Source organism: Poromitra crassiceps (genome assembly GCF_964638095.1).
Source record: "Poromitra crassiceps genome assembly, chromosome: 17".
Classification (NCBI taxonomy): Eukaryota; Metazoa; Chordata; class Actinopteri; order Beryciformes; family Melamphaidae; genus Poromitra; species Poromitra crassiceps.
Genome location: NC_139635.1, coordinates 16,248,402 through 16,320,490, shown reverse-complemented (window position 1 = coordinate 16,320,490; position 72,089 = coordinate 16,248,402). Strand labels below are relative to the sequence as shown.

At 43.6% G+C, this 72,089-nt stretch overlaps 2 protein-coding genes across 4 annotated transcripts in view; both read left to right on the top strand.

Annotated features, from left to right (window-relative positions):
* The window catches only part of LOC310792050 (cAMP-responsive element modulator-like), a 208,574-nt gene extending 205,555 nt beyond the window's left edge, over nucleotides 1-3,019 (top strand). For both annotated transcript variants that reach the window (XM_083653747.1, XM_083653746.1), the window contains 2 exons: nucleotides 1-91; nucleotides 2,756-3,019. The exon at nucleotides 1-91 is cut by the window's left edge and continues 66 nt beyond it. In XM_083653747.1, coding sequence (XP_083509873.1) covers nucleotides 1-91; nucleotides 2,756-2,897 — 233 coding nt within the window. In that variant the 3' untranslated portion in view covers nucleotides 2,898-3,019. The remainder of the gene's footprint in view (nucleotides 92-2,755) is intronic.
* Nucleotides 3,020-15,366: 12,347 nt separating this feature from the next.
* On the top strand, nucleotides 15,367-63,557 carry LOC310792047 (cyclin-Y-like). 2 transcript variants are annotated; one of them, XM_083653743.1, is made up of 10 exons: nucleotides 15,367-15,838; nucleotides 45,400-45,474; nucleotides 47,348-47,382; nucleotides 50,220-50,314; nucleotides 51,965-52,000; nucleotides 55,494-55,551; nucleotides 57,173-57,292; nucleotides 57,992-58,158; nucleotides 60,593-60,755; nucleotides 61,912-63,557. In XM_083653743.1, the coding sequence occupies exons 1-10, from the start codon at nucleotides 15,676-15,678 to the stop codon at nucleotides 62,026-62,028; spliced, it is 1,029 nt and encodes a 342-aa protein (XP_083509869.1). In that variant the 5' UTR covers nucleotides 15,367-15,675; the 3' UTR covers nucleotides 62,029-63,557. The 2 variants fall into 2 exon arrangements, with proteins under 2 accessions (XP_083509869.1, XP_083509868.1); XM_083653742.1 differs by having other exon boundaries at nucleotides 50,217-50,314.
* Nucleotides 63,558-72,089: the final 8,532 nt, after the last annotated feature.

Here is a 72,089-nt window from a genome sequence, read left to right as displayed (position 1 = left end):
TGGCGGCTTCGCCGGGCGCCATGCACAGCCCGCCGATGCACCGCCCCGAAGAGGTCACCCGCAAGAGGGAGGTCCGACTCATGAAGAACAGGTAAGACCCAGCAGGACCAGGTGGAGGGATTGTATTGTATTGGTGTTCCAGTTATTAGCACAAACGATTAAAAGCTCAAAGTCAAAACAGAGGAAGAGAGAAAGATAAATTGACCTTATGGGCGAGGCTAGCAAGGTTATGAAAATCATCTCGCCTCCAAAGATCAAGAGAGAGAAACCGATATCAAGACGACAAACATAGAAATAACATCAAGTCTCATCAAGGAGAAAAATGGAGCAAAACCCCAAAACAATAACATTCCTATAGCCTCTGATAGGGATCATAGGGACATTGAGAGAGAGAGAGAGAGAGAGAGAGAGAGAGAGAGAGAGAGAGAGAGAGAGAGAGAGAGAGAGAGAGAGAGAGAGAGAGAGAGAGAGAGAGTGTGTGTGTGTGTGTGTGTGTGTGTGTGTGTGTGTGTGTGTGTGCGCGCGCGTGCGTGCGTGCGTGCGTGCGTGCGTGTGTGTGTGCACGCACAGAGAAAGATGAGAAAATGTGATGAGTTTCATTCCAAAAACTATAATAGAGTATATAAAGTTATTTGAGAAAGAAATGCACTTGCACAGTATTTCATAAATGTAGATGTGATGACAAGAAAAGCATTTAGATATCATAGCTAATAACCCTAAATGCTATTCCAGTGTGAACAATGTTTTCCGTCATTATGTAAGACATCTTTCTATGGACTGATATGACTGGACGTGGTCCCCCAGAGTCTATCAGAACAGCATTCATACTAGCAGCGGTTTGCTATACAGAAATAACAGAGGTGGAATGCCGTGATTGACCAATCAGATGAGCATTAAACAAAGCCGTGTAATGGGAGGGGCTGTGATTGGCTCGGCAGTATCCACGCCGGGTAGAAATGTGTTGGAATGGAAGGGGGGCGGGGCCAGACGCCTCTGCCAGAATAAAAATGAGCTCACAGATTCGTCAGGTTTCCAGGCTGTGTGGAAGAGGATAAAATGTCTGCTAGCTCTCTGGGATTGTGCATTGCTTGTGTCTTGCGTGTAGCGTTAGCTATGTCTTCAATGGGATTGTGCATTGCTTGTGTCTTGCGTGTAGCGTTAGCTATGTCTTCAATGGGATTGTGCATTGCTTGTGTCTTGTGTGTAGCGTTAGCTATGTTAGCTATGTGTGTAGCATTACCTATGTGTGTAGCGTTAGCTATGTCTTCAATGGGATTGTGCATTGCTTGTGTCTTGTGTGTAGCGTTAGCTATGTTAGCTATGTGTGTAGCATTACCTATGTGTGTAGCGTTAGCTATGTGTGTAGCGTTAGCTATGTCTTCAATGGGATTGTGCATTGCTTGTGTCTTGTGTGTAGCGTTAGCTATGCTAGCTATGTGTGTAGCGTTAGCTATGTCTTCAACGGGATTGTACATTGCTTGTGTCTTGTGTGTAGCGTTAGCTATGTTAGCTATGTGTGTAGTGTTAGCTATGTCTTCAATGGGATTGTGCATTGCTTGTGTCTTGTGTGTAGTGTTAGCTATGCTAGCTATGTGTGTAGCGTTAGCTATGTCTTCAATGGGATTGTGCATTGCTTGTGTCTTGTGTGTAGCATTAGCTATGCTACACAGCTATGTGTGTAGCGTTAGCTATGTCTTAATGGGATTGCGCATTGCTTGCGTCTTGTGTGTAGCGTTAGCTATGCTAGCTATGTGTGTAGCGTTAGCTATGTCTTCAACGGGATTGTGCATTGCTTGTGTCTTGTGTGTAGCGTTAGCTATGTTAGCTATGTGTGTAGCGTTAGCTATGTCTTCAATGGGATTGTGCATTGCTTGTGTCTTGTGTGTAGTGTTAGCTATGCTAGCTATGTGTGTAGCGTTTGCTATGTCTTCAATGGGATTGTGCATTGCTTGTGTCTTGTGTGTAGCGTTAGCTATGCTAGCTATGTGTGTAGCGTTAGCTATGTCTTCAATGGGATTGTGCATTGCTTGTGTCTTGTGTGTAGCGTTAGCTATGCTAGCTATGTGTGTAGCGTTTGCTATGTCTTCAATGGGATTGTGCATTGCTTGTGTCTTGTGTGTAGCGTTAGCTATGCTAGCTATGTGTGTAGCGTTAGCTATGTTAGCTATGTGTGTAGCGTTAGCTATGTCTTCAATGGGATTGTGCATTGCTTGTGTCTTGTGTGTAGCGTTAGCTATGTTAGCTATGTGTGTAGCGTTAGCTATGTCTTCAATGGGATTGTGCATTGCTTGTGTCTTGTGTGTAGCGTTAGCTATGCTAGCTATGTGTGTAGCATTAGCTATGTCTTCAATGGGATTGTGCATTGCTTGTGTCTTGTGTATAGCATTAGCTATGTTAGCTATGTGTGTAGCATTAGCTATGTCTTCAATGGGATTGTGCATTGCTTGTGTCTTGTGTGTAGCATTAGCTATGCTAGCTATGTGTGTAGCGTTAGCTATGTCTTCAATGGGATTGTGCATTGCTTGTGTCTTGTGTGTAGCATTAGCTATGTTAGCTATGTGTGTAGCATTAGCTATGTCTTCAATGGGATTGTGCATTGCTTGTGTCTTGTGTGTAGCGTTAGCTATGTTAGCTATGTGTGTAGCGTTCACTATGTTAGCTACCGGTATGTGTGTAGCGTTAGCTATGTGTGTAGCGGTAGCTATGTCTTCATCCCAAGACTCAAACCGCATCTTTCCCCCCCTTTCCTCTGCAGGGAGGCAGCGCGCGAGTGCCGCAGGAAAAAGAAGGAGTACGTGAAGTGTCTGGAAAACCGCGTGGCCGTGCTGGAAAACCAAAACAAGACCCTGATTGAAGAGCTGAAAGCTCTCAAGGACATTTACTGCCACAAAGCCTAGTAGCAGCTGGGGGGTCACGGGAAATCCTACTGAAGACAAGCACACACACACGTTGCCGTTTACAGCCAAACAAAACGTACTCTGGAACAAACACTGCGTTCACCGTTTCTCTGTCCGCTCAGGCCTGCTTGGTTTACACCGGATTCAGAAGCATCCGGTGGGAGTGGGAGTGGGGGTGGGGGTGGGGGGTGGGGGCTTCAAAGAGCTTGAGCTCGGAAGTTTTCCAGGTGCCCCACAAGCTACGCAGGCCCACCACCACCAGCAGCTTCAACAAACCAAGCTACTTGTCCTACCTAGTTGTCATTTGTGTCATTTATGCTTCTGTTATGTGGGTTGTTTCATGCATTCCTTCGTGCAAAAAAAAAAAAAGAAATCACTAAAACCGTCTTTCTTTGAGAGTAACATTTTGTCAGCTCAATTCAATTCCTAGATTTCAACAGCCTTCTTTTCAATTTTAGAGTTACGAGGTCAATTACATTTTTGTAATTGAAGAAACTTGAGTGAGCGAGCACGGTCGTCAGGACGATCCTCCTGTTTGACTTTCCACAACAGCCTATGCATGTCTGTCAAAACAGTTCTGCTTGTTGTATTTGCAATAGTCAGGGCACAGGAAGTGTGTCAGTGGATACGATCAGCTTTCTCTACCTGTGTCTGTGATGTATCCAAATAGGGTTTCATTCTATGATGTTTTATATCTTACAGAAAGGGAAAACATTGCTACCTAATAATCAATCTGTCAATATACTGTATAAAAAAAAATCTTTCTCTTTTCTATCATCACAAATGTAATTATTTTGTAAGCAAACATGTGGAGCTGACTCGCCTTCATGCACCCTTTGTAGGAACAGCCATTAGATGTATTTATTTATTTCTCTGAATGTCTAAATGATATCTTATTACTGAATGAAATGCTTAATATGCTTACAGCTAGATACAAAAAAAAAACTCTGTTTAAAGGGTGATGCCAACGATATCTCTTCTTTATGTAAATACAAATGTTATTTTAATGTTAATATACAGCTTCACATGCGCTCATGTTTCTTTTTTTTTTTTTATACTTTTTATTTAATGCATTTCAGCCAGGCCTGAACTTTGGTCAGGTCGGCCCCACATCGGGCTACACACAACATACACCAGACTGTCAACCTTGACAACACCAACAACCACATTTTTGCGCTCATGTTTCTGGTGATTTTGCAACCGGCTTGCTTTCTCGTTCTGTTTACGTAACGTTAGTTGACGACTCTGTTCCACTGAATATATTTTATTGTTCGATATAGAAGGACACGTGACAGAATGACACGCGACAGAAGGGGCGCTCTCTGATTAAAGATGGCCGTCTGGTTTGGCTGCTGTGAAATGTTTGATATCATTGACGTGGATGTGAGCATCGTTTCAGTTATAGATGATGAAGCTCTGTGTTGTACCTGTCGTCCTCGAGATCTCATTGAGTTTTGACGCCATTTCTTTCTGTTCTGTTTTCTGTATTTCTTTACATATTTTTATTTTGTGCAAATCAACTACAGTTAAACCATGGCCAGTGTTGGAGACACCAGGACACCAGTCTGCTAAAAGTAATATATTACATGTAATATATTACTTTGGTAATGAGTTACCCCCAACACTGACCATGGCTGACCATGGTTTGTTTTGGCCCTCCATGGGTTTGGAAAAAACATATCACTGACAATAATACTGTCTTTCAGAGGCTGTGGCGGGCTCATTTTTAAAACTAGCTTGATGATACTTTCATCATAAAGAAACTAGAAGACCTATTTTAGTTTTAAAATGTACATTGTTTCTAAAATAATGTCATTTGATGTCATTTTACATGACATCAAGTCAACATTTATTTTTTTAGCCCACGGCCGTCCATCCAGAATCATTCTGGCCCTTCAGTGGGAAGAATTTGGGCACGTCTGTTGTGTTCAGCATTTGAACACAACTGCTCCTCAGCCTCAGAACACATCAACTGCTGTGTCTTCACCACCACTCACCTCCATAAGCCAAGATGTTTGACTTTAGCAGGAACGCCCCTTCTGTCAAATGCTCTATTCAGGCAAGTCATTCAGGTGAATGTCAACTGAGATGAATGTCCCTGTACATCGTTTTTTGCCCTTTCAAATGGCTCTAGCTTTTGATCTACTCAGTGTACTTCCTTGTTTGAATTGTAAAATCCAAAATATTTTTGTTTATCTAATAAAATATACAAATGTTTGACTGTGATACTGGACTGATTACTTTTTATTTTTTAGCAGCAGCAGAGTGGAAGCTGCATCGTGTTCTCATATCACATAGTAACTAGAGTGCAGCTTTAACTAGAAAAATGGCTAAAAATGGGCAGTTATGGCTAAGACCCTCATTCAAGGGATACAGTGGAAGTAAGCCATGTTGTATTATCTTATTTACTTTAAATTTCTAACCAACCAATCAATTAATTAATTAAACACTCATCAAGGACAAGGAGTTGCCCTAAATGCATTATAATGTATGAACATTCTTGCCAGGAAACATCAGAATAAGTATTTGACCCTTCACCTCACTCTTGCCTCTTGTGGGGAGAATTGCTCATCTGCATGTCCTGAAGAATTGCCTAGTATATCACAAACACTTAATTAGATTCATTCATTCAGATAATGTATTCATTCATTCAGATCATGTATTCATTCGTTCAGTAGCTCGTCCACTGGTGCTCACGTCAAGGCCTGTTGTGCAACAAACTGCTGAATAGCCTGTTGGAGCTAAGGTCATAACCACAGTATGCAGTGGACAGTCACCGCTGACGTCAAGCGCTGAGGAGAATAGCCACATTGTTGCTACATGCCTTCAGTTGCTCACCCTGTTGCACAACCGTGCGTTGCCTGGGGCGGATCACCTGAACCAGCCACTTCTTCTGTCTATAGGATGCCAGACATCAGTGTTGACTTGAGCCCTCTGGAGGTGCCCTGGGTCTAGTGCAGTGAAGTATATCGGCCATGGAAGCCATATATACCTGCTCTCAACTTTAAGCCAAGGGATTTCTACATGGTAAATGTAATTCATACTTTCATTAACATTCCCCTGCTGGACATTATGAATTATTAGTAGTAGTAGTAGTAGTAGTAGTAGTATTAGTATTAGTATGATTATTATTATGATTATGATTAGTAGTAGTAGTAGTAGTAGTATTAATAATAATAATATTAGTATTATTAGTATTAGTATTATTATTAAGAATAATAATAACATTATTATTGTTGTTCTTCTTTCGTGTAACGTCAGAGGTCCAACTCGGTGTCGTGTATTATTGTTATTGCTGTTATTGTTATTATTATTATTATTATTATTATGGATTTTATATAATGAATCAATAACATTAGAGAGGGAGGGCTATATCAAAGTTACTGGCAGGGAAGAGGGATATAAAACACTTTTTACAAGTACAAGTCAAAATGTTACTGTCCCACAGCACAAACAGATCATAATAAATGTATATCTGTAGACGGTTGATAGGGTTGCTGGATCAATGACTGCATGATTCCTTCACCAGGTGCTGAGATTTCTGGCCTTCAAAACTCATTTTCTGGCCCAGACATACAATTTGTGTTAGATAATAGCCTACATACTTGTATAATGTGGTGTTTAACAGTCTAGTCTAGCCTAGTCAGTCTGGTCGAGTTTATTCAGATAAACACTCGGAATCAAAATGCATGGTCTGTGTCGGCCGTATAATGTGCAGAGCATACTTAAAATAAGTCTCCATTTAAGTCTCATACTCACTCTTAAAATGGCCTTTTTCTGAAGGTATAAGGCACACAGATGTTTAGTATGACTGTATTGAAGCAAGTGAAACTGTCACGCCAGGCAGATTGGTGCGCTTATTTTGTCCAAACTAAGCAGGACTCAAGATGAAAATGTGTGAAATGTGAGAAGTAGAGTTTCCATAGTAACCCCAGGGAATAAATATCACATTAACTATGCAGTGGTTCTCAAACCGGGGGTCCTTGAGGGGCTTCCAGGGGGTCCCCAGCCAAAAGGGGGGTCATTTATTTTCACTATAATTCCATTCATAAGTAACACAATGACTATTTTGGTCATGGGTTTTATACACTTTCTGTAATAAAACATCTAAAAGCATCAATCTTATTATCATATGGGGGGCCGTGGGACAAAATCCTATCAAATGGGGTTCATATGGTCTAATCTTTGTGAGTTTAGGGGTCCTTCATGTGAAACAAATTGAGAACCACTGAACTATTGTTCATCAAGATAAGGGTGCACATAATTGTGTCAAGTTTTATTGAAGTGTGATTGGACTTTTTGCCTCATAATTAAAAGTGTCTCTCACATACACTCACTCACTCACTCACTCACTCACTCTCTCTCTCTCTCTCTCTCACACACACACACACACACACACACACACACACACACACACACACACGCACACACACATTCACACACACACACACACACACACACGCACGCGCCCGCGCACAGCTGTGAATGGGAAAACCTTGAAACTGCTGTTTATGAGGAGAGAACCTTGTCACTGCAGCATCACTCTTATCTTTTCAGAATGTTATATAAAGCTCAGTAATAATGGTTTGCTGATATGTTTCACCATCATGATGACATAACCATGTGAGCTTTCTAAACAGAGCTGTTCTGTTCCATCAGGGTTGAGCTCATTTCACTTCAGAGTCAAACCAATTTCACATATTGAAAATGGTCATGAGAATTGGTTTCTATCCACTCTGCACAGTTAGCCTACATTCATCATTAGCAGGTGAATTGCTGTTTAAAGTAGGTTGAACCCAACTGGAGCTGCACCGCTGGAACACTCTTCCCTCTGACAACAAGCCAAAATGGAGAAGTGTCAGCGTGGGATGAGTCTTTTGAATATTTCATGCTGTAGCCTTGAAACAGCTTCCTGGGCTGTGGCCCAGTGTGGCTGAGTGGAAATTTCCACCGCAAAACAAAACGCCCACAAGCAGGGAGTTACTAAACTGGAAGAGGCCTGCGGTAATAGGCCTACATGTACCTGACAGCACAGACAGGAGCTCGCCAAGGAGGACCTCTGCTGGTCAACACACACTACTGCAAGAGAAACAACACAAATGTCTCCTGGAGAAAAAGTGTAGACTGGAGGAGTAGTAGTAGTAGTAGTACTACTTGCGGTAGTAGTCTAAATACCTGTAGTGCTAGCAGGGGCGGACTGGGATCATAATTGAGGCCGGGCATTAGATACCAAGCAGGCCAGGCCGATACGGGCCGACACGCGTGCCGGCGTCTGAAAAATTTGGGCCGTTTAAAGCTCAATTTGGCCCGTTTGAAGCCCAATTTGGGCCGTTTGAAGCCAGATTTGGGTCGTTTAAAGCCAGATTTGGGCCGTTTGAAGCCCGATTTGGGCCAAGTCCAATTTTACAATGAGATGCACCCACTTTAACCCTGAATAAAGTAATAAAACCACTAGTAAACCAGTAGGCGGCGCCTGGCCTGCTGTTCAGTGAGTGGCCTGGCCTGGCCTGCTTTTTTTTTTTTTTTTTTTTTTTTGCAGGCCAGGCCAGGCCAGGCCACCGGGCATTTGCCCGACGTGCCCGATTATGCAGTCCGCCCCTGAGTGCTAGTGTAGCGTTCGAGCGGGTATTGATCCGGCGACCTCTCGCACTCCAGGCATTTGCCATATCCAGTTGTCCAATGTTTTTCAGCCAAGGACCCCTTACAAGGTAGAAAATATACCTGGGACTCCATCATTCTGATTTGTGATTTTGGGCTAAGCTTAACTGTTTCCAGGGTAACATGCTTGACTTTTAAATTGATAGGTTTGTTTGATTAGAATATAATCCATGAACCATTTTAGGTTTAAAGCATACAATATTTTCGTTGAACTATGACGCTTTTGCAACAAAAAAAAGGTTTTACTTTTATTTTCCTGAAAACTTTTCACGGACCCCCTTGCAAAGTGTGCCACGGACCCCCATTTGAGAACCAATGGTCTAAAGGGCCAGGCCCATTAACAAACACAGTACTAGTAGTAGTAGTAGTACTAGTAGTAGTAGTGGTGGTGGTAGCAGTAGTAAGTACCAATAGTAGGCTAGTTGCATTGATTTAAAAAGAAGAAGAAGAACTGGACAGACAACTGTCTTTATTTGTCACACAACCACACACACCCTGACAGTGGCTGGTGAAATTCACACTCCACATTTCTCTCATCCTGGCTCGTCCTTCCTCCTTGGAGCAGGCCAGGACAACACACCCTCCGTGCCCACAGCATCCCAGGCGGGAATCGAACCAAGGACCTTCTCGCTGTGAGGCGACAGCGCTACCACTGCACCACCATGCAATGCAGGAAGCACTTGCTATAGGTCATTTTGTATACGTTTTTGGGACACTATGTTATGAGCAAATCAACGCCCTCTAGTGTCCCCTTGGAGCTTCCACATGTCATACAAACCAGACCAGTGGATAAGAAAAGCTTGTTTCTTATCCGCAAGACTTCAAACTTTTAGCCCTTAGATTTTTTAAATCTCTCTAGGTTGCCACACAAAAAATACAACTAGGAGACTAGTGTTAGAGTACTCGAGACCAGTGGTCTTGGTCTGTCTCGGACTCGGCCTTGGTCTTGACTCGATCTCGCACAAGCCGGACTCGGGATTTTATTTCAAGACCAGCTAAGACCACAACTGCAGTGACATTATGCCTGTGTATTGTCTGATTAATTTATTTTTATCTTATTTTTTTTACTGTCTCACTGAGGAAAGCCACAGGCTGAAACACGTCTGTGCAGATTAAAGATTTCTGAAACTTTATCTGTGAGTGCTGGCAGTTTTACTGGACTTTTCACTATTGCACTATTGGGCCGTCACCAGATGTTTTTCTTCAGGCTGAGTTTCTTCCGACTTGAGTAACTCTTCTCTCGGCATGTGGCTGGAGACTAAAGGCTGAATTATACTCGACCAAGCTCGTTGGGGGTGGGGCCCCGCGAGTCTCCGTGCATACCCCGCGCTGGGGTTGATGCCATTATACTCAGAAAGTGATCAGCATGTATTGTACAATGGTAAATAGTGAGAACAGCCCGTGGAAAAGTCGCAATGAAACGCTATTATGTGCAGTACTGAGTGCGCTTTCACTCTCAAACGACCCCACATCAGCACATAAAGGAATCACCAAACTTGTTTTTACTGAATAGCCGTTTTACTTCTCAGCCCTGATAGCCTACTCTGTGATGCTTTTAATCTCTCTCAATAATGCTCTCAACACAACACATTTACTTGGTGAAATGACTAAAAATGAACAGTTGCAAATCAAAGTTTATAGCCTACCACATGGGTCAAGACAGACAAAACACAGCTCAGTGTTCAGGGCTCAGTGGCTTGAAAGCGGCCATGTTTGGAGAGAAGCTCGCGCTGTTAGAAAAAAAATCATGCACAAGGCGAGCGCCCGACGGAGCTAGCGAATAACCACGCCCAACAAATTTACATCATTTGACGCGCCCGGCCCGCGCTCCTACAAAATGTCAATGTGTTCCCCATCAGCATTGGCCTGGCCTTCCGAACCTACAGCGCCGGATGTTTTATGAATAGCCTCAGATCTCAAAAAGTATTTTCGGTGGAGTCCTAATTGCTTCTTCATTGTTCAAGATCTAGTGAAAGAGCTGCAGCAGAACATGTAAACACTTGTTGGATGCCTGGATCAAAACCTTGACTCATAGAATCCATTCTCATTCAGATATCTTGAGATGAGAACGGTCAAGGGTCCCCTTTGAAATTGACCATATATGCCGGTTTTTCAAAATTCATTATTTAGCCCCCTTCCCGACAAGGTAGCATGGCATTGTTGGTCCCAACGGATGCTGTAGGTCATTTAAGAATGAGCCTGCTAGAGCTAGAGTCATATCGGCCACAGACGCCAGTAGAAAATCGGGGACATTTTCAGGGACAGCTCCAGCCGGGGACAGGTCACCAAAAACGGGGACTGTCCCCGAAAATCGGGGACGTCTGGTCACCTTAGCTAAGAAGCTTCTTTGACCCTTCTTAAGGCTCCCGTAAGAACCCAACGAAGCCAATGCGTTTCCCGATTGCTTCTTAGCCTAAAATTATCTTCCGTTAAGAAGGCTGCGTTTCTCAAAAGCTTCTTAGCGATAAGATGATCTTTCATTAAGAAGGTTTTGTAAGAAGGGTCTGGGGCATTCTTAACACCTTCTTAACTCATTCTCTGCCAAAGACGTACCCGGACGTACTTTTAACAATGGCGTTCTGTGCCAAAGACGTACTCGGACGTACTTTCATGTTTTGGGTGTTTACATTACATCAGACACTTTCCCAGCCTGTGACATTGTTTCAAGTCAAACTGATAAAAGGAACCCGCTAGTTTAGTATTTATGGGTGGTGCCTGTGGGCGAAACAGAGTCCGACCCAGTCGTTCTCGGATGGCGACGATGGCGAGGAAGACGCCGGCGTTTTTGTTGTTGCGCCATGGTGACGAAGGCTCCCCTTCACAGCGTTCTGATCCGTCTAGATGAATCGGAGGAGGAGAAATGGGTGCCACTTGGAGAGAGCGATGACGATGGTAAAAAGTAGCCTATTTTTTGTATCGCGTTTGAGATGAAATGATCACACACACAACATTCGAGTATAATTGTCACGCATTGTTTATAACTTATGCCGCCGGCATGACTCGCTTCACGTTTCCTCTTGCCAGCTCTCCCTCTCAAGGGAGAGCTCTGTCACACTCAAGGGAGGGGGAATCACATGGATACGTCAAACGCGTCAAACCGCGTCACACACCCGTCCCCAGCAACCAAGGCGAAACATGTGTCACATAAACATTTCAAAGTTTACAGCACTAACGTAGCTATTGTGTGATCTTCTGTGCTAACGTTAGTTATGAGAGGTAACGTGACAGCAGGTAACGTTACAGCACTCGTTATTCCTGTGTGTGTGTGTGTGTGTGTGTGTGTGTGTGTGTGTGTGTGTGTGTGTGTGAGAGTGTGAGAGAGAGAGAGAGTGTGTGAGTGTGACCACATAAGGGTTCGTTCCATTTGTTTATGCTTTTATCAAGCTAAGACCGACACAGCTCCCTCAAATACATTCTCTTATTTTTTATTTTTTATTTATTTATTTGGGAAAACAAATACTGTATATGTCTGATGTGTCACTGAGGCAAAAAATAAAAGGCTCAAAAGAGAGTTCTGCTTGAAACGGTGTCCTTCACTAAAAACCTCTTTTTCTCATATTTATCTCCCAAGGAGGGCATTTTTAGTGAAAACAAGCTAACTTCCACTGCTTGTAACTAAACAAGGAAACATGGGAGAGTTTCAGTTTTTTACAAGGGGTAAGAAGAGAGTCTCTGCTTTATTGTGAGATATGTTGTGTAATTTTATTCCTAGCACAGAATATTCTGTGGGTCCTGGAAGATCAGGAAATATGCTCAAAATCCTGGCACTGGGAGCACACAGACCGAAATGACCCTGGCAGAGAATGAGTTAATGACAAAACACTGGCAGATCCAGCCGCATCAGGCAAAAGGAGATTTGATTGATTGATTGATTGATAACTTTATTGATACAATAATAGCAGAATTGTACAAGACAATACAACAAAAAAACTGTTCCTCTTGTGTTTTTCCCTTTTTCCTTTCTTTCATGCACCCTTTAGTGTTTAAAATTGGGGAACACTTGAAAATCTCCCCTGTATGTATGGTTACTTGTGTTTTAAATGTTTTACCGTAGGCTATATTCCTCTAATCAGAATGGATTCCTTTTATAATAAGAATGTTGTGGATTTATATAGCACCTTTCACAGAACCCAAGGTCGCTTAAATTCTGTAGTGTTTCTCGCAATTTTGTTGTATGCTGTGTATATAAAGCAATTTGAACTGCAGTCCATGTCAGAAATAAATAATGTTTAATAGAAGAAGTTCTTGTTTAACATGACCACGATTAGGTTATTCTACAACAGTGTTTCTCAACCACTGGGTCGTGGCCCACTGGTGGGCTCAGAGTGCCATCTAGTGGGCCGCAGAGGACCTCTCACATCGAGATGGTGGACAGCTCCAGTTAAGATGCTTCTTAAGAGCCTTTTTTTCCCTCTCTTTTCTGTTAAGAAGGCGTTTGGGAAACACTTCTTTGGAGCCTTCTTAAAGGCCGGCTTTACCGTGGGGAATATGAATATATATTAAATCTTAAAAAATCTTAAATTTCGAATCCGTTGAAATTTTTGAAATTGCTTGTTCACAGCCAGAGATAAAAAAAAAAAAAAAAAAAAAAAATTGCCTCCAAATTGCAAGGCGGACTTGGCCCAGATGACGCGAAACGCGTCAGCTGCATGGGCCAATTTTTTTTTTTTTCTTTTTTTTCTTTTTTTTTTTTTTTATCTCTGGCTGTGAATATGCAATTTCAAAAATTTCAACGGATTCTAAATTTAAGATTTTTTAAGATTTAATATATATTCATATTCCCCACGGTAAAGCCGGCCTTTAACTCCTTAAGAAGCTTCTTAACTCCTTAAGAAGCTTCTTAACTCTTAAGAAGCTTCTTTGTTGGGAAACTCAGCCAATGTCTGTTTTTGATTATGGCGATGTCGTGTACATGCATAACCCGACTCCGCCAGATGGGGGCAACATTGTTTTCACAACAAGACACACACCGCCCCCATCTGGCGGAGTCAGGTTAGTACATGCATGCCTCACCCACCATGTTGAAGCAGCTTGATGTGGTATATTATAGTGCTCTGCGTTTTGTAACGGGTGATGGGTTTCTTACACATCACTGTACTAAAAGGTGGGCTGGCCCTCCCTGGTGGTTCAAAGAGAGCAACACTGTCTTTATTTATAAAGCCCTATCTGGCAAACTATGTATCTGTCCTGCGTCCTCACTTCTAAGTTTTAATTGTACGAGTTATCAGACACGCTCGCACACATCAGACTGTTCACGCCGTGTGTGTGAATAGCGAATCAGGAAAGACCGCCTTTTCCTTTTACGCTCCTGATAAATGGAACAGGCTCCAGGACTCTCTGAACTGGAGCGACTGCTCTGTCAACCTTGATGTTTGTTGCATCTCTTCCCGTCATGAGACATTATATTAAATATATTCAAGTAAGCTGAACCTCAGAACATTTACCTTAAAGGGGAATTTCGGTTTTTTACACCACGGTCCTCATTTCCAGGTTAAAATATGATGTTTTACTCACCGAAATAGTTTGGCTGCATTCGGATGCCCACGGAAGATTTTGAGCTCCGAGTAGTCTCCTCAAACAGGCTATAACGAGAGCCTGCAGCCAGCGTGGGGCATGCTGGACGGGAGTGCACGCGCTCTCTAAATGACACTTTTTCTGTCAGATCACGGTTCATTATGGTTGTAAATATAATTATTTAGCTAATAGCTAGAAGCTAAGCTAACAACAACACCGCAGTCAGCGTTGATCTGCCCCGGATGGGGTTACAGTGCCCATCTTCCCCCTCTGTGAAACCTTCTTCAGAGAAACGACAGAAGGGGGAAGATACGCGCTGTAACCCCATCCGGGGCAGATCAACGCTGACTGCGGTGTTGTTGTTAGCTTAGCTTCTAGCTATTAGCTAAATAATTATATTTACAACCATAATGAACCGTGATCTGACAGAAAAAGTGTAATTTAGAGAGCGCGTGCACTCCCGTACAGCATGCCCCACGCTGGCCGCAGGCTCTCGTTATAGCCTGTTTGAGGAGACTACTCGGAGCTCAAAATCTTCCGTGGGCATCCGAATGCAGCCAAACTATTTCGGTGAGTAAAACATCATATTTTAACCTGGAAATGAGGACCGTGGTGTAAAAAACCGAAATTCTCCTTTAATTATTTTACATCAGTCCCTCCCACACACACACACGCACGCACGCACGCGCACGCACGCGCACGCACACACACACACACACACACACACACACACACACACACACACACACACACACACACTTTTTCTGTTTGCATGCCTGTATGTATGTATACTGTACGTATGTATGTACAGTATGTATGTATGTATGTATGCATGCATGTATGTATGTATGCATGTAGCCTATATGTATATGTAAGTATGCGGCCTGCTAAATGCTTGCATTTGTAGATGTGCATTTTATATGTGAAGCACTTTGTAAGTATGTGTTTTAAAAAGTGCTAGAAATAAAATAATAATAATAATATTTATTATTATTACTAATAATAATAATGATACAAATTATTATTATTATTATTATTATTATTATTATTATTATTATTATTATTATTATTATTATTATTATTATTATTATTACTTCAAACCTCTCTTCCTCTCCCTCCCTCAGTCGTTACCATGGGTCGTCCCCACGCACTTGAACCGGAACCTATTCAGCCGCTGCTGTGTCTCACATACGCAGTTACGCACACAAGCGCACGGCCCCCCCCCCCCCCCCCCCCCCCCCCCCCCTTTCCCCCCTCCCACACATACACACACACACACACTGGAGCATGAGTGCACCCCAGCAGTCTTGCGATGCCTCGGATAGGATGGTATCGCGCACAGCCATTACTACAGCACGCATCCCGGTGGAAATAGCACATTTCGCCTGTGTATGAGGATCGATCTAGACGCGTGACAGCACCCATGGGCGCTGCTGCTGGCACGGAGTGGGCGCACCCTACGCGCTCTGGTGATCTATGGTGACCGGCGGGCAGAGGGGTACGTGTGCGGGGGGCGGTGATCCATCGTTTTTCGGCTCTTATTTCAGCACAATACAAGGACTTATTTAGATCAGACTTTCCTGCCTGCCTGCCTTCGCAGGGCAGGATGGGGAGCACCACCTCTTGCTGCGTGTCGGCCAGCCCAAAGCTCCGGGCCCGGGGCAGGAACGCGCACTCCCGCCTGGAGTCCTACCAGCAGGAGCCCGAGCTGAGCCGGGAGGACACGGCGTGCAACCTGCAGCACATCAGCGACCGGGAGAACGTCGACGGTAAAACACCACACTCTCAGTCACACTGATACACACAGGGGATAGGCTACAACAAGCAAACCACAAAGATCTATATCCGATAATGAAGTTTAGAAGGGTCACGGGTGCTATGCAAATGTCACTGCCAAACCATACATTAGCTACATAGGGATTATTATCACTATATTATAGTGATACCATAAGAGTTAAGAACAATGCCACACATTGTTGAGTAGCCTACCTACATAGGCTATATTATAGGAATCATCATAGGCTAAGTCTATTTTATGGGAGTGCCATGCTGGGAGATACAAACAATTAAGATGTGATTATAAACTAGTAGCCTACTTGGTACCACAGCACAGACAGTGTGCATCTCTAGACTATAGGAATGCTATAGGAGATGTGGGAGATGATTATAAGCTAGACTACCAACTATGGGAATATTATTGTAGGAGCTACAGGAATACCAGAAGAGATTTAAAAAAAAAGTGTGGGGGGATATGAAATGCAATAAGGTCATTATTGGACAGCTACCACTGTAAGGAATATTATATTATAGGACTATCAAAAGGATTGTATAGCCAACATACAGGAGACATAAACAATTAGATGTCATTATAAATTCAGTCAGCACTTGGTGGGTAGGCTACCACAGACACACTATACATTTTTATAGGGATAGTATATGAAGATCATAAAGATAGTATAGGGACACCATAATAGGAGATCCTATGGGAGGATGATTATGAGACACACCAAAGGAATATGTGTTTCTGTCTGTCTGTCTGCGATGTTGGTCCCACATTGTGAGATTTCTGATTATTTCTGGTCAGTAATGATGTCACTGATGATGTCATTTGAGATCAAAACAAATGCCACAGGGGCACGTTGTAGTGATGGATGGGCCTATCTATCTATAGCTGTCACTGTCCACATAGGGATATTATGGTGATTATTGTCCATTTCTATCGACCTCTCCTCCTCTGTGTAAAACCTGCACCTTGGTGACATATTATTGTTGTTGTGTCAAACATCATGCTGATGGTGAAATGGCTGCTGCGTGTGTTCATGCATATTGAGTGACTGACAGACATCCCATGTCAGCCTGCCATCAGTGCAGCGTGGTATACATGGTGCGTTCAGCCCCGTGTGGCCTGCAGGGGGAGTGCAGCCTGGTGCTGTACATGGAGGAGGCATGTGTGCGTTCAGTGGCCTGCAGGGAGATATGGTGCAGCAGACAACATCATGTTCATGAGGGCAGACTCCTTTGTGCTGGTCTTTGTTTTCAGGCTGGTGCATGAAAGAAAGTGCAACTGTGGAACGCAGCCCCCTCCATTCACACATGCTAATAGGCATCACAATTGAGCCCATTCACACTGGAAAGTGTCTGTCTACTAAATGGATTGTCTATTTTCACCCAACAGCCAACCAGTACATATAAACTGATTTCCCCAGAAAGCCCATTTTTGAATTTCAGAAACTGCGCAGATCCTTTCACAGGCCTACGTGGTTTGACGTAGAACTGTGCTTGTATATACGTCAACAAGAAGCTATTTTATACTATTTACAATTGTATTGTAACAATTGTATGCCTTGTTGCCGTTGTCGTTGTTGTCTTAGAGACTGTAGTTGTGGTGGGTGTGTAGGCTACTACAACCACTAGACAACACATCTAGCCACTAATATAATGTCACCAGATTATCAAACCCTCAAACTCGGGACAAGCATCCTGAAGTCGGGAACGTCCCAGTCAAACCGGGACTTCTGCTCACCGGGAGGTTCAAGTCTTAAAGTTCACCACCCAGCATGTATAGAGTGGCGTATATTGAAACGTGTTTTCTCATTCAGTTCGCCATTCGAACTTGTGCAGCGTAAAATAGCCGCGCCGAAACGACTGGAAAAGTCTCAGTCCTCTAACAGCGGAAGTGTGGTGTGGCTCATTAGCACTGACGACGTAATCTGAACCAAGAAACAAGAAACAACGTCCCAAACACCAGGATTTATAGGCAGGAGGAGACGGACGCTGACATCTGATCGCCACTTGGAAATCCAGCTAGCATAAACCGAGGGCAAAGCGCGGTCTGATGTCTCTTCTTTTGGTATGAACATTAGACACGGTACAATTTGGTAAATGAGGTGTTAATGTGCTATTGAGTGTTCCAACATTGGAAAACCATTGTGCCAGCATTCCCTGGGTATTCAGCTGGGCTCAAACATCTCCAACATCTGTTCTGCCTCGACAGCAGACACTTGTGTCTGACTCGGTGTGGGCTATTATGTCACGTGGGAGGATTTTAGACTCTGAGTCCTGAAATAACTTCCCTGCACCGTGTGTTTTTAAGAACAGATCATTGTTGCACTATAACACCATCATATTAACCAGCTCAGTGGCCTTGTGGTTTGAGTGTCCGCCCTGAGACTTGGAGGTTGTGAGTTCGATCCCCGGCCGAGTCATACCAAAGACTATAAAAAAATGGGACCCATTGCCTCCCTGCTTGGCACTCAGCATCAAAGGGTTGGAATTGGGGGGTTAGATCACCATATGATTCCCGAGCGCGGCAATGCTGCTGCTGCTCACCGCTCCCCCAGGGGATGGGTCAAATGCGGAGAACAAACATTGCGTGACAATCAGTGGGACTTTACCTTTACTTTTATATCACTTTGTCATATTGGAGCGCTAAGCTAACCCGAGGCCTTACAGCCTGTCCAGAGCTGAATTAACTGCTATGTATCAGACAGCAGCTTACTTTAGGGGGTGGAGAGACTTGCTTTTTTGCACAGCTCTCATGCTATAGGGCTTTCACACCGGCAGGGCTCCGTGCCGGTTCCGGTTCCAGAACCCTAATCTGAACTGGCCGGCACGTTCAGACCGAAAAAATAATTGGTTCGGAACCTGAAAAGTTGGTTCTCAGCGGAACCAAAAAATAGTTGGTTTTCCTTGGGAACCGTGACATCATCAGTGGGCGTGTCTCATTCTAGGCTGTGAAAACGAGTAGGAAGGAGAAGAAGGCAGTGACAACACAGAGAAAAATTATTTGCAGTGGTCTCCTGAGGAAACCAAATGTTTAGTGGCGATTTGGGCATCTACCGAATCTCAAGAAAAGCTAGAAAGCAGTACAAGAAAGAGCAAGTCATATGCTGAACTTGCAGAAGAGAGGGCCAAGGCTGGGTTCACTCGAACGCCAGACCAAATAATTAATTAATGATTAATAATGTCCTCCCACTTTGGTTCCGCTTAAACTGGTGTGAACACGGGCTGGTTCGCCAGAAAGCACCAAGGTTCTGAGACTCCAGAACGGAGCCAGAGCCAGAACCAGAACCGTGTCTGTCTGAAAGCGGTGTGAGTGAACTATTTTTTTTCCTTCTGATTTCCCCCCCATTTTCTCCCCAATTGTACTTGGCTAATCCCCCCCCCTGCTGCCCCAGTCGCTGCTCCACCCTCTGCCGACCTGTGGAGAGCCGTAGACTAGCACCATGCACAGTTGCCAGCCGCTTCTTTTCACCTGACAGCGGGGAGCTTCACCGGCAGGACGTAGCACGTGGGAGGATCATGCTATTCCCACCAGTTCCCTTCCGCCCCGCACAGGGGCCCCGGCCGGCCAGAGGAGGCGCTAGTGCAGCGAGCGGGACACATGCACCCTTAATCCGGCTTCCCACCCGCAGACACAGCCAATCGTGCCTGTATGGACGCCGACCAAATCGGAGGTAACACGGGGGTGCGAACCTGCAACCCTCATGTTGGTATAGGCAGGGAATGTACCGTTACACTACCCGAACACCCTAGTTTTTCTCATTATTTTAATCTTTATTTACCAAGCGTTGCAACACCGTGCTTCATATACTTTGACACATTCCCACTTCCCAGTCCAACCACACGCTTCTGCTCTTGCTGGGTACCTCGATGATGAGCTGTTGAGGCAGGGGAAGACATGTGCTGGGTACCTCAATGATGAGCTGTTGAGGCAGGGGAAGACATGTGCTGGGTACCTCGATGATGAGCTGTTGAGGCAGGGGAAGACATGTGCTGGGTACCTCGAAGATAGCTGTTGAGGCAGGGGAAGACATGTGCTGGGTACCTCGAAGATAGCTGTTGAGGCAGGGGAAGAGATGTGCTGGGTACCTCGAAGATAGCTGTTGAGGCAGGGGAAGACATGTGCTGGGTACCTCGATGATAGCTGTTGAGGCAGGGGAAGACATGTGCTGGGTACCTCGAAGATAGCTGTTGAGGCAGGGGAAGAGATGTGCTGGGTACCTCGATGATGAGCTGTTGAGGCAGGGGAAGACATGTGCTGGGTACCTCGAAGATAGCTGTTGAGGCAGGGGAAGACATGTGCTGGGTACCTCGAAGATAGCTGTTGAGGCAGGGGAAGACATGTGCTGGGTACCTCGATGATAGCTGTTGAGGCAGGGGAAGACATGTGCTGGGTACCTCGAAGATAGCTGTTGAGGCAGGGGAAGAGATGTGCTGGGTACCTCGATGATGAGCTGTTGAGGCAGGGGAAGACATGTGCTGGGTACCTCGATGATAGCTGTTGAGGCAGGGGAAGACATGTGCTGGGTACCTCGATGATAGCTGTTGAGGCAGGGGAAGACATGTGCTGGGTACCTCGATGATAGCTGTTGAGGCAGGGGAAGACATGCACGTCTTCACTTTCCATGTCCTCCAGATCTTTGGTCACAAGCTAATAGGCTACTGCCATCGCAACAAGCATTGGGGCAGTGTGCAACTGGAAAAAGACAACATATAATCACATACGTTTCTCTCTGCCAGAAAATGTCTAGGCCTTCTTTTAGCAGTTTACTAAAACAATTGAATCAAAATTGCCACCAAATTCATCAAACTTGGGATAACAGGACACATTTTACACGTGAAGCATATACATGTGTTGTTTGTCCAAAAATTATGTTTTGATGTCCAAAGTAGTTTGTTGTATTATTTGAGATTTTCATCAAGAACTGACACAGTATTATTGTACACTTCCTACACAATTCCATTGGTTAACACAGAGGATAATACTCTGTGATAATAAACTATGGAATTGTAACAGAAATGTTCACATTTACATATACAACATTCTTGACATACATGTTGTAGCCCATAGAGAGTTAGATAGAGAGAGGTAGAGAGTGAGATGGATAGAGAGAGAGGGATAGAGAGAGAGGGAGAGAGAGAGAGAGAGAGACAAAGGCGTCTTATGATCTCTCCCTCTCTCACAAAGCCGTCTGTGTTTGTCTCTGAAGATGATGGCTGATTGCACCAGGCATCAGCTGGCTGCTGTGCTTATATTTAGGTGTGGTGTATATGTATATATATATGGAAAGGTTGGAAGGAGACTGTGTTCCTGAGGTTTTTAGAGCAACGTTTGGTTAGTTTGCTGAACTTTGAGGCGGGATCACGACTTGGTGCTTTGCACTGGATTGAGCGTAACCTCACATCTTGGAATGATACGATTCTATCATGGTTGGAGTTTCTGAGATATTGAGCATCAAAGATTTGACAAACCAGCTGGCAAAACTGCTATATATTTTCTTTAATGTTACATTTCAATTCCAGAAGGGTCTTTAATACACGTTAAAGTAGCATATGGCTGACTCGGTGTTGTTAAAAAGATCAGACAGAACCTTGTGAACTAGGGATGCACCGATCCACTTTTTCACTTCCGATCCGATTCCGATACCTGAATTTGGATATCTGCCGATACCGATATTATGCCGATACCAATATTTTTCTTGAATATACAGTATAGGCTGTATAAGTTTTTTTTTTAAATATACCTTGCAAAAAGCAGACAAAATTAAGAAAATATACAAGGCAAAGAAGGATACTATTATACATTATTACACAAATTACGGCCAGCTGTGTGCTGGAATTGCAATTCTTTTTTTTTTTTTTTCAATTCCGATCCGATCCGATCCGTGAATTAGTGCCATATCGGCACCCGATACCGATATTGGATCGGATCGGCCCCATCCCTATTGTGAACATAATGCGAAAACCAATAGGAAACCATTGCTAGGCTCATTTGAAACGATCTATCTTCAGAGGTTCCAGTCGGTCAGAGTGTGAACATTTTGTCAGCCACAAGCAAGCTAGTGTCCTTTGAAAAACATTGTCCTTTATTTAGAGTTTGATTGAGTGCAGGTGTCATCATGCTTTTCACATAGTGGATATCTCAGTTTTGGACGTTTGTTCATTGCACTCAGGATGGGTTGAGGCACTCGGAGAGGAGTTGTGTGATATCATCTCCAGAGCTTATCTAGGATCTCTGGCAGCATCTATTCACACAGGCAGCACTGCAGCTGAGTGTGCTGGAGATGCCAGGCAGATCATTCTCAGTTTCCCACCTCAATGTTCTGCCTTTCATGTGTTCTCTCACAACTGTCCTCCTCTCCTCTAATAATAATAATAATAATGATTGGATTTATATAGCGCCTTTCCAAGGCTCAAAGCGCTTACACAGAATCATTATTCGTTCACACTATTCGTACCGGTGGTTCAGAAGCGTGGCAGCCACACATTGGCGCTCAACGGCCCCTCCGAACCACCATCATTCATGTCTACATTCATACCATTCATGTCTACATTCATACCAATCATACGAGGCAAGGAGGGTTGAGTGTCTTGCCCAAGGACACAACGACAGCAGCTGGGAGGGAGCGGGGATCGAGCCGCCAACCCTTGGGTCACTGGCCGACCTGCTCTACCTCCTGAGCTAAAGCCGCCCCTCTCCTCTCCTCTCCTCTCCTCTCCTCTCCTCTCCTCTCCTCTGCTCCTCCTTTCCTCTCCTCCAGTGGTTCCTCTGCTGGTTCTAGCTCTTCCTCTCTGTTAAAATCCCATCATCCCCCTCTCTCTCTCTATCTTCTGCTTTGACTCACTCAGTGGAAAAAGGAAAAAGTACAAGAAAGTGTGTACATATTTTAAGAGTGAAGGAACTACTCATGTCATAATCCATTCCAGCCAAACAGATTAGCGGATGAATGAGCGACAGAGCGTTCCACCCAATGGGAGAGCACTCTGAGGGGCAGTGGGCAGGACCACCGGTCCTGACAGTCCGCCATTAGACTATTTGCTCAATGGCTAACGTTATAGTATATAGCCGCATGGTCTTGCTTTAATATCACCAAGCGGGCATTGGGCAAAGGATTTCAAAACGGGTCCCGGTGTTGAAGGCAGAGTGACTCATAATGGTTAACGTAACGTAACGTAATGGTAAACGTGACATCATAACATACTTTCAGTCACTCAGTGACGATTTGAGCCCTTTTCAGCAGCAAACTGGTAGCCTACGTTCGTAGTAGCCTAGCCAGAGATATTTCACTATAGTGCACTATAGCGCTCAGCGTGCTCCACCAATCAGAGACGATCATACAGCAAGCTCCATGGAGCTCGATATTACACTTAAGAATTGTGGGTAGTGTAGTACTTCTCCATGACATTGACACATTTAAATGTAAAATCTAAATGAGAGTATGATCAGATCCCACAACTTGGACCATCTGGTAGCTAGGAACCTTACTTCACACACTGAGTAAACATGGCACGATTGCAGTTGAGATGAGTCTGTAGTGGTAGGAGGACCTTGGAAAGAAATCATTGCCTTGACTCATTGAAAAAGAAAATTGGTGTGAAAAAAAAGACATCATGTGACACATTTGTTTAGCCTCTCCATAATGTGTGGCGCTCCCCCGCGGTGCTGCTTCTCTTCCCTCTGAGAATATCGTCACCCGCTCCCTCCGCACGCGCTCAGATGCACCTGCTCCCTCCGCACGCGCTCAGATGCACCTGCTCCCTCCGCACGCGCTCAGATGTAACCAAGCATACAAGAGGGCCCATATGAAATGCACACACACACACACACACACACACACATGCCCCCTCCCCCTTCATCAGCTGCTCCTCATCTGCTCAAAGCCGGCGTAACAAACAGCATGTTTTGGCCTGGTGAGGTCGTCCCTTTCATCAACATCACAGCAAGAATATTCACAACACTTAACACTTAGCAGCATGGACATGTAGACAGACTGAGGTGTACATGTAGACAGACTGAGGTGTACATGTAGACAGACTGAGGTGTACATGTAGACAGACTGAGGTGTACATGTAGACAGACTGAGGTGTACATGTAGACAGACTGAGGTGTACATGTAGACAGACTGAGGTGTACATGCAGACAGACTGAGGTGTACATGCAGACAGACTGAGGTGTACATGCAGACAGACTGAGGTGTACATGCAGACAGACTGAGGTGTACATGCAGACAGACTGAGGTGTACATGTAGACAGACTGAGGTGTACATGCAGACAGACTGAGGTGTACATGCAGACAGACTGAGGTGTACATGTAGACAGACTGAGGTGTACATGCAGACAGACTGAGGTGTACATGTAGACAGACTGAGGTGTACATGCAGACAGACTGAGGTGTACATGCAGACAGACTGAGGTGTACATGCAGACAGACTGAGGTGTACATGCAGACAGACTGAGGTGTACATGTAGACAGACTGAGGTGTACATGTAGACAGACTGAGGTGTACATGCAGACAGACTGAGGTGTACATGCAGACAGACTGAGGTGTACATGCAGACAGACTGAGGTGTACATGTAGACAGACTGAGGTGTACATGTAGACAGACTGAGGTGTACATGTAGACAGACTGAGGTGTACATGTAGACAGACTGAGGTGTACATGTAGACAGACTGAGGTGTACATGTAGACAGACTGAGGTGTACATGCAGACAGACTGAGGTGTACATGCAGACAGACTGAGGTGTACATGCAGACAGACTGAGGTGTACATGCAGACAGACTGAGGTGTACATGTAGACAGACTGAGGTGTACATGCAGACAGACTGAGGTGTACATACAGACAGACTGAGGTGTACATGTAGACAGACTGAGGTGTACATGCAGACAGACTGAGGTGTACATGTAGACAGACTGAGGTGTACATGTAGACAGACTGAGGTGTACATGTAGACAGACTGAGGTGTACATACAGACAGACTGAGGTGTACATGTAGACAGACTGAGGTGTACATGTAGACAGACTGAGGTGTACATGCAGACAGACTGAGGTGTACATGCAGACAGACTGAGGTGTACATGCAGACAGACTGAGGTTGTACATGCAGACAGACTGAGGTGTACATGCAGACAGACTGAAGTGTACATGTACACAGACTGAGGTGTACATGCAGACAGACTGAGGTGTACATGTAGACAGACTGAGGTGTACATGTAGACAGACTGAGGTGTACATGCAGACAGACTGAGGTGTACATGTAGACAGACTGAGGTTGTACATGCAGACAGACTGAGGTGTACATGCAGACAGACTGAAGTGTACATGTACACAGACTGAGGTGTACATGCAGACAGACTGAGGTGTACATGTAGACAGACTGAGGTGTACATGTAGACAGACTGAGGTGTACATGCAGACAGACTGAGGTGTACATGTAGACAGACTGAGGTGTACATGTAGACAGACTGAGGTGTACATGCAGACAGACTGAGGTGTACATGTAGACAGACTGAGGTGTACATGTAGACAGACTGAGGTGTACATGTAGACATACTGAGGTGTACATGCAGACAGACTGAGGTGTACATGCAGACAGACTGAGGTGTACATGTAGACAGACTGAGGTGTACATGTAGACAGACTGAGGTGTACATGCAGACAGACTGAGGTGTACATGCAGACAGACTGAGGTGTACATGCAGACAGACTGAGGTGTACATGTAGACAGACTGAGGTGTACATGAAGACAGACTGAGGTGTACATGCAGACAGACTGAGGTGTACATACAGACAGACTGAGGTGTACATGTAGACAGACTGAGGTGTACATGCAGACAGACTGAGGTGTACATACAGACAGACTGAGGTGTACATGTAGACAGACTGAGGTGTACATGCAGACAGACTGAGGTGTACATGCAGACAGACTGAGGTGTACATGTAGACAGACTGAGGTTGTACATGCAGACAGACTGAGGTGTACATGCAGACAGACTGAAGTGTACATGTACACAGACTGAGGTGTACATGCAGACAGACTGAGGTGTACATGTAGACAGACTGAGGTGTACATGTAGACAGACTGAGGTGTACATGCAGACAGACTGAGGTGTACATGTAGACAGACTGAGGTGTACATGTAGACAGACTGAGGTGTACATGTAGACAGACTGAGGTGTACATGCAGACAGACTGAGGTGTACATGTAGACAGACTGAGGTGTACATGTAGACAGACTGAGGTGTACATGTAGACAGACTGAGGTGTACATGCAGACAGACTGAGGTGTACATGCAGACAGACTGAGGTGTACATGCAGACAGACTGAGGTGTACATGTAGACAGACTGAGGTGTACATGTAGACAGACTGAGGTGTACATGTAGACAGACTGAGGTGTACATGTAGACAGACTGAGGTGTACATGCAGACAGACTGAGGTGTACATGCAGACAGACTGAGGTGTACATGCAGACAGACTGAGGTGTACATGCAGACAGACTGAGGTGTACATGCAGACAGACTGAGGTGTACATGCAGACAGACTGAGGTGTACATGTAGACAGACTGAGGTGTACATGCAGACAGACTGAGGTGTACATGCAGACAGACTGAGGTGTACATGCAGACAGACTGAGGTGTACATGTAGACATACTGAGGTGTACATACAGACAGACTGAGGTGTACATGCAGACAGACTGAGGTGTACATGCAGACAGACTGAGGTGTACATGTAGACAGACTGAGGTGTACATGTAGACAGACTGAGGTGTACATGCAGACAGACTGAGGTGTACATGCAGACAGACTGAGGTGTACATACAGACAGACTGAGGTGTACATGCAGACAGACTGAGGTGTACATACAGACAGACTGAGGTGTACATGCAGACAGACTGAGGTGTACATGTAGACAGACTGAGGTGTACATACAGACAGACTGAGGTGTACATACAGACAGACTGAGGTGTACATGCAGACAAACTGAGGTGTACATGCAGACAGACTGAGGTGTACATGTAGACAGACTGAGGTGTACATGTAGACAGACTGAGGTGTACATGCAGACAGACTGAGGTGTACATACAGACATACTGAGGTGTACATGTAGACAGACTGAGGTGTACATACAGACAGACTGAGGTGTACATGCAGACATACTGAGGTGTACATGCAGACAGACTGAGGTGTACATGCAGACAGACTGAGGTGTACATGTAGACAGACTGAGGTGTACATGTAGACAGACTGAGGTGTACATGTAGACAGACTGAGGTGTACATGCAGACAGACTGAGGTGTACATGCAGACAGACTGAGGTGTACATGCAGACAGACTGAGGTGTACATGCAGACAGACTGAGGTGTACATGCAGACAGACTGAGGTGTACATACAGACAGACTGAGGTGTACATGCAGACAGACTGAGGTGTACATGCAGACAGACTGAGGTGTACATGTAGACAGACTGAGGTGTACATACAGACAGACTGAGGTGTACATGCAGACAGACTGAGGTGTACATGCAGACAGACTGAGGTGTACATGCAGACAGACTGAGGTGTACATGCAGACAGACTGAGGTGTACATGCAGACAGACTGAGGTGTACATACAGACAGACTGAGGTGTACATGCAGACAGACTGAGGTGTACATGCAGACAGACTGAGGTGTACATGCAGACAGACTGAGGTGTACATACAGACAGACTGAGGTGTACATGCAGACAGACTGAGGTGTACATGCAGACAGACTGAGGTGTACATGTAGACAGACTGAGGTGTACATGCAGACAGACTGAGGTGTACATGTAGACAGACTGAGGTGTACATGCAGACAGACTGAGGTGTACATACAGACAGACTGAGGTGTACATACAGACAGACTGAGGTGTACATGCAGACAGACTGAGGTGTACATGTAGACAGACTGAGGTGTACATGCAGACAGACTGAGGTGTACATGTAGACAGACTGAGGTGTACATGTAGACAGACTGAGGTGTACATGCAGACAGACTGAGGTGTACATGCAGACAGACTGAGGTGTACATGCAGACAGACTGAGGTGTACATGTAGACAGACTGAGGTGTACATGCAGACAGACTGAGGTGTACATACAGACAGACTGAGGTGTACATACAGACAGACTGAGGTGTACATGTAGACAGACTGAGGTGTACATGCAGACATACTGAGGTGTACATGCAGACAGACTGAGGTGTACATGCAGACAGACTGAGGTGTACATGCAGACAGACTGAGGTGGGCTGAGGCTCTGGCCACCATGAGCAGATTGACTGTAATAAATAAGACATCAATGAGAGATATCAGTCATATATGGAGTGCTGCTATGACAACAAGCATGACACCTTTTCATATGTGAGCTTAGACCAGAACTCCTGTGATCAGGAGACAGACTAGCTCTCTCTCTCTCTGTCTTTCTCTTATTTATTACCTCCGTCAAGGCCAGGTCAGCAGGTTATTACACCTGTCTGTCTGCCTGTCTGTCTGTCTGGCTGTCTGTCTGTCTGTCTGTCTGTCTGTCTGTCTCTGTCTGTCTGCCTGTCTGTCTGTCTGTCTGTCTGTCTGTCTGTCTGTCTCTGTCTGTCTGCCTGTCTGTCTGTCTGTCTGTCTGTCTGTCTGTCTGTCTGTCTCTGTCTGTCTGTCTGTCTGTCTGTCTGTCTGTCTGTCTGTCTGCAGGATATCTCAAAAAGATATGAAGGGATTTACATGGAACTTGGCAGAAAAGCAGGTCATTGGCCAACATAGAACTGATTAACTAAGGAGGCATGCTAATGGCCGTGGCCAATCACAAAAAGGCGTCTAAGTTCCAAACGGATTCGCATGACACCACGAAACGAAACTTTGTCGAGACAAACTTTTATTTTACTAACACTCTTGTGTGTGTGTGTGTGTGTGTGTGTGTGTGTGTGTGTGTGTGTGTGTGTGTGTGTGTGTGTGTCTGTGTGTGTGTGTGTGTGTGTGTGTGTACACACTGTGTGTGTGCCAATGCTTTTACAGGGAACTCTCCCTTTTTTCCCAGGCATGTAGGGGGGCAACTCAGCTCTGTTTTGTTAAGTCCTATAGTCAGCTTTTACAAGCCAACAATGGTGTGTGAGTGTGTGTGTGTGTGTGTGTGCGTGTGTGTGTGTTTGTGTGTGTGCGCATGTGTGTGTGCGTGTGTGTGTGTGTGCGTGTGTGTGTGTGTGTCTGTCTGTTTGTGTGTCTGTGCGTGTGTGTGTGTGTGTCTGTCCGTGTGTGTGTGTGTGTGTGCATGTGTGTGCATGTGTGTGTATGTGTGTGTCTGTCTGTGTGTCTGTCCGTGTGTGTGTGTGTGTGTGTGTGTGTGTGTGTGTGAGTGTGTGTGTGTGTGTGTGTGTGTGTGTGTCTGTTGAAACAGTATAACGGGGGTAGAGTAACATCCTGTTGTTTTAAAGGTGACAGGATAATGAAGATGGAGGGAGTTTAGGGAAGGGCTTTCTTTCGCTAGTCTCCATGTTTCACACATTCACTTTTCTTACGTTAGACTGGATTAGAAGGTCAGCTAGGCTAACTATAGCTAACCTAGATAACGGCTAGCTTTCAGTTTTTCACTTAGCAGATCACTAGACTTCATGATATTAGCTTCATCCTCTCTTACCGCTTGTCTTTTTCACGGGGCTTGGATCTAAAGCTACTTAGCAACAAAGAAACAGAAAACAAGAAGTGAAATCTGTGCTTCTTTGGCTCATCAGCCAATGAGTTCTGACTCCATATCGTAATGTATTGTGACCCATGTATCGTGATGGTATCGTGAGGTCCTTGCTAATACCCAGCCCTAATACGTACCTTAAAGGGAGGCTTTGCTGATTTTCAACCCACTTTGTATCATTACAATGTCAGTAATGATGCGTTGTTATTAGGGATGCACGATATATCGGCAATCATATCGGTATCGGCCGATGTTAGTCATTTTTTAACATATCGGTATCGGCCCGATGTTGCAATGTTAATATCGGTTATCGGTATCAACCAAATTCTTCACATTAAGATGAAATAATGCAGTAAATCTATGATTTATGGGCTTTTACAAATGTTTTTGAAGTAAAGAAATGCATTACTTTTTCAAATTCAGTGTGTTCAATGTGTTTTTCAGTATGTACAAAATTTTATTATCATAGAAATGTGTTTTTATACAGATCATATCGACATCGGTAAATATCGGTTATCGGCCAAAACGGCAATGTTAATATCGGTTATCGGCATCGGCCAAAATTTTCATATCGGTGCATCCCTAGTTGTTATGCACGTTACGCATCATTCTGTCCAGGAAGTGAAAAGATGTTGCTCCAGGGCGGCTTCGAGGGCCCCTGTTATAGTTTATTTTTATTTTCTCTGTATGCGCACATCCACGGAGAATCACATGAGAGCCTTAACGAGCGTTAATGACCCGTACCAGCTGGTGGGGGCGGAGTTTCTGCAGCCAGTCAAATTGTGGATTACTCGATGCAGAAAACATAAACACAAGGTAAGCGTACGCCCTGTCCATCCGCTTTAAATTACAGAGATTATAATGATACAAAGGCTTTCTTTAAGCCCCAGACGCAGCAAGCCGATGGTCGGCCGTCAGTGAGCATCTGTGGGCCAACTGTAGTTTTTCTGTGGGCCAACTGTAGTTTTTCTGTGGGCCAACTGTAGTTTTTCTGTGGGCCAACTGTAGTTTTTCTTTGGACCAACTGTAGTTTTTATGTGGACCAACTGTAGTTTTTCTGTGGGCCAACTGTAGTTTTTCTGTGGACCAACTGTAGTTTTTCTGTGGACCAACTGTAGTTTTTCTGTGGGCCAACTGTAGTTTTTCTGTGGACCAACTGTAGTTTTTCTGTGGACCAACTGTAGTTTTTGCGGTGTGTCCCGTCGTGCCAATGATGTTCAACACATGAAGAAGCTGTTGCATAGGAAGCATTTTCTGATTGTATGGGGACCTTCTGACCCAAAGGGGAGAGTGAGGAAAACATTATACAGTTCGTCATCCTTCATCCTGATGATCTGAAGAACTGACAAAACCCTGAAGGACATTTGATCGAAGACTACCCGAAAGGAACTGCAGAAAGGAAACAGGATCAGTGTATCCTCAAAACAAACCGCAGCGGAGAGCCTGACACATTCAAACACAGGTCAAATGTAATGACATTTATTTGGCGGCAGCAAAATGCAGAGGCATAGAGACGTAAGGTAAAGTGTGGGTGAGAGGCCAAACCAGATTTCTTTAGTCACAGGCCCTCTTTACACCTGGCATTAACACATTGGGTGCCAGCCATGTTTTCATTCCTGTAGGTAAGTTGTGCCAGGGGTGTTTTTGACGATTCTGGCTCATTTTAGAACAGCCGAGGATTCTTTTCTGTTAAGAATTCATGAACAGCAATCATCTAAAAATAACTAATAGAATGTGTGCTTTCTCTGTCTAAAAGAGTTAGTTTGCAGAGTTAGTAGTTATGTAGATATTAGCCGTTGAGTACAGCATGGTTTCAGCGTCTGGAAATTTATTCAGAGATAAATGGCTTTTTGTGAAACAGTCACTTTAACCATTCATTTTTGGCATCAGTAAGACCGTCAGACATTCTAAACAATAGTTTTGAACAGTAATTTCCTCCATAACAACAGGAAACACCCCTCTCATTCAAACTCCTCCCTCCGTGTGTCTTCTCCTCCTTCCTCCTGGCTTCAGCGGGCGTGTCAGAAGCGTGTTGTGCTGCCTGCCTGTCTGTCTGCGTGCCTGCCTGCCTGCTTGCCTGCGTGCGGGGACGAGTCTGAAATGGATTACTGTAAAATCGCCAAGCCATTTCCTTGAATGGCTTGCTCCCGCGGTGTGTGTGTGTGTGTGTGTGTGTGTGTGTGTGTGTGTGTGTGTGTGTGTGTGTGTGTGTGTGTGTGTGTGTGTGTGTGTGTGTGTTCGCGCGTTGATCCGCGGCTCTGGGGGGAAGGGATCTCTGTCCGTTCTGTGTGTGTGTCTCGGGCTTCTGACTGTAAAATCGCCAAGCCATTTCCGCGGGAGGCGGCTGCTTTTGGGTCCCGTGGCTGTGACTTCTCTCGGTCTCTGTCGCCACTTAGTGGTCGGTAAAATAGATTACACACATGCTCTTGCTCCAAATAGTTATCTCGAAGATGTAAAAGGGGTTGATTGATGTCCCACCGTCAAAAAAAAAAAATGTTTATGTAAGACGAGTTAGCTCGTCCTTGGCACTTAAGCGCTGGATTATGTAAGACGAGTTAGGTCGTCTCTGGCACTTAATGTGTTAACATCTGACATCTGTATTGTGTCCAGATATCTGTCAGATGGATTAGACCTGCTGTTAAAATGCATCTTATGAATCCACAATGGGATTGAATTCTTTCCCTCACCAGATTGTCATCACGTCCTCTCGTAATATTTTTGCCCTTTATAATTGTCATGAAACACCTCGTCTTGTCTCGACAATCCACTTTTGGTAGGATGTTGCTGTCTGAGCTGCCTGCTGCCGCCACACTTGATGAAGGTCTGCCGAGCGAAACGTCTGTTCATTCAATAAAAAATAAAAAAATCTCCAGAGAACGCGAGACAGCGTGCGGGAGTTTCTGTTCTACTGGCTGTATCTTCCTCCGACACACCTGTCACACACTTGGGTGTGCAGAGACTTTATTCACTACTTTAAATCTATGTGCAAAATGGATTTGCGTCATTGTAGCTCCCCCATATTATACAGATTGAAGACGTATTGCATTTGAAATTATTGTTGTTACCGGCTCACTTCGCCCCAGCCTCAGACTCTTCACTTCCGTGGTGACAGACAGCTTAAAGTCCAGCTGAAACAGCATTGTGAGAGTATAACTTTCGTATCGTGACCGGGCCCGTTTCAATAGAAATCTCTTACAAACACAACATCATGTAAATCCAGGTTACTGCACCTGGCTGGCACGCTGCGCTTCACGCTTCACGGCTGGGGAGAGAGCGCCTTTGCAGATATCGATATATTTATGTACGCAGATATGAACATTTCTGGTGGGCGGAGCATCGCGTGTGCCTCCTTTGACTTCCGTGCTGTTTGATGCCTGGTGCATCGGGTATGTGATGTCGTACATAATAGCATGAGCTGTGATTGGTCTACTTTTGAGGGGACAGACAGACATACAGACAGACAGACCCTGCTCCAGACGGCTTGCCACAGTCTGTGGGCGTGGGCGTGAACGTTTAAAAAATAGAACATAGGGGGGTACTTTGGTGCAGTGGTAAGCGCTGTTGCCTCACAGCTCAAAGGTCCTGGGTTCGATTCCCACCTGGGACGCTGTGAACGCTGAAGGAATGCGTGCCCGTCCGCCCGGGTGGGGTCGTCAAAAGGGCCTTTCTGTGTGGAGTTTGCATGTTCTCCCCGTGCCTCCCGGGGGTTTCCTTCATATAGGAACCCCCTTAACCAAAACATGCAATATCCTGGTTGCTAATGTGGTTCCTCCTCTGGTCGTTAAGGGCGCCTGTTCAGAGGGAGGGGAACTGGTTGGAATAGCGTGAACCTCCCACGTGCTATGTCCTACCGGTGAAGCTTTCTCTGTCAGGTGAAAAGAAGCGGCTGGCTAACTGCCCATGTCTCGGAGGAAGCATGGAGCCAGTTTCGGCTCTCCCCAGATCGGCAGAGGGTGGAGTAGCAACCAGGATAAATAAATTAAATTAGCACTAATGGGGGATAAAAATGGGATAAAAAATCGGGGGGGGGGGGGATATAAAAAAATAAATTATTTATGATTATATTTGACCTGTATTAGATGGGACTGCTCAGTCAAAGATGGAGGGGGGAGCTGGTGGCTGTACCTTCTCAAATTATTTTGCTGGGGGAGCGTTCTCACTGCTGTTGACAGGAGTATTGTTAACTGGTTTATTCATGGCAACACGGAGACTCAGCCGCAGGCTGAATGTAAACAGTGTAACCCGAATAAACCCTTAACCGGAGTATGGCCAATATCCAGGTTACTCCAGGTTAGAGAAACGTCTCGCACCTGGAAGGAACAAAGACCGTTTTTCACTTGAGGCCATGGGAGATGTTGTAGACCAGCGGTTCCCGACCTTTTCCAACTCATGGCCCACTTGAAAATCTCAAAAATGCTGGAGGCCCACATCCGTAAACAGTACAGAGGCCAAAGAAAGCGTTTTGATTTGAATGATAAAAGGAGCTGTCCATCAGCACCACAAAGAAATCAGAAACTTAATGAATACGGTAATTGATTACAAATTAAATAACGGTTCCATTCAACAATGGAAAATGCATTTTCATACATAATAATATTAATAATCTAATAATCTAAATGTGTCCCTAGCTCACTTCCTGTTGCCGTGTCTGCTAATAAAGTAGCTGACAGGAAATAAGCTGGGTTCCAAACTGTTCCCTCAACACAATTCCGTGAAAACCGTCTATACCACTGGTCGGAAATGGCTGTTGTACAGTAGGTGCTTCGAATCCCCAGAATGGCTATGCAATGGCAATCTCCTCTTCCTCAAATTAGTGAAAAAAGAGTCCCGCACACTGTTAAGTTGCAATCAAATTTGTTTTAATGTGACGTTTCGGTCACCGACCTTTTTCAAACAAACATTTGGCAGAGGTGAGAAACCCAGCTTAAATAGGGGCTGGCTGTTTCGTTGCAGACTGCGGGGTCCCTGTTGCTCAGGACCTAATTGAAGACAGTCTGGCCTAAATTAACCACTGTATATATATATATATTTGTCTATTTATTATCGTTGTCTTTCTGTCTATTTCCCTGTGGAGCTTCACCTTATTTACTTATTCACCTATTGAAGTGTATTTGTAAAATGTTTATATTTGTACAGATCACTCAGTGTTGTACCTTTTAGGTAATTCAGTAGTTGCATATATGATAGAGTAAGACTGTGGTTATACTGAGCACTTTCCAAGTGTGAATGGGTGTAAGTGTGAGTGTGACGCAGGGCGATCCTGATAAAGAGCCGTGTGCTCAGTCAAGCTTCCCTCCCTAAATAAAAGATTAAACATGTCTCCGTAGATAAGAGCATCTGCTAAATACGTCAATGTAAATTTTGTGTGTGTGCGCCATCTGCACTGCTGTGTCCCCTCTCTCCCTGCACGACTACACTGCAGTCAGCCATGACAGTTTTAATGTTTTCAAACAGTAGCAGACATTTTTTCTCCGAAACTTTATTAACTTTTCTTTTCTTAACCCCTCAGGAGTACAGCTCTGTTTTCACACAGCATTTGCTAACATGAAACACAGACACAACAGATTATGCCCTCAAAATACATGTGAAGCTCATGTTCAGCCGTGTGGGAAAGGCTTCAGGAAAAGTGACTCCATCCCGTCAATCTTCTTCGCTGGCCTATGCATTTTGGTGCAATGCTGCAAGCCCCATTGTAATAAATAAATTAAATAAATATTGATTTTGGCTGTTTTGGGGGTTTCATCAGATTTGAGTCAAATAAAGCCTTGGCTTTCATTCTGTGTAAAGATTCTTGTGAAATGATCGTGCTAAATATAGTTTTGAAGCTCATCAATGTAAAGTGACCAACAGAACTAACTTACTTTGTCAAACTTTGAGGCAGTTTTTCTCAAAAACATAGTTTGGAAACAGTCAAGACATAAAGGGGTGTGTATCTCACTCAACCTTTGCAGTACAAAGATAATTTTGATATCAGCAGAAAGCTGACATTCTCCTCTTTCCAAAACAGTGTATACAACTCAAAATGTGTTTCTGGGTCAATGTGACTGATTTTGTCAGAACAGATCACATTATATTTTTGTACAAAAACTGGAGAATTCTTTTTTGATAAAATGAATAAATCAATGAATAAATAAATCAATCAATCAATAAATAAATAAATACATAAATACATAAATAAATAAATAAATAAATAAATAAATAAATAAATAAAATGTTTAACTGCATGGTTAAAATGCCAGCACCTCACTGCCAGTCACTATCACCAAATGCAGCGCTGATCCCCTAAATCACAATAGAAACAATGCCAGCCAGTGTTGTGGACACTACAGTGCCGTTGAATGGGGCCTTTAAGGGCCGGGTGCAGCCATTGTTAATTCATTGTGTGAGCGCATTAGTGCAGACAGCTGATAGGCTAGCTGGCCGTCTCCTGTTTCGCTGTGCAGATGCCGCCCGTGAGTCTTCGCTAACGTTTACCTGAGGTGGCGGCTATCACGTATCAGCACTCGACACCATGCAGCTCGCTAGGAACTCTGGGAATTCCAGTAGGCGTGCCTCGTAGTAGGTCAGGTCAAGTCACATTTGTTTACAAGGTGTTTTTAGCAAACAGGTTCGTCACAAAAATGTTTGATGGTGACGTTTCAAGTTGAAAGTTGAAGGTGACATTTTTTTGTGTGCACTTCAAGGATTTTAAATTGGTGTATACTGTAAGCAGTGTTGTATCTCTCTCTCTCTCTCTCTCTCTCTATGTAGGGAGGTCATATTATACCACAAGCCATGTTTTTCATATTTGATTTAATAAGATTTACATTTTATATCTCAACTAGCTGACTAACGCTCTGTCTGCCTCAGCTGCTTTCATTTTCCAGCAACATGACTGAAACAGCATGCTTCAAAATTATGGAGGATAGTCTCTTGTCGACAGACAGGGAAATTGAGTGTGTGTGTGTGTGTGTGTGTGTGTGTGTGTGTGTGTGTGTGGGTGTGTGTGTGTATGTGTGTGCGTGTGCGTGTGCGTGTGAGAGAGCTTGACTGGCAGATTGACACTCTAGTTTGACACATGCGTGACATATGACACACACCTGACAGGTGGTGTAGTCTACGTGATACACAGGTATATGCAGTATATACCCACTAGGAAAGCTCTAGGATTTGAGTATACCCACTTGAAAATGTGCAAGGATACATAACAATATAGTTTTGTGACAAGTCAAAAAACTGCAGGGGAAGATGATTTTGTCCAAAGTTTCATGACTATTTGTATTGTAGGTAGAGAGATAACAGTGAAACTATGATCAAGAAAGACAGTCTACATTATGTAATTGTGTTAACTTCTTGTAAATGAAATAATAATGAATAATAACAAAATAATACGAATGTATTTGATTGGGGATCCACTGGGAACCCCCTCATAGTCACTCCCACCCCCCAACCCACCCCCGTACCCCCCGCATGGAAACATATCTCACACTCCAAGCTGAAATTTACAGAACACCCAGTACCCACTGCTGGGTATACCCACAACTAGACTACACCACTGTCCCTGACACCCATCAGAGGAAGGACTCCACAATTGTGTGTGTGTGTGTGTGTGTGTGTGTGTGTGTGTGTGTGTGTGTGTGTGTGTGTGTGTGTGTGTGTGTGTGTGTGTGTGTGTGTGTGTGTGTGTGTTAGAGAGAAAACATCTGTCTTCATACAGTATGACACTGTCTATCTGTCTTTAATTACTTTTTGTTGCAGACTTTCATAGTCCGTCGTGCTTACAGAAAAAGGAAAAATACAATTGACAGCAAAGACATCCAATCGTGTCAAAGTCAGCATGGCTAACATAACAGCTGATACTTGATATTGGATTTCATACAGTAGCTATAGGTCCACTCTTACCCTGTCATGCATCTCCTGTCGTATTTAAATCTGCGTCTATAATTTGTTTTCGCAGTTGTTCCTCCAGCTCTACTGTACATTGAGTTAATGTACTAACTGAATATATGTTCTGTTTATGGTGTGAGTTTTGATGTTAAATGCAATGCTAAAAAGAGTGTTGTTGTGATTTGTAGATCTCACTTTCTCAGCTTTTTATTTGTCAGAGAATGTTCTATCTGTTTCGGAAATTGAAATTGGAATTGGAAATTGGCCAAGTACAATTGGGGAGAAAAATGGGGGGGAAATCTGGAAAAAGTAACACCGTAAAAATCTTAACTAACCAGTGAATCGGATTGAAAACAACCAAATCACTGCTGTGACTGCAGAGTAGGGATGTTCATCAATTATCGAAAATCGATAATCGATCGTTAAGGATTGGAATCGATCCTGTGGCATTTGGATCGATTTTTTAATTATAAAAAAAAAAAAAAAAAAAAAAAAAAATTGGGCTAGGTTTGGGTGGAATTCGTTCCTCCTCGCCCCACTCCATTGCACAGCCGACTAACGTGAGGTGGAGCTTCATATAGTCTCTAGTTTTCTGGCTGGGCACGGGCCTTTGTGCCAACAAAACTGTTTTAAACATGGGAAATTCACACCGGCATGCGCCGGGGACAGCAGTGTTGGAGAGGAGACACATTGAAATAAAGAGTTCATTGAGGAGAACACGTTGTCTTTCGTATTTTCTGCCATAGGCATTCATTTTGTAAAAAAAATAAAAAAAAAATGAAAAAATTGAAAAAATTGAAAATTTTCTAAGTATTAATAAAATCGATGATCGATAATTGATCGTTAATTTTCACCGATTATCGATTTTGGAAAATTTTCAAAATGAACATCCCTACTGCAGAGTAATCTGATTAGAGGTGAAACAGCAGGCAGACATAACAGACTGCAGAATGCCTTCATTGTCCAATCAGAAGTGAGTCTGCATCAAAGCATGAACATCACCTCATATCATCTCCACGCTCCTTTCCACACAGCAGGAATCCTTTTGGTTTCTAGTCAAGTCTAGAATACACACGTGGGCGGGGCCTACACACGTGGGCGGGGCCTGCCTGTGATCTCACTCAACTGGCGTTTAAGCTGTCATTTGTGAACGTGTTGAAGTCGTTCATTACTGTTGCATAAGTGTGCTGCTAAACCCACATGAGCCTAATCTCCCCTCAGCCTGGAGATGATGACGCCTCGGCCACAAGCAATCAACTGTGTTTCTGAAAATAGCTAGAAGGGGGGGGGATTCACACAAACACGTCCACAAAGCAAACCATTATATATATATATATATATACCATATATATATATATATATATATATATATATATATATATATATATATATATATATATATATAAAAATAAATAATATATATATATATATATATATATATATATATAGAACAAAGGAAGATTCTACATATATTCTCATCATATATATATATATATATATATATATATATAATTTATTTATTTATGTGTTTTTTTTGTTTTTTTTATATATTTATATATATATTTATATATATATATTTATATATTTATATATTTATATATTTATATATTTATACAGCCAACAGTTGAATATGTGTGTTATATGGCTGGAAAGCTTGTTGCTGGTGGTTTTGGGTAATGGCCAGAACATTAGGTCTACTCAAATTCTCTGTTATGTGAAAGGAGAGATAATGTATTGAGTTTCACTGGATGTTTTCATGATTTGCTCCAGTTTGAGCAGTGCTGAAGGTGTGATAGAAGTGTGAAATTGTCTCTATTTACGCTAAATACACAACCTCAGGTCAGTTTTCACACTTCAGTATATTGCTACTCGAGAAATGAAGAAAAACTGACCCCAACAACAGTGAAGTGCCCTATAGAAACAGTGAAGTGCCCTATAGAAACAGTGAAGTGCCCTATAGAAACAGTGAAGTGCCCTATAGAAACAGTGAAGTGCCCTATAGAAACAGTGAAGTGCCCTATAGAAACAGTATTGGCCCTATAGGATATAGAAACAGTATTGGCCCTATAGGATTTTGATCTGAAGTGATCAGCGGATGGAAAATGGTCGTCAAAATGGACTCGAGTTTCCTTCAAAGTCACATGATGTATTTTTTCTATTTAGAGAAACTGACCACACCACCCCAGTTACAGATGCTAACAGTAAATGCTACACTTTCCTGTTTGTACGTTTCTGCTTGTACTCTACTTTGCTAACCTTTCTGCAGTGTTTATAACTGATTCGCTGGGGGGGAGAGAGATCCAAATATCCCCAAATGTTGTGATTCGACTTGTTTTAGTGAAAGGAGTGGCTAATCGCGCCCCTAATCAAGCTAGCAATCGATAAACACGTTTCACTTCCTATACGTACTTCACAATAAAAGCTCCCGTTGGTTTGTCAGCGTAAATCTTTTAATCTGAAGGATATGCAGGACATTGAGTTCAAAGTTCCAGGCAACTTGACATGCTTGACAACAGGTGTTCAGGGCGCAGAGTGGGAATGATAGAGGTGCCATTCTCTTTTGGAAGTCAGTGTACCATCACACTGATTCAAAAGCTGTTTTAAGGGAAGAAAGTCACATATTGGGGTTATAATCCACGGCTACAGTTTGTATTTGAGGCATATAGAACAGAGGGACATACGATGAGTGCAGTAGCAGAATGAGCTCCAGTTCTTAGAAAGTAAGATTTGTAAGACATGATGTCATTGTATTGATGAGGATAGCATGGCCAACACCTCTAAGGCACTGTTTCAACTGAATTATGCACACACACACACACACACACACACACACACACACACACACACACACACACACACACACACACACACACACACGGTAAACAAACTTACATCCATCATTCCCACACTCACCTACACACATCCTGTATCCATTCATCACCCTCTCCACTGGGCCGCACCCCATCAGCAGCCTGGGTCCAGACCTCTGACTCCGCCCACTCCACTGAGGCTGGTTCTGCTCTGGCATCATGACATCACTCCACCGAGGCTGGTTCTGCTCTGGCATCATGACATCACTCCACCGAGGCTTGTTCTGCTCTGGCATCATGACATCACTCCACTGAGGCTGGTTCTGCTCTGGCATCGTGACATCACTCCACTGAGGCTGGTTCTGCTCTGGCATCATGACATCACTCCACTGAGGCTGGTTCTGCTCTGGCATCATGACATCACTCCACTGAGGCTGGTTCTGCTCTGGCATCGTGACATCACTCCACTGAGGCTGGTTCTGCTCTGGCATCATGACATCACTCCACTGAGGCTTGTTCTGCTCTGGCATCATGACATCACTCCACTGAGGCTGGTTCTGCTCTGGCATCATGACATCACTCCACTGAGGCTGGTTCTGCTCTGGCATCATGACATCACTCCACCGAGGCTTGTTCTGCTCTGGCATCATGACATCACTCCACTGAGGCTTGTTCTGCTCTGGCATCATGACATCACTCCACTGAGGCTGGTTCTGCTCTGGCATCGTGACATCAGAGGTTTCTCGGTTGAAGAAATCTTGGGTCCAGTGAGCGCCGAGGGGACTAACCATTAGCCAATCATGCCACATGGGGGGCTAATGCCGTAGTCAAGCTGTTGTCAAGTGTACCGGACCAAGGAGGAGAAATAACAACAATGGCGACCGCTATAGACGAGATAAAGGCTGTTCTAAATCAATTAAAAGTGCCAATTACTTTGAAATCCAAACAGCCCTCTGCTTGGAAGGCATTTATTCAAATGGGAGATCTTTTGTTCTGTTTGCGTTCTCCACACTGGATTGTATTGAGGCGAATACATTGGTCTCTAGGGATTAGTTAGGCAAAATCCTATGAGAATGGGTTAGAGTGGAGGCAATGAAACTTCCCAAACTATAGCATGTAACCCCAGTTATTTTTGTTTTGATTGACAGCAGATATTTGTCTCATTTGAACACCCCTCCCAGTCAGTCTCTCCATGCTAGCTGCCCCTCCCAGTCAGTCTCTCCATGCTAGCTGTCACTGAGACAGATGACTGGGCGTCCAGCAGTTGCATTGTAATCAAGCCTGGATCGGAATCTGGCCCGGGGGAAAGGAACATCGTAGGAGTTAGAAAGTCTGGCAGTGTGGACTCACTGCATAGCAGGCATTTTTCAATGCTGATGCCACCAAAAACAGGCACTTTTAAAGGCGCAAGTCCCACTTGAAGAGGAGCAGTAGACTAATCTACTACTCTACTACTCTACTACTCTACTACTCTCAGCTTTGAACAACAAATACATTTGTGCAAAATATGAAGGCCAGCAGCTTCATGTCACTTGTTGATGATGCCGAAGATCAATTAAGTATAAAGTTGAATTAAGTGGCAAACCAAGTACTTAGGTTTCCTATTATCTCTTATGGTGTACTATAGTTTCTTTTCATTTTGTGCAAGAAATAAGTTATATTTTTACCTCCTTCTTGAAGGTAATGACAGTCAGAGGTTAACCCTAACCTGGAACCACCTTAACCTGGTACCACCTTAACCTGGAACCACCATAACCTGGAACCACCCTAACCTGGAACCACCTTAACCTCCAACCACCCTAACCTGGAACCACGCTAACCAACAACCACCCTAACCTCCAACCACCCTAACCTGGAACCACGCTAACCAACAACCACCCTAACCTCCAACCACCCTAACCTGGAACCACGCTAACCAACAACCACCCTAACCTCCAACCACCCTAACCTGGAACCACGCTAACCAACAACCACCCTAACCTGGAACCACGCTAACCAACAACCACCCTAACCTCCAACCACCCTAACCTCCAACCACCCTAACCTCCAACCGGCAACCACCCTAACCTCCAACCACCCTAACATCCAACCACCCTAACCTGGAACCGTAGCGTTCCCGACTTGCAAGTTTTCTCATCACGAGAGAGCTGTTTCGAATGCCTATCCGAACCATGACCCTAAACCCAACCAAGTTGGCTTTGTTGCCTAAACCCAACCACATTGTTTTACTTGCCTAACCCCAACTAAAGTTGCCTTTTGTTGCCCAAACCTAACCGTTTTGCTTGCCTAAACCCAACCAAGTTGTTTTGCTTGCACACACTTAACCGGCGATTCAAACCGTGGTTCCTGCGTTATAGCCCAGGCTCCCACAACTTGCTCCCGGGCCGAGTTGGTGGTCACGCCAAGCAGGGGGTCACGCCAAGCAGGTTCTGTCTTGGGTGCCGTCTGTTTGTTTTCTTGTCTGTTTGCTAGCAGGATTACGGAAAAACTACCCAGTCGATTGTCATGAAACTTGCTGGAAGGGTGTAGCATGAGCCAAGGAAGAACCATTACATTTTGTAGTGGATCCGACCCAACTCACGAAATGTGGATATCGGAGTGCCCTAGTCCATTGGTTCTCAAGCCTGGTGGTCCGCCAGAGAATTGCATATAAATATGTATGTATGTATGTATGTATGTATGTGTATATATATATATATATATATATATATATATATATATATATATATATGTATATTTATTTTTTTACAGACACGTTTTTACATATACAGATTAACCGTGAGGAGTAGCCGGATTGGGCCAATTTTCAGAAATATCGCGATCACAATTTTGAACATTTACTTTCAGAGGCTGCAGCAGGCTCAGTTTTAAAGTCAGAGTGAAGTTTCTGGTATCATATGAAACTAGAAGACCTACGGAATCGATTTGTAAAATGATGGATCTTGCATTTTGGAACAACACTCCAGTTTGTGGCAGCATTACACCAACATGTAGCCACCAAAACAAGGAGATGAAAAGACATTAAATATAAAGACTGTACATCTGTTTCTGCTGTGATGGGTGCTGCTTGTGTAAAAGGCTGTTTGACAAAGAGGGAAAATAGGCTATGTGAGGTGTTGTCTCACTTATCAAGGTACTGCTCTACTGGACAAGTAAACAAGGCAACAATGCTTATTTGTCATGTATGATGAAGGCAGATCTTTTTGAGAGTGCAGCTTCCCCTCTCCTTTAATATCACGCACGCGCACGTACACACACACACAAACGCACACACGCACACGCACGCATGCACGTACACACACACACACACACACACACACACACACACACACACACACACACACACACACAAACGGCTCTGTGGCTCATGCCTCCAGGTCTTGGTGCAGTCCAGATTAGCTCTGGATGTGATGTGTTTGTGAACAAGGCCAGGTCGAAACCTGGCATACGGCCGGTGCATGGGAGATGGGATCACCCATGTATACCCATACACATTTTAACAATCAACAGAACACATATAAGCCGTCATCTGATTTTCCACCTTTTTTCCCTGTTTGTGTTTAGGGATGCAGGATAAAGATTTTTTTTTTTTTAATAAATGCTGCAGCTGCACACTTACTGTTTAAACTTGAATTATAATTGTTGTTTTTCTTTGTTGTTTGATGTGAATTTATGGCTTTTTGGCACCTATATGTAACCTTTTAAGGTTGAGATAATTGTATTATCATTATATGGTCCAAATATTTCAGTAAAGCACTTGAAACACTTGAAATATTCTTACTTGGGTGGTATCATTCTACTTGAAATTATGGTAAAATGTATTATTTTTAGTAAAATAACATGTCACGTGTGCAATGCAATATTTGTAATGGAATCATTATGGGACACGGCTAAGAGCCAAACTTAGCCATAGTTCCATAATGATTCCATTTGCATTGCACACGTGCTACACTATGCTAGCTAACGCTGTGCCAGGTATTAGCCGTGTCCCATAAAGATTCCATTACAAAACATGTTAACGTTAACGTTAGCCAAACGTTTTTTTGGTTACACAATGCATTGCCAGCTATCTCAAAAACTAATGTGACAGGATAAGGTCCGTTTGATATGTTGTTAAACGTGTTATTTTACACCGTTTGAAAGAATGAACCCACCTTGACTTCTTTGAACAGGTCTGCCATAAAAAGTTTAATGTAGGCTAAGTAAGCAGCAGAAGCACTATTGTTTTTGTTTTAAATACTTGAGGGCTACATGCCACTGGTGTTGCACTGTCTGCACTCACTGCCATAGGCTACAGAGTTGAATGTAAGAAGTAAGCAGAAGCACATTGTTTTGTTTTAAAGTTGAAGGCTACATGCCATTTGTTCATTGGAAATGGTTGCACACTTTAATAAAGGAGATCTCACCGCTGTTTACATGCTTTTCCGATCGGCTAACATGCTAGTTATAGCCTACTTAGCTCAGCTGTTAGCTACTTATCTTAGCTCTCTGCCTCGCGGTAAGATGTTCATGTTCCTTACGCATAACATTCATGTATATTTGCTGGAAGGGGAGACGTCTCCCGCTACTGTTGATGTCCAGAGACACTGGGAAATGTGTGTTTGTTTATTTGTTGCATCGCGTGTAACGTTAACATGGGCGCGGACCCTCTGCGGCCGTGAGCGACTCTGTCAAGCTAAACAAGATCAGATCAGGGCAGAATAAAACAAATTTCAAAGTAAAAGCCCATCTTGATGAAAGGGTGCCAGGAAGGGTGCCAGGAGTCGTGTATGCAGCGATTGGGACACACATGCTCCTATAGGCCAGTGCAAGCATCGGCCTAAAAATGAAGAAAGGAACAGACGAGGAAGCTCATGGAACAATGTGCTGTAGCGCCCCCATCTGGCAGAGTCATGTTAGGAGGCTTGTGGCTGCAGAATACATTTGAGTTGTCTTTGGAAATAAAATCACAGTTTAAAAAAGTGAAAGAACGGCTATTGAGGTTATGAAGTAGTAAGACTCACTATTGAATATATTGATGAGGTTATTGGCTCTCTCTATCTATCTCTTTAATTATAACCTAGCATCATTTTAGAGGATGTAATTGAGAGGATGCATTCTATTTTTGAATGAAACAACATTTACATTAGAGTGACTTTTTCCCCCAAAGTGAGGTAAATGCTTTGTGTTTTGACAGAGTTGAACATGGAGTACAATCCATCAGACCATCCGCGGGCCAGCACCATATTCCTCAGCAAATCTCAGAACGATGGTGAGTACCTCACATTTATCGGGATGGACTGATTTTATTGGTTTTATTTCAACATATTGGAAAACTATCAAAAATCCTTATTGGTCAAACTCTACATTTGTATGCTCTTTACCTGTCATTAATGTAATTAGACGTATAGGTTTCTGTTATCTCTTTCGGTTTGTTGCTTGATTTTTGATAAATTCATATTTGAGTCCAGAGGACGGTACAAGAAAGTGTTACTTTAAGGATTTATTACTGCTCCTTGATAGAAGACAAAATAACAATAACTACAACACAAAGCGCAAATAAAAATGCAATGAAAAGATCATAGGATAAGGCACTGTACGATATGGAGCTTTTCCAGATGCTGAATTTGACAAAAATGTGCAATATAAATAATGTTTCTCAGTCCTGATACACATGACCACAGTTTGTATGTCGCGGTAAGCCGCACTTTCATGTTGGGTTCATTGTGATATTTATTATTACACGGAATAATCTTCACCTGGCCTAGTTTGACGTACTGCATCACCATGGTCAGCATACAGTACACCACACTGAACACTCACAACATCTACAAAGGCGGTCAAGGAAATTCAGTTAAAATAAAATAAAAGTCTGTAAAAAGTCTTGGATTTATTTTATTGCGTAAAGTGTTGGAGCCGTGTTCTTGGACCAGCTTCCTTTGTCTCTGGCTGATGTCTGGTAATTTATGCGTTTGCCCCGAGGCTGTGGGGGTTCAGTCTGTGTTGATCCAGAGGAAATATTAGCATCTTTTTAAGAATGCTAAATGTCATAGCATGCTTACAGTATAGACGGTTTTGTTAAGAAGCCTGGGGAACAAACAAAAGGACAAAATGGGATAGAAACCATATAAGACATATATTGAAATTCAAAACCTTTTATTTAATCATTAGCATCATACTCATTCATGCTTCAGATGTTATGGTATTTCATCATCATACAGTCAGAGATGCCTTTTGTACATAAGCTCATGTGCTCCTCCATGCATCTGTATGTAGTGTGTGTCAGAGCACGTGATGTGCTGATTGTATTCCTATCATCATCCCACTGCTCCACCTTTTATTTCATTTGATCATAATCCGTTTCTTCCTTTCCCTTCAGTCAACGTAAGATGTTTTGTCCTGTTTCTCCTATTTCAGAAATACTTAGCAAGAAAGAAAAAAAATCTGATATGTTTCTGACATCTGAATGATGAATGAATGAGCATTACTTGTGTAATAGTCTGATGGTAATCCTCATGGGTTTTATTTCCTTCCACAAACAAGCTGGCATCAGTAGAGAAAGCTGTTTACTGTTTGTTCTGATCATTAGAGACAGGTGTATTTGTGACCTTCAAATAAGGGGGAAAAAGGCTGCATACAATTAAATGGTTTGTTTATACTGAGCAACTGTTGATACCCGCTTCTGGAGTGTAATATGATTTCACAAGTAAACTGCTGTTATGACTTGATGGGAATTAGTGGCTGTGAGTACTGTCAACTCAATAAGCAGATGGCTTTTCGGTTCCTCTTTTTCCAGAGGTGCCTAACAGGAGCGGTGAGTAGTCATGAGTGTGTTTTGTCTCCTCCTAGTGGCTTAACTGCGCCTTTCCCCCCCCCCTGTCTGCTCTCTGGGTGTTTGTGCCTTATAACCTGCTCTAATACTGTGTGGTTTCTCAACATCTAAACACTTTCTGTTGCAAATAGCTGCTTTTGTTGTAAATAGCCTACCTGATAAAGAGAAGTGTGTTAACCCTACAGTGTGCTGTTTTTAAGTGTGGTCCTGTTTGATAACTGACTGGTCATGTAATTTTCTGTCTCTTTCCTCCTGCTGTCAATGCAGTTGAAACTACATTGATGTGTTGTAATACCTCTCTCTCTTTCTCTAGTGTCAGAAAAAAGAAAGACCGTCTTCGTCAATAATGTGAGTGTTTGATTGTTTTATTCTGTCTCCAAATCAAAATCCTTAAGAGCAGTTTAGAGTCCAGCGATTTATGGTCGTTGCGACCGAACATGATCACATTCCATCGTCGGTGATAACGACAAGTGTTTATACTTCCAGCGACGGGCGATATGCCATCGTTGCGATGAACGTTGCGACCATCGTCAAGACTTCATCTGGATTCAACTTTGACCCCATCGTTAGCTTCGTTGTCGTGACAACCACCATTCTTTTCTCTTCTCGCCGTTTCTGAAGCCACTAGTTAGCTAGCTAGTTGAATTAACAATGGAAGAAGATCACATATTTGTTGAAACCTTAAAGGACGGCTTTTCCGTGGGGAATATGAATATATATTAAATCTCACGCCCCTAAGGTTTTCGAATCCGTTGAAATTTTTGAAATTGGTTGTTTACAGCCAGAGATATCAAGCATCTCTCACATTATTTCCATGTCGCTCTGACGCAAAACGCGTCAGAGCGACAGGGCCAGCCTTGCGGAAGTCGAGGACCTATGAACTACAATTGTTGTGAGCCATGGTCCCGCCTCTAGAGGTCCCCCACGCCCCTTCAGATGTCTTGAACAAAAGCAAAAGGCAGCCATCTTTTTCCACCACCTAGCCTGCTGTAGCTAGGTTAGCTTTCCATAGCTCCTTGCAAAGAGACCATATCTCGGGAACGGAAGCACTAACAGACACGGGACTGGCGGCATTGGAAAGCTCGTCAAATTTTACATCTAGTAGTAGGTGCGTTGAAGTAACGAAATCAACGCTGAGCAATGTACCCGTTTTTACACATTATTACAGAAAATAGTTACAACATCAGATGCGCGTAACTCCTACAAAAATGCCTTAAAATGCATGAATTTTTTTTTATGAAGACATCTCCCGACATATATACTTCGATTTAAATTTGGTGCAATTTGGAGGCAATTTTATTTTCGATTTTTTCTTCTTCTCATAGTGTATTATTGTTGAAGCCTTCTTCTTCTTCTTCTTTGAGTTTTATGGCGGTTGGCAAACATATATGTGCATTACCGCCACCTACTGGAGTTTGATATCAGCCAAATGCCTGAGGGGTGGTGGGCATGGAAACGAAGGCCACGCAAGCCCAGTGCATTGTGGGAAATGTAGGATTTCGAGTCCCCGCACCCGCACCTCCCCCCCACCAGCCCCCCCCCCCCACACAGAGTGGATATCTGTTGATATCTTTGGCTGTGAAGAAGCAATTTCAAAAATTTCAACGGATTCGAAAAGCTTAGGGGCGTGAGATTTAATATATATTCATATCCCCCACGGAAAAGCCGGCCTTTAATAAAGACAAGGACACGGTTCCCGTGCCTTTGGGCTAACGAGCGGGCAGATGATAAAATTGCTGTTAAAAAGGCAAATGCCTGGAAAGCGGACATTCTCAACACAGACAGTAAGTAACAGCTAACACATCGTTAGCATGGATAATCACACAGCATGTTAGCAAGCAGATAGACAGTTTTGTAATGTTGCAATCAAAACGGCAACGTTATACCTTGACTGGCAGCTTCTCTGTCTGTCCGTCCGGCATTAATCCATGTGAAAATATCACAACACATCCTGCTCTGCCCTCTGCGATGCGTTCTCCTATCGCCTGGGTGTTTATACATTTTACGAGCGACAGCGTCCAAAATCGTCGAGCGGTACTGGAACGGACGTCACGTTCAGCGATGCCCATCGGGCTATGATAAATCGCTGGACTCTAAACTGCCCTTTAACACTGATGCAGTCTCATTTTTGCTTACTGCTTGATCAAATGATATCTGACTTCGACACATTGTTACTTTGTATAATTCATTTGAAATGTCCGCCACAAATCATGTTACACGTTTTTTTTTAAATGGTCGATAACTAATGTTGGTACAAAACTCTTCTTGTCCTCCCAATGACAATGCATCATTGTATCATTTTACAAGTTAACACATATTGGGGAATCAAAGGTAACATCTTACGTCTTTGTGTATGACATGAACAATTATTATCCCATCTCATGCCATACAACACGTATATATATAATGTACGTAATATATAATGTATAATATAATAAATACATTGTATAAGAATGAATGCAGCATTTCTCATTTGCCCAGCATATTCAAGGTGCAGTGTGTAGTTTTTGGCGGCAACTAGTGGTGGGGAAAAAATATGGATTTTGCAGAAATTGAATATGATATAAACAATATTCAAATGTTTTAATTAGTCTGTAGTCCCATGAAAATAAGAATTGTTGGGTTTTCCTTACCTTAGAATGAGCCCTTTATATCTACATCGGAGCGGGTTCATACATGGAGGCTGCCATGTTGGATTCAATGTAATTGTATTCAGTTGGTTGCAATCTGCAAGCTCACTGCTAGATGCCGCCAAACACTACACACTGCACCTTTAAAATGGAAATAATTCCCATGATTTGATTGCTCTCAGTCATAATCCATAAACTTGTTGTCAAATGGGTGATGATATTAATATGAATTAGACGTTAGCATGCTTAGCTGAAAATATAATCCACCACGTGATTGGGTTGCATGTCGCAGATTCTGGCTCCCCTGTGCATGCATGACACCTTTGCATGGTTCATTTGTGTCAGACAAAAACATGTACACTCTTAATAACTCACTCACTCTCTGTGTGTGTGTGTGTGTGTGTGTGTGTGTGTGTGTGTGTGTGTGTCTGTATGCGTGCGTGCGTCCATGAGCGTGTGTGTGTGCATGCGTGTGTGTGTGTGTGTGTGTGTGTGTGTGTGTGTGTGTGTGTGTGTGTGTGTGTGTGTGTTTGTGTGTGCGTGCACGCGCAGCAGCATGCAACGGTGAAGCGGAACTACAGCTCGTGCTCCACCATCTTCCTAGACGACAACACAGTCAGCCAGCCCAACCTCAAATACACCATCAAATGGTGAGTGAGCACGAACACACACACACACACACACACACACACACACACACACACACACACACACACACACAGGCGTGGACTGCATAATCGGGCACGTCAGGCAAATGCCCGGTGGCCTGGCCTGGCCTGGCCTGCAAAAAATAAATAAAAATAAAAATAAAATTGGTGCCCGCAGTCAGGCCACTCACTGAACAGCAGGCCAGGCGCCGCCTACTGGTTTAGTAGTGGTTGTATTACTTTATTCAGGGTTAAAATTTAAAAGTTGAAAAATTGGACTCGGCCCAAATTGGGCTTCAAACGGCGCAAATTGGGCTTCAAACGGCCCAAATCGGGCTTCAAACGGCCCAAATTGGGCTTCAAACGGCCCAAATCTGGCTTAAAACGACCCAAATTGGGCTTCAAACGGCCCAAATCTGTCTTCAAACGACCCAAATTGGGCTTCAAACGGCCCAAATTGGGCTTCGGACGCCGTCACGCGGGTCGGCCTGTATCGGCCTGGCCTGCTTGGTATCTAATGCCCGGCCTGAATTATGATCCCAGTCCGCCCCTACACACACACACACACACACACACACACACACACACACACACACACACACACACACACACACACACACACACACACACACACACACACAGAGTGAGTGATATATCTTTATTTACAGAATTCACTGTCTGTTATTCAGCTGCTCCACACATATAATAAGATCTGACAACTCATTGTGTTACTTAAAAGCCCATAGTGATGTTGTTCTTATAATAACACTTTACTTGGATCGTCCCTACAGTCTACAGCAGGGATACTCAACTTGCTTTGCCACTTTCGTGAAATGATAGAAGGCCAGGGGCCAGTTAATAAACAAACAATGTACATTTTTCTGTAGCGGATTGTAGGTTTTTGGGGTGTCAGCCGGAGTTTAGTCTGACAATGTTGTGCACACCGGATAGTTAGTTAGGTTAAGTTAGTTTGGTTAAGTACATACATAAGTGCCTGGGTAGCGAGCAGATGGCGGTATTTGATAATTTAGCTGGAGCTTAGTCAAACTTTATTTCACGTTAGTTTTCATTGTGACTTAGATTCTAATTCACAATGAAAACTAATATGAAATGATTAGAAAATGGTCGGGGGGCCACTCTGCAAGTTGAGTATCACTGCTCTACAGTGTAACATTTCAACAGCTCGTTAGCCAACAATTCAACTATTTAACATGTTCAACAGATTATCTATAGAGACATATGGTGTGTGGAGCAGGAGGTAAACACAATATGTTTGTTAAATCTCAACTAATAAACTGTTCAAAGTTCAACAACATCCACAGACAAAACCAAACAGTTGAATTGATGAATGCCAACGAATAAGCTGTTGAAATCTAAAAAAATAGACTCTCTGTAGGCGGACGATGCAAATAACGTGCTGCCGTTATTATTACTGTTGCTAGTAGCAGTAGCAGCGTTAGTATTACTAATAGTAGTAGTGGTCATATATGTAGTCCTAAGTTATTTGTTATAATGCTGTTAGTGGAGTCAGCCTTCCTTTTATCAAAGCTGAATTAATATATTGTGTTCATTTTAGTCAACAATATTTATTTGTAAAGAAAAGTAATATATAATAAAAGTTAATTATGTTTTTCCTCTCCATTCTCTTTACAGTGTAGCAGTGGCGATTTACTACCATATAAAAAACAGGTGAGGATCCTCAGTCATTTTCAAGAGCTTCTTAAACTACAGGTAGTTACACTAGACATCTATGTAAGTCTGATCATGTGAATAGTCGATGATGCACCATGCGCTCTGTAATAAACACTGTATCATCATGTGAATGTAGACAGTGATGCACATTGGCATATTCCGCATACTCTGCTAGACTGTGACTTTGTAAATCTTTAAAGTGCAAATATCTGCAGCCATCATTGTGAGAATCCTTTCCAGCAATGATGTCCTTTCCACACGCAAAAATCTTTCCAGAATTTCTTGTTCTGCATAATATCACTATATCCTTTATTAACTTGTTTTTAAATACCTTTTACTCTTTATCCACCAACATACACCTGTCCTCTTTGCTGCCACATGTCACCCAGTTTCCCCTGGGGGAGCAATAGAGTTCATCTCATTAGGCTATACTGTACAGAGTTTGATACTGCTGGAGTGAAGTTGACTGTTTGTTACTGTACAGAGTTTGATGCTGGAGTGAAGTCGACTGTTTGTTACTGTACAGAGTTTGATGCTGCTGGAGTGAAGTCGACTGTTTGTTACTGTACAGAGTTTGATACTGCTGGAGTGAAGTCGACTGTTTGTTACTGTGCAGAGTTTGATACTGCTGGAGTGAAGTCGACAGTTTGTTACTGTACAGAGTTTGATACTGCTGGATAGGGCTGTGGCGATTCACTTATCTCCCGATTCGATACTATCACGATTCTTGGGTGCCGATTCGATTTATATTGCGATTCTTAAGTATTGCGATTCTACGATTATTGCGATTCGATATTACGATTTATTGCGATTTTTGTTTATTTTTTTCTTTTATTTTTTCAGTTTGTTTGCTTTTTTACACTAGATTAGAACATGGGAAAAGTTGAATCATACACTAGAGACTGTATATTATATATCATGAGTAGGGCTGGGCGATATAGTTAAAAACAGGGGCGGACTGGGATCATAATTCAGGCCGGGCATTAGATACCAAGCAGGCCAGGCCGATATGGGCCAACGCGCGTGAAATTTGGGCCGTTTGAAGCCAGATTTGGGCCGTTTGAAGTCCAATTTTACAATGAGATGCACCCACTTTAACCCTGAAGTGTAATTATTACTTCAGACTAACTAATAAAGTAATAAAACCACTAGTAAACCAGTAGGCGGCGCCTGGCCTGCTGTTCAGTGAGTGGCCTGACTGCAAGCACCCAATTTTTTTTTTTTTTTTTTTTTTTTTTTTTAATTTGCGATTATCGATTCTGGAATAAAAGATCGATCCAAAAAATCGTGACATTAAAAATCGCGATACTTAGGTGAATCGATTTTTTCCCCCACCCCTACTGCTGGAGTGAAGTCGACTGTTTGTTACTGTACAGAGTTTGATGCTGGAGTCAAGTTGACTGTTACTGTACAGAGTTTGATGCTGGAGTCAAGTTGACTGTTTGTTACTGTACAGAGTTTGATACTGCTGAAGTGAAGTCGACTGTTTGTTACTGTACAGAGTTTGATGCTGCTGGAGTGAAGTCGACTGTTTGTTACTGTACAGAGTTTGATACTGCTGGAGTGAAGTTGACTGTTTGTTACTGTGCAGAGTTTGATACTGCTGGAGTGAAGTTGACTGTTTGTTACTGTACAGAGTTTGATACTGCTGGAGTGAAGTTGACTGTTTGTTACTGTACAGAGTTTGATGCTGCTGGAGTCAAGTTGACTGTTTGTTACTGTACAGAGTTTGATACTGCTGGAGTGAAGTCGACTGTTTGTTACTGTACAGAGTTTGATGCTGCTGGAGTGAAGTCGACTGTTTGTTACTGTACAGAGTTTGATGCTGGAGTGAAGTCGACTGTTTGTTACTGTGCAGAGTTTGATACTGCTGGAGTGAAGTTGACTGTTTGTTACTGTGCAGAGTTTGATGCTGCTGGAGTGAAGTCGACTGTTTGTTACTGTACAGAGTTTGATGCTGCTGGAGTGAAGTCGACTGTTTGTTACTGTACAGAGTTTGATGCTGGAGTGAAGTCGACTGTTTGTTACTGTGCAGAGTTTGATACTGCTGGAGTGAAGTCGACTGTTTGTTACTGTACAGAGTTTGATGCTGCTGGAGTGAAGTCGACTGTTTGTTACTGTACAGAGTTTGATGCTGGAGTGAAGTCGACTGTTTGTTACTGTACAGAGTTTGATGCTGGAGTGAAGTCGACTGTTTGTTACTGTGCAGAGTTTGATGCTGCTGGAGTGAAGTCGACTGTTTGTTACTGTACAGAGTTTGATGCTGCTGGAGTGAAGTCGACTGTTTGTTACTGTGCAGAGTTTGATGCTGCTGGAGTGAAGTCGACTGTTTGTTATTGTACAGAGTTTGATACTGCTGGAGTGAAGTCGACTGTTTGTTACTGTACAGAGTTTGATACTGCTGGAGTGAAGTTGACTGTTTGTTACTGTACAGAGTTTGATGCTGGAGTGAAGTCGACTGTTTGTTACTGTACAGAGTTTGATGCTGGAGTGAAGTTGACTGTTTGTTACTGTACAGAGTTTGATGCTGGAGTGAAGGTGACTGTTACTGTGCAGAGTTTGATGCTGCTGGAGTGAAGTTGACTGTTTGTTACTGTACAGAGTTTGATACTGCTGGAGTGAAGTTGACTGTTTGTTACTGTACAGAGTTTGATACTGCTGGAGTGAAGTTGACTGTTACTGTACAGAGTTTGATACTGCTGGAGTGAAGTTGACTGTTTGTTACTGTGCAGAGTTTGATACTGCTGGAGTGAAGTTGACTGTTTGTTACTGTACAGAGTTTGATACTGCTGGAGTGAAGTTGACTGTTTGTTACTGTACAGAGTTTGATGCTGCTGGAGTGAAGTCGACTGTTTGTTACTGTACAGAGTTTGATGCTGCTGGAGTGAAGTCGATTGTTTGTTACTGTGCAGAGTTTGATGCTGGAGTGAAGTCGACTGTTTGTTACTGTACAGAGTTTGATGCTGGAGTGAAGTCGACTGTTTGTTACTGTACAGAGTTTGATGCTGGAGTGAAGTTGACTGTTACTGTGCAGAGTTTGATGCTGCTGGAGTGAAGTTGACTGTTTGTTACTGTACAGAGTTTGATGCTGCTGGAGTGAAGTTGACTGTTTGTTACTGTACAGAGTTTGATACTGCTGGAGTGAAGTTGACTGTTTGTTACTGTACAGAGTTTGATACTGCTGGAGTGAAGTTGACTGTTACTGTACAGAGTTTGATACTGCTGGAGTGAAGTTGACTGTTTGTTACTGTGCAGAGTTTGATACTGCTGGAGTGAAGTTGACTGTTTGTTACTGTACAGAGTTTGATACTGCTGGAGTGAAGTTGACTGTTTGTTACTGTACAGAGTTTGATGCTGCTGGAGTGAAGTCGACTGTTTGTTACTGTACAGAGTTTGATGCTGCTGGAGTGAAGTCGACTGTTTGTTACTGTGCAGAGTTTGATGCTGCTGGAGTGAAGTTGACTGTTTGAGCGTTCTTGTCTCGTTTCAGGGACATGGATGGAGGAATGGTGGTAGATATCTTTGACGAGAAGCTTCACCCTCTCTCAGTAAGACTTCCAATCTCATCTGTTACCTCTTTTCTCTCTTTTTGCACATCCATTATATCTGCCACTATTTTCATGTTTACCGGTAATTGTTTGTGGGGTCATAGACTGCATACATGCATAATACCACAGATCCACATCCAGATGGTGAGCAGAGCTGTACAAGCAAACCTATATACGTTCAGAATGTTTAGGAACTGTTTGCTGCAAACATCTATATGCACTCTATGATTTTATCATACTTGAGTTATTGTGCAGCTGTTTGGTTTCAGGCTGGCCTGACTGTAATCACACCTCTTGGGATCTTATACAGTCGCACAATAAAAACCCTGGACAGGAAGCCAATTAGATTCCATCACTGTCGAATCATCGAAAAACTAAATATTCCAAGTTTTGATGAGTTCATTGGTTTTGCTAAGTTGAAACTCATCTATAAATGTATACATGATCAGGCACCACGTGTTCTCTGCGATATGATAGAGCCTCTGGGGACTTCGGGCACAGCCACCAGAGGTGCTGTTGCAGGGAAACTGCAAAGTGTCGCTCCGAAGAACCTCCCTATAGGACAAACAGCCCTCACTGTTCAGGGGGTTCAAATGTGGACCTCACTGCCCACAATATAAAGGAGCTGCTGAAGAGTAACTACCAATGTTCCCATAATTGACTGTGTTCGTGGATTTCTATATAATGTTTATATCCTTTGTGTATGATTGTTTGTGTTGCTCCATGATTGAATGACCGACTGATTGACTGACTGATATGTATGATTTTATGATATCCTTGTCTTTGTTTACTGTATATTTTACTGTCTTTTACTGTACTTTGCTTTTAACAGGTGCGTTTAATAACATCTAGGGATGACGGGCATTTGTAGCCGAGGCTACAAATGCTGGGATACATGTCATCAGATGTTTATGTTGTGTATCCTTCCGTAAATAAATTAAATAAATACAAATAAATCAAAGGAAAATGAAAATAAATGGACGTAGCCACCGTGACGTGACCATTGGTTTGTGGACTCCTGTTTTGAAGCCTCCAGTTTGACATGTTGGTCATGATGGACTCCCTTTCCTCCATCATCCCTCCATCCCCTCCTCCCTCCTCCCCTCCCTCATCTCCTCCCCTCCCTCCCTCCTCTCCTCCATCCCTCCTTCCTCTCCCCTGTCCCTCCCTCCTCTCCTCCCTCCGCTCACCTCCCTCCTCTCCCCTGTCCCTCCTCCCCTCCCTCATCTCCTCCCCTCCCTCCCTCCTCTCCTCCATCCCTCCTCCCTCCCTCCTCTCCCCTGTCCCTCCCTCCTCTCCTCCCTCCCCTCACCTCCCTCCTCTCCCCTGTCCCTCCCTCCTCTCCCTCCTCTCCTCCCTCCTCTCACCTCCCTCCTCTCCCCTGTCCCTCCCTCCTCTCCCTCCTCTCCTCCCTCCTCTCACCTCCCTCCTCTCCCCTGTCCCTCCCTCCTCTCCCTCCTCTCCTCCCTCCTCTCCCCTGTCCCTCCTCCCCTCCCTCCTCTCCTCCCTCCCTCCTCTCCTCCCTCCTCTCCCCTCCTTCCTCTCCCCTCCCTCCTCTCCTCCCTCCATCCCTCCCTCCTTTCCTCCCTCCTTCCTTCCTTTCCTCCATCCATCCTTGCAGAAGTCTCAGGTGCCGCTGGACTACGACCGAAACGACCCGGAGCAGAAGCAGATCTACAAGTTTGTCAGGACGCTGTTCAGCGCTGCCCAGCTCACTGCTGAGTGTGCTATCGTCACACTGGTACTGTATTTACCCCCCGTCCCCTTCCCCGCACACACACATGCTCACGCACGCCCCTCTCTCTCACACACACACACACACACACACACACACACACACAGCTCCCCTGCAGCACAGGGCACGTCATAGCCTGGGTTGTGTGTAAATTGGCGATGATGCATCCAAAACATAGTGCAGCCTGTCTGTGTGTCATGGAGGTTTCTCTAGATCTGTGTGTGATTTGGGGTTGAGGTGTCTGTGCAGATTTGTGTTTGGTCTTTTTTGTTTATTTCCTACTTATATATTCTTTTCATTTATGTTCCTCATTAAATTAACTCTCATTATAACGTAATGACTTTTACTTCCTGAAGAACAAATGCATCGTTCATGGTGACCTCGTGCTGCAGTAGTAGGCGTAAATATACATCTCTAACCAATAAAACCATCCGATTTTTGAGCAGTTCCGGCGCCCGCCCTTCCGCATCCCTCCCATCAAAAGGGAATTTCCTTCCCCCGATTCATATTCCACTGGTTTAGAGATTCACAAAGTTCAACTTGCCTTGACTTCAAAGGTTTACTGTAGTTCTTCTGCCCCCTAGTGCCCATTGCTACGTAGCTCAGTCAGGATTTCCCTCCAGTTGTGAGGTCTGCCTCTCTTGTGGTGGTGCAGGTGTACCTGGAGTCACTTGAGATGTGTGCCTCTCTTGTGTGGTGGTGCAGGTGTACCTGGAGAGGCTGATGACCTATGCGGAGATGGACATCTCTCCTGGGAACTGGAAGAGGATTGTCCTGGGAGCTGTCCTGCTGGCCTCCAAAGTCTGGGACGACCAGGCCGTGTGGAATGTCGACTACTGCCAGATCCTCAAGGAGATGACTGTGGAGGACATGTGAGTGACAGCGGTCAGAGAAGGGTGTGTGCGTGCATGCGTGTGTGTGTGTGTGTGTGTGTGTGTGTGTGTGTGTGTGTGTGAGAGAGAGAGAGAGAGAGAGCTGTCTGCTATAAATAAAAACTACCATACCTGACATTTACAATTATGACCTTGCATTCATATGAAAGGGGGGAAAAAAAGAAGTAAACATGTGGCCCGGGGGCCAGATGCGGCCCGCGATAGGGTGCAGAGTGGCCCCCCAAGCATTTTCTAATTCACAATGAAAACTAACATCAAATGAAGTTTGACTGAGCTCCAGAGAAATTGTCAAATATTGCCGCCTCCTCGTCTCCCAGGCACTTCTAACTAACTTAATGTTCTTTTCAACATCCTTTATTGATTTGTTTGGGAAGAGGGTTTACTGAATTGAAGTGAACAAACTGAATTTCTAACTTTTGTTTTGTTTTAACTCTCTCATCTATAGTTTGGTTGATTATTTGCACTTGCCTGTGACGGACATCATTTCCTGAGTGGTTTTCATTATACTGTATTATACAGTATTATACTGTACCGACAATACACCACATTTATATGGAACTTCCCTGTTTGCATTGTCGCTCTGATTATTGCTTTGATGATGTGTTTGCATTCTGCTTGCTGGTTCAGATTGAGGCTATGCGGCTTCATGTCAGAGTGCAACAATCTTGAAAAAACATTAAAACTGTCAGACTAAACTCCGGCTTGCACCCAAAAACCTACAATCCATTACAAAAAATATGTTTTCAAGATTCAACATTTTTATTGTCACTCCGTAGTACAAGTATCACGGGTGAAATTATTGTGCTGTGGACTCCAACACAACAAGCAATAAGGCAGTAGAGTGATAAGACAAGTCAGAGACAGTGGCATATTCACTGCACATAGGTGCATATGGCATGTGCATACTTTAGACATACTTAAACATAGTTGCGTTCTGTTTGCACAGGTGCAAATAGCATATACCTAATTAAACATACAATTAAACATTATACATACGTAATGGTAGCAGCTACAGTACTGCCAGTTTATCACTGGCTCCTGGCCTCCTGTCATTTTGCAAAAGTGGCTCCCAGCCAAAGCAAGTTGAGTATCCCTGCTCTGGACTCTCTCCTTTAAAAACACATCCCTCTAATGTGGCATCCAAAATGGAACATTTCACTTAGAACAAGCATCATCAGACAATCCTAAACAAATAAGAAACATATTAACGGCAGGCAAAAAAGACAGGTGTACAGCCTAGTCAGTACACAGTGTGCACTACTGTGTACTCAACCAAATACACACATGAAACAAAGTAACATTTTCTCTAACAGTTTGGACCAAAGAAATAAAATGAAACAAAGTAATAATAATAATCAAGTAATAATACATTTATTTTATTAGGCGCCTTTCAAGGCACTCAAGGTCGCTGTACAACAATTAAAAACAGTTAAAAAATTACAATCAAACAATCAAAAAATGCAAAAGCAGAAATAGTAGAAAGCTTGCAGCAGAGCAACAATGGGGAACAGCATGTCAACAGACATACGCCTGCCTAAACAGATGGGTTTTGAGGTGAGTTTTGAAAGTGATAATGGAGTCAATGTTTCTGATGTCCGGGGGGGAGGGAGTTCCAGAGGCGAGGGGCAGAGCGGCTGAAGGCTCTTGACCCCATGGTGGACAGACGGGCTGGGGGGACGGTCAGGTTGATGGAGGAGGCAGACCTGAGGGACCGGGTGGGAATGTTGATGTGGAGGAGGTCAGACAGGTATGGAGGGGCGAGGTTATGGATGGCCTTAAATGTATGGAGGAGGATCTTGTAGTCAATGCGGTCTTTGATGGGAAGCCAGTGGAGTTGGTGTAGAACGGGGGTGATGTGACTGATGACAGGGGTTCTGGTGATGATACGGGCAGCAGCGTTCTGGACCAGTTGGAGTGAACCAGGATTGCGGCGCTGTTGGGAGTGAGTGAACGGCGGAGGCGGTTGATGTTGTGAAGGTGGAAGTAGGCGGACCGGATGGTGTTGTTAATGTGGGTATGGAATGATAGGGTGCTGTCGAGGACGACACCCAGACTCTTGACCTGAGGGGAGGGGGAAACCGAGGAGTTGTCTATGGTGAGGGTGAAACTGGGGTGCTTGGTGAGTGTGGACTTGGAGCCAATGAGGACTACCTCTGTTTTATCACTGTTCAGTTCAAAGTAAGACTTTCTCTAACAGTTTGGACCAAATAAATGCAAAAAGCACGCTTTGTGTTGACATTCCCATAATACAAAGCAAACCACCCCATAGCTTGTTATACTAAGCACTCTACCCACTATTGTGTTATCTCTAGACAAGTGATGCGGCCAATCTTGATGTAATGAATGTCCCTGGTCTCAAACAGGAAGTGATGCGGTCAATCTTGATGTCATGAATGTCCCCGGTCTCAAACAGGAACGAGCTGGAGCGGCAGTTCCTGGAGCTGCTGCAGTTCAACATCAACGTGCCGTCCAGCGTCTACGCCAAGTACTACTTTGACCTGCGCTCGCTGTCCGAGAACCACAACCTGGCCTTCCCCCTGGAGCCGCTCAGCAGGGAGAAGGCCCAAAAACTAGAGGTCAGAGGTCACACACTCCCAATCATGCAACTGTTCATCCATTCATTCATTTATATATATATATATATATATATATATATATATATATATATATATAATTATTATTATTTGCATTTTAGGAGTTGGAGTTAATGTCATGCTCTTATACAACCAGTAGAATAAGCTTCCTTGATTTCATTTCATTTATACACTCGCTAATCAAGTAATTGACCATAAATAATCAGCATAGGAATGTGTGTGGGGGTAAACTTCTGCAGGAATAGACAGGGGGGGGGTGACTTTTATGAACGTAATATTGTTTATCAGACTAAAAATCATCTCTACGAAGGGGTTTGACATATCTACCTACAAGAGCACACTTCAGACAATAAGCACCATGCAAAAAAGAGCAATTAGAATAGTGAACAATGTAGGCTATTATGAACACACCAATGACTTATTTTTAAAGTCACAGACATTGAAATTTAGGGATCTAGTGGATTTCAAAACTGCACAAATAGTGTTTAAAGCAACACAAAATCTACTGCCAAACAACATCCAAAAAATGTTCAATGATAGAGAAGGGGGATATAACTTAAGAGGGAGATTTAATTTAAAACAGCCGATTGTGCACACCACTAAGAAAAGCATGTGCATTTCTGTCTGTGGGGTGAAGTTGTGGAATGGTTTACCGGAGGAGTTAAAGGAAAGTAAAAATATTGTTCATTTTAAGAGAAAGTTGAAACACTTTATACTGGAGAAATATAGAACTGATGGTTAACTGTCTTTCGATGATGTATAGTTCAAATGCTAAAAATGTATATATGACGTATAGATCAAATGCTTAAAAAAAAAAAAAAAAAAATTGCTTGCTGTTTTTGTTAATTTGTTCGTTTGTTTTTTTGTAATTAGACCATATGGAAAGTTTGTAATTTATAAGATGAACTGGGTTAGGGCATTTACAAGCTTATAGCTTCAGCCCTAACCTTTTCGGCCAGCATCGTATGTTTGTTTTGTTTCGCATGTTTGTTTGTTTTTTTGTGATGTGGCGCGAAATAAACTTTATTCATTCATTCATTCATTCATCTTCAAATGTGGTGATTACTGACAATAACAAATCATAGCAAAATACCTTTTATTGCTTCAATGAGAACCCATTTGGATGTCATCTCTCCAGGCTATTTCCAGGTTGTGCGACGACAGATACAAGGACGTGCGGAGAGCTGCCAAGAAGCGCTCGGCCAGCATGGACCATCTGTGTGGCATCAGATGGGTTCCTGCCATCCTGTCCTAACCGCCTGCAAACTGCCATAGACACTAGCAGCAGGCTACAGGTACGGGCCGAGTGGGAAAACGGTCCCCGGTACTGACCAACATGCGTCTGAACGCTGGGACAAGAACCACAAAGACACTGGAGGGTGGAACAGTGATTGAGACCTAGATCCGACTTGCGGATCTCAGACCTTCTAAATGGATGGTGGCTGAAGTGATGAAGTGCGCCCCAGAGGACTTTCTGACTTAACGCGATGCCTTCACAGTGCCTCAACTCCTCTATTCCAGATGGGATTAGCCTCCGTTTACTTGCTGGTTTATTATATGTACTGTGAGGAAACATCTGACATTGGACCAACAAGGAAATCCTGGTTTTCACCGCAGACAAGACATAGTAACCTCGTCACTCTTTAGGACATGGCATTGTAAACCAGTCTTAATGTAAACGAGCATCGGAAAAGATTCTCCTTTCAATGTTCTGGTTTTGCTCAGACTAATCTGTGTTCAGGTTATCCAGACTAACTAGAACTATTTAACATGAGCTGCCTTTGAGATGGCTCTGCGGCTTTCGAATGAAGGACGATTTATTTTATTTTAGTATTTGAACTCCATTTTCAAATGGTTGCAGCTGCCTGAGCCCTTAGTAACTGCAGTATTTCACAAACAGCAGCGTAGCACTGGCATGTTTACTGGTTATTTCCTTTGACAGGCCTTAGTTGAATAGAAGTATTCTAGTCTTCTCCTTTGAAAATTGTCACATTCAAGGTTTACAGTATTTCTAGCATACCAATACTCAGGTAGTCTATTTAATATCTGTGGATGTTTTCTGATGTGTGTCATTTGATCTATACTGAAGGTTGAAATAGGAATTATGAAGAGAAACAAACATAAATGAATCCAGATAGAACGGGCCAAAATGAATAAAAATTAAGACAACATTCCCACAAGATATCAGTCAATACATTCCTATTTGAGTTTGTGAGGACATGCACAATCAAGCACTAAACCTACCAAATGTTTTCATACGTTGTAACATAAAATTACCCCCAAAGCATGTTTTCACATAATTTATGGTTCCGTATTCTTTACATTTTGCTTCTATTTTTCAACATTTTGTCAAGAGGTTTCAGCAGTTTGCCATAGAGTAAATTAGGACTCTCTGGCGACATCTGGTGGATTTCTTGATTCTTGCATAAAATGATTAAAGGAGGAAAAGTGTCTTTTGAGAAGAATGAATGGTTAAATTAAAGCACCAACTTGTTTTGCTGTATATCAGCTATATGTGTATGCACTGCGTTGTATTGGATGGGATTTCCTGATGGGGAAAATACATACAATTTTCAGATATTGTAATTGCAGTTTAATTTGGATCCAATGTTTTACGCACCTTAACGAACTACTCAAAGCGTCAATATATATTTATAATTTATACATATTTGCTGTCACTACTTATATCATCATATAATTTGAGAGTCAAATGTTGTAAAAAAAAAAAAAAAAGAACAAACCACCAAAATAAAATAAAGAATTAATTTAAAATGTACTGCTGATGTGACCACTATATTCTGCAGTGACCAATAAAAGGCACCAGAAAATGACTTATTAAATTTTTTATTTATCATCATTCAGTCCCACAAACTTGAGGCACACATCCAAAATCCAGAATAGGTGATTGATCCAAAAGACAAGACAATGAAAAAGTAACCAACCACACACCTGAGTGATGCTCCCCTACAGATTGCTTCAGCATGTTGACATCTTCACTGGTCTGTTGCACTCAGACATGGTTCAAGGTTCAAGGCCTCCTTCCTACAGTACCTGTATAACCGTTGGTGTTCTATTAGAACGTACATGTGTGCGCTGTATAAACACACATCATCATCTGCGCCAAAGATCTTACATTGATAAGAACCGACGGGTAATTGCTTGTTCCACTCATTATTCCACTGCAACATAATGACTGCAGCACTGTTCTCTCTACTATCTATTTACACAGATAGTGTCAACTCTAAACAGAGTTCTGGCTTGTGAAAAACTTTTGATTTTGATTGCTTAAAGGGATACTCCACTTTTTTGAGACTTTAGCTCATTTGCCACATCCCCCCCACATAACCAAGATACACCATGCCTACACCATGCACGCACAGTTTACAGTGAACTACAGTCGTGAAGTTAGTAATTATCGCCATAGAATGGAGTGTAATGGTACTGCTGTTAAAAATCTGCCAAAACACACATCTCATCTCACGGCGCCAAAATACATGTTGTGCTTCGGGTACTCACCACACGATGAAATATTAATCCAAAATGCACATAATCTTCCTTTTTGGAAGGAAAAGAGGTCCATGTTTAGAAAGTAGTGCTGGCTACCTGCATTATATAATTGATTGACAGGTCGCCTGTCCAGTGATCGCACAGCTTGCAGATCATCACGGACCAATAGCAGACGGAGCTGCAGCTCTGGGAAACCCCCCCCCCCCCGCCTTGTGTCGTCTCGCATGCCCCAAGATGGCGACAGCCACACTATAGGCTTCAAACATCAACCGTCTCAAAACGGGAGTGGCTACATCCATATAGACCCTTTTCACGCGGGTCGTTTTGTGTCAAAAAGGCAGGGTAAACACAGGTGCAAGCAAAACACTAATGAGGGTTTCCAACTTCAATGATTGGAAACCTGCTGCTCCAGGCTGCTGACTGAGGATGAGGAGAAGATGAAAACCCTGCCCTGATCCCTGCAGGAGGACTCTTGTAAGTTTTTTCCCCTCCTATTTGGTTGGTGAATAAAGAGGTTATGTCTTAAGCTCTCCTTTTTGTATTCAAGCGTCACACTGTTACTAACTGAAATAACGGCTTTAACCACAGGGTGGGGCCGTTGACTAACCGGTTGCAACAAGGCACCCTGTAACAGAGTACATAATCCTGAAGACCCAGAGAGAGAAGCAGGAGCTGAGGTAGGAGATGGAGAATATGTCCCCACTCACGGTTCTATCGTGTCTTAAGTAGATAAACCATATGGCAATGACAGCAATGCTGTTGGAGTTTCAAATCTTATCGTTGTGCAGAGGCATAGTTTGAGTTCTGGTATTGGGCTGGTTTTTGGGGTGTTTTTTTTATCGACCATTGGGCTAGTTTTGCCCTGGTAACCCCTCCAGGTGTTTTAAAAATCAACAGATAACATGCTAAATGAAACACCTCCAGTCACTGGAGTATGCTTCCTGGATACTGCTATGGTACTATACTAATAATATATACTATACTAATACTGCTATGCTACTGCATATTGCATGTGTGTACAATGAAGAGAACAACAGGTGATGAGATAATATCGCCAGTGACCCTGAGGAGGGCGGTTTCAGTGTTGCGGACAAAAGTTAATAATATTGGAATTGATCAAAAATGCTGTTATTTTCCAATATGTCCAAGAGTTGTCTGGATTTTAGGATTTTGGACAAAAAAGGGAGTTTGGAGAAAGGTCTGTAGCGGTTGCATGATAAGCCAGTTTCAAACAATCAGGGAGACAACCAATGGGAGCCATTGATAGGTGAGCTGTTAATAGCGAGCAGACTCTCGATGATTGTGGGACATGATGACATCATCAGTCACATGAATTGATGATTGTGGGACATGACATCAGTGTCATCAGTATGGCATCATCAGTCGAGGGCGTTTGACATGCTCAGTTGATGGATTGTGTTTGTTGACTAAATGACATCATCAGTCCCCACTGGCCACCACTCGACAACGATGACAATGAGAGGAAGGTCAAAGGGAAGAGGGACAGAATGTAAGGAAACAGTGGATGGATAAATCCAGAAGGAGGCGGTAATGCAACATAAAGGATGCAAACTGCCTTAAAACACCACAGAAGAAGAAGAATGATGACAATCATCGCTCTGGTCAGCAATCAACGATTGTGGGGCTGGGCCCACAGAACAGACGGTCCGTGCCGTAACGCAGTGGAACCTTTTTTTTCTTATGTCCCCCTTGAGGGGTTTTGCCATGTCAATAGTATCCCATCAATCCTGCGTGTTGATTATTCACCTACATTTGTTCTATAACTCAGTTTAATAATATGCAGACGTAAGTAAATCCATACAAAATTTATTTTTAACCGGTGCAGCTGCTTCCATGAGTGACGTTGTCCATATGCACCTGGATGGAGGTCAGTAGTTGACCTGGGCGAATCCTTCTCATGTAAAAATGCGTGTGAAGTGAAGTGTGTGTGTGTGTGTGTGTGTGTGTGTGTGTGTGTGTGTGTGTGTGTGTGTGTGTGTGCGCGCGTGTGTGTGTGTGTGTGTGTGTGTGTGTGTGTGTGTGTGTGTGTGTGTTGAATGCATTTGCAATAGAGCTGAACAGGCACGTGTCCTTTTTTGCCCCAGAAGTGAGTTCCACATTCATTTTCTCCATAGACATTTCAGAAAAATCCTTATATAACGAGTTTTAAGCCTGGAAACCCAGCTAACCTGTGACCTACTGAATCGTGAGTGACCATAACACATTTCAGTTGGATCAAAAATACAAAAATAAAGATGTTGTGTTGTTATGAGCTTTTTATGACCTCTGGGTGAATCCAGATTCCATCTTATTAAAAGTCACTTGTGTGTTGGTGGAGAAAACACACCCCAGGGTGCTCCATCTACTTTCCTTTTTCAATGGCTTCCTTCCTGCCAAGGATTGCGATCGCTCACCGTGACCGGTTCAAGGAGTTCCCATTCACTGTGGGTCAGGAGGAGACAGCTCCCCCTGCAGCTGACCTTTGGTGTCACAATCAATAAAGGACAAGGACAAGAGAACCATGTGTTCCTCCTCCATTGTGTGTTCGCCCACGTATTCAGCAAAGGGAAACGACCGGCCAGTGTGGCGGAAGAGAATGGTCTACAAAGATTCAAGATTTGTATTGTCACTCCGTTATACAAGTACGCACGTGTGAAATTCTTATGCTGTGGGCTCCGTTACAGTCAGACACGGTGCAGTAGGTAAATAGGTACTCACTGTAGCCTATGTGCACACTAATGCACTTTGGGTTGGTTTATTTAATGTTTAAGACAATGCATGTTGAATGGCATTTGACAATGTTTCTTTATTCACCCAAGTTCGGTGATCAGTTGATATTTCTCATCTAAAGATTTGGTTCGATTGCTTTGGTCTTAGTCCTGCCTGTAGGGGGAGCTTGTCTTGGCGTGTCCTGTCCTGTTTATCATTTCACTATTTGCCCTTTACAGGTGAGAATAATGTCTGTAACAACTTTGAATGGTGTATGCGCAGTGTTTCATGCTTTCTGTATCACAAGGAACATGTTGATGGTAAAATGTCTGTCTCTAAAGGGATTTTAGCAACTGTTTAAACATCAAAGGCTTTGCCGACAGCAGCGTGCTGGCTAGCTTAGCTTGCATAAGGCGGCTAATTGTTTCTAAACATGCAGGCCGGCTAGCAGCTGGTTATAATCCGGATTTCATTGCATGTTTAGAAGGGGCTATAGACAGAGCGTGGTGAAGACGTTACCGTGCAGTAGAGAAGCAGGGTTGGACTGTTTGATAGCATGTACAGTATGTGTTTGTATGGATAAATAGTGATGTCAATAATATGTTTCAGTTCAAGAGATACAGTGGTTGTTTCATGTATGTGTGTAGCTAATGTTGATGTATGGCAAAGCTAAAGTAAGGCTCAAGTGTATTTTAGTTATTTTAAAGGAACAACAGTAGGCTATTGGAGAATGCACGCCGATTATATTATTTTGGTTAAAGGTGCAGTATGTATTTTATTGTTTGTTTCATTTAAATGGAAAAGGGTAATACAAGTTATTGAATACAGAATTGTACATTATGTAATTTCCTAATTATTTCTTAGAGACAGTAGGCTACATAAGCTATTTAGTATTTTATAAATGATGATGCTTAACACATTGAGTGCCAGCCATGTTTTCATTCCTGTAGGTAAGTTGTGCCAGGGGTGTTTTTGACGATTCTGGCTCATTTTAGAACAGCCGAGGATTCTTTTCTGTTAAGAATTCATGAACACCAATCATCTAAAAATAACTAATAGAATGTGTGCTTTCTCTGTCTAAAAGAGTTAGTTTGCAGAGTTAGTAGTTATGTAGATATTAGCCGTTGAGTACAGCATGGTTTCAGCGTCTGGAAATTTATTCAGAGATAAATGGCTTTTTGTGAAACAGTCACTTTAACCATTCATTTTTGGCATCAGTAAGACCGTCAGACATTCTAAACAATAGTTTTGAACAGTAATTTCCTCCATAACAACAGGAAACACCCCTCTCATTCAAACTCCTCCCTCCGTGTGTCTTCTCCTCCTTCCTCCTGGCTCTAACAGCGGGCGTGTCAGAAGCGCGTTGCTGCTGCCTGCCTGCCTGTCTGCCTGTCGGGCAAGACGAGTCTGAAATGGATTACTGTAAAATCGTGTCGCCATTTCCTTGAATGGCTTGCTCCCGCGGTGTGTGTGTGTGTGTGTGTGTGTGTGTGTGTGTGTGTGTGTTCGCGCGTTGCTCCGCGGCTCTGGGGGAGGGGATCTCTGTCCGTTCTGTGTGTGTGTCTCCGGGCTTCTGACTGTAAAATCGCCAAGCCATTTCCGCGGGAGGCGGCTGCTTTTGGTCCCGTGGCTTTTGGGTCCCGTGGCTGTGGCTTCTCTCTGTCTCTGTCGCCACTTAGTGGTCGGTAAAATAGATTACACACATGCTCTTGCTCCAAATAGTTATCTCGAAGATGTAAAAGGGGTTGATTGATGTCCCACCGTCAAAAAAAAAAAATGTTTATGTAAGACGAGTTAGCTCGTCCTTGGCACTCAAGCGCTGGATTATGTAAGACGAGTTAGGTCGTCTATGGCACTTAATGAGTTAACATGTTCACTGCCGTTGATGAGATATCTCGTCTTAAAAAAAAACGGTTGACTGCCGTTGACGAGATATCTCGTCTTAAAAAAAAAAAAAAAATTTGACGGTGGGACGTCGATCAACCCCTTTTACATCTCATATTAAAATATGGGAGGTATTGAATGTGTATAATCTATTTTACCGACCCACTAAGTGGCGACAGTGCTCTCCAGACGAGAGAAAGCCAAGCAAAAACAGCCGCGTGAGGAAGCCATTCTCATGAAAATGGATTGGCGAAAACGCTTTCGCTTTCGCGCAGGGAGCTGGCGGTGGGGGATTGCAAATTTGCATAATAGATTACGGGTGGAACACACTTTGAAACACGCAGCATAAATAAGACCAGAATCGCAAAAGCTTCATCAAAGCTCTCAACCGAAACCCCAAGAAACGAGCGAGCCCATCCAGACTCGCCCAAAGAGCGGCCACCAGCAGACAGGCAGCAGCAGCAGCAGCAACTCGCTTGTGACACGCCCGCTGCAGAGCCAGGGAGGCAGGAGGAGAACACACACGGAGGGAGGAGTTTGAAGGAGAGGGGGGTTTCCTGCTGTTATGGAGGAAATTACTGTTCAAAACTATTGTTTAGATGTCTGACGTCTTACTGATGCCAAAAATGAATGGTTAAAGTGACTGTTCTATCGAATTTCACAAAAAAGCATTTTTCTCAGCTTAAATTTTCAGACGCTGAAACCATGCTGTATTCAAGTGCTAATGCCTACATAACTACTAACTCTACAAACTAACTCTTTTAGACAGAGAAAGCACACATTCTATTAGTTCTTTTGAGATATTTTGTGTTCACAAAATCTTAGCAGAAAATAATCCTCGGCTGTTGAAAGATGAGCCAGAATCCTCAAAAAAAACCTTGGCAGAAGCTACCTACAGTAAAAAAAAAAAACGGCTGGCAGTGAATGTGTTAAGGAGACAATACATGTTATTTTTCATAAAAGATGTAATTTGGTAAAATAATATATTTTTGTTTAGCTGTTAAAGGAACAGTGCAACCTGTTTTGTTGTATATTGTTTTCAGTGGGATTCAGACAAGGTTTATTTTGCTTTGTGTAAACATGTTATGTATGTTATACAGTATGTGTACCTGATACTTACCTGCCTAATGAGACATTACACCAGAGACTCCAGACCAACAACACCTCGTCCTGTTTATCATTTCACTATTTCCCCTTTACAGGGCCGTAACACACGAGCAGCCTGGAGGCAGCAGGTTCATTGTCACCGCAGCAGAAGCAGCCGGGCTGCCCGGGCAGTCTGGGCAGAGAGGAGTCTGCTACACCCGGGCCCAGTACCAGCAGCACGGGGACGGAGGACGCGCCTACGCCCACGAGATCGCACTCAAACCCCGCCATGACGCACCCCTCACCTGGCCAGGACGCACCCCTCACCTGGCCAGGACGCACCCCTCACCTGGCCAGGACGCACCCCTCACCTAGCCAGGACGCACCCCTCACCTGGGCAGGACGCACCCCTCACCTGGCCAGGATGCACCCCTCACCTGGCCAGGACGCACCCCTCACCTGACCAGGATGCACCCCTCACCTGGCCACCCGGCCACGGCGGCCAGCCACAAGGAGCACCCAGCAACACCACAGGACCTAGGAAATGACGAGCCAAGAGAAGACTGCAGCTCTACTAGACTACTAAAGGTAAGAGGCTGGTTATTCTATTTGCATTGTTGTTTGTGCTATACTGGCTGGTACACACGCTGTTATTGTTGTTATGAATCAATTTAATTTAAATATTGGTAAGCAGGCACTTTGTGCTGTGTCTGTAGCTTGTCTATACTATCTAATTGTTGAAAAGGAGCGTTAAAGCAGGCACATACTTGGTGGCTATACCTAATATTTGTCTGTTGGCTATGGCTATACGGCCTATAGGCCTACTGGAGCTGGAGTTACTACATGTATGTGTAACTAACAAGCGTTTTGTAAACAGGCACATACTTGGTGGCTGTGTTAGTGTGTTTATAGTTTGTCTAATAACTTGTCTGTATAACGGCTATACGGCCTATTATTGTAAAGCGGGCACTTGGTGGCAGTGTTTGTCTACTTGTCTGTAATGATCTCAAAGAGGAGAGGCTCTTTGGAAGAGCGTTATATTGGCATAGAAGGCACAATTACACGTCTCTATTAACGTGTCTGTAATCGCCAGTAAAACGGCTGACTTGATGCCTAGATAAGGCAACTGGTCTGCTCATGTTTTTCAAGCTGGGAATAGTGCGTTACGTTGTCGCCCCCTCCTGGAATTCCAACGCCCCCTCTACTGTAGTGGGCTGTAGCCGGGGCTGTGCGTTGGTCTCGTCTAATATTAGAGGTAAGATGTGAGGCATCAATATTAAATTTACACTGTTTAATAACAATCGAAAATCTTGCTCGTAGCTGCTTTTAACATAGAGTGTATTTTAACCCATGAATTTAGCATTGATATCAATTTTAAACCTATTTATTGTTTTAACTCAATTTTAGCATATTTACATTTTTAAATTAGTTTTAGCACATATTTATATATCTATTACATAGGCTCCTTCCTGGTAGGCTTTAAGTGCGATGGTGTCGGCTCCTCCGTCCCCGTGCTGCTGGTACTGGGGCCGGGTGTAGCAGACTCCTCTCTGCCCAGACTGCCCGGGCAGCCCGGCTGCTTCTGCTGCGTAGACAATGAAGCTGCTGCCTCCAGGCTGCTCGCCTTCTTCCTCAAACTCAGTGACAGTGGAGGGTTTTTCTTTTGAAGCCATGTTTTCGTATGTCCATGGCGAAATAAGTCTTAATACAAGTGTATCTGCTCTGCCGTGGGAGGCGATTTCCCCGAGGCCGGAGCCAACACATAATATCCCGCCCTACTCTGCCTCTGATTGGCTTACCCTGAATTTTACCCTAACCTAACCAATCGCTGTAATCCTCATGCTACATGGCTCTGCCTCATGCGTACACACAACCAATCATCACTCCCCATGCCTAAACCCAACCCACAGGTGGGGAAAGAAAATCTACCTTCGCCATCCTGGGTAAACAAACAAAAAAGAGTAAACAGACCACGTAATAGAATAAGATAGAATGAATATAAAAAGTGTCCACAGTGTCCAAAAGTGTCCACTTGTCAGTGGAAGTGTGCAAATGACAATAAAGGAGTGACCTGGCCACCAGGCAGAGCCATCTAAAGTTTATGACATCATCTGTGATTTATGACCTCAT

Bases quoted from the DNA above. Each gene is read 5' to 3' on its own strand.
- LOC310792047 (XM_083653742.1), top strand. From the start codon at position 15,676: ATGGGGAGCACCACCTCTTGCTGCGTGTCGGCCAGCCCAAAGCTCCGG. The intron at 15,839-45,399 runs GTAAAACACCAC...GTGTTTTGACAG, and splicing joins CGACCGGGAGAACGTCGACG to AGTTGAACATGGAGTACAAT. The intron at 58,159-60,592 runs GTGAGTGACAGC...GGTCTCAAACAG, and splicing joins GAGATGACTGTGGAGGACAT to GAACGAGCTGGAGCGGCAGT.